The 60,948-nt window shown below is 39.8% G+C and overlaps 2 protein-coding genes across 2 annotated transcripts; one reads left to right on the top strand and one right to left on the bottom strand.

The window, feature by feature from the left end:
• Positions 1-1,766: 1,766 nt before the first annotated feature.
• On the top strand, positions 1,767-8,339 carry SMIM19 (small integral membrane protein 19; the record flags this gene model as incomplete). The annotated part of the gene is made up of 3 exons (XM_084232317.1): positions 1,767-1,891; positions 3,283-3,407; positions 8,275-8,339. Exons 1-3 carry the CDS (start codon positions 1,779-1,781, stop codon positions 8,337-8,339), a joined length of 303 nt encoding a protein of 100 aa, XP_084088443.1. The 5' UTR covers positions 1,767-1,778.
• A 44,977-nt stretch (positions 8,340-53,316) lies between these two features.
• On the bottom strand, positions 53,317-53,565 carry LOC311170102 (cytochrome c oxidase subunit NDUFA4-like; the record flags this gene model as incomplete). Its single annotated transcript, XM_084232453.1, has 1 exon — positions 53,317-53,565. The coding sequence occupies one exon, from the start codon at positions 53,563-53,565 to the stop codon at positions 53,317-53,319; it is 249 nt and encodes an 82-aa protein (XP_084088579.1).
• Positions 53,566-60,948: the final 7,383 nt, after the last annotated feature.

Genomic DNA, 60,948 nt, shown 5'->3' with positions numbered 1-60,948 from the left:
AACACACACTGCAGAGGCTGCGGACAGCTTCACAGCATTGCGCTCAACTGCCTGCACCACCAGGGAGGCCTGCCTATAGCAAATTTTTAATGCATAGAAATTGGGCCTGGTCTAATGTTAGATCGTGTGTCTTTAAATTTTTATAATTTAAAGTTCTGTTTTATTATTCCTGACTAATTTTTACAAGACCAATCTTTTTCAGACACCAATAGATGTTTTTAAGAAATTCTTCTTCTTAATGAAAGACTTCAAATGTCAAAAACAGGGAAAACATGCCTCCTGGTCTAGAAGCACACCTCTGGGAAAGTGTCATTCGCTCTAAGAGGGAAAACTTACTTTGCCCTTCAGTGCTCGCTTTTTAACTTAAAACCCAAATCTACTCAAAAGAATGTTTTGGAGGCTTAGCGGTTTACGAGGTATTTCAGTGACAGTTCCTGCAATGCCTTCATTGTTGGGGGATATTCAGAAGAAACTGCAAAGCAATTTCTTGAACACTGTAGATACTCTTATCTTGTTAATAGAAAATGAGAGGCTTATTCTTAGCAAATATAGTGTGGTTATCACCTATCATATGTTCAGTTTTTCTCCTCTTTATAGAGAAAGTGTGTCTAAAACCACACTTCTGGTTTCTTTCACATATGAGATCATTTTGCTTAGATCTTTTATGTCCGACACAAGGGAGGAAATTTTCTTTAAGGAAATATCCAATTAACTTCTCAAACAGAAGTTATTACTCTTTTACTTGCTATGTGATACACTTGCTATTACCACTATTCTGTGGGAATGTCCAAAGAATGCATTACCTTGAATAGAAGTCAACAGCTGTGTAAATAACAAAAAGCAACTTTTTATTCCATAGCTTTTGACCAAATTTGGCCAGCAGACCCAAACTAGATAAAACTGGAAACGTTTTCCAGTTGGGCATCATGAGGCATGTAAAAGAGCATTGTTAGGGCTATCATATCTTTTCTAGGCTGCTGTCAAAAGCCCAACACTGTTCCCTTATCATCATTGCCAGTTGTTTGGGTCTGTGCTTTAAATAAAGTATTCAATTGCTTTTGTCTGGATGATAGTTACAGTTTGGAAATTGTGCTGTGACATATCAATCTATATAATTTTAGTATGTATATAACTTTATTATATATTAATATTAATTATATGTTGTATATAATAGTATATATAATTTATATAATTTTAGTATTTAAAATTTTTTTTCAATTCCAAGATTTAACCTTTATGTAAAGGAGCTGTAATGTTTCAAAGTTGAAGATAAGTATGTTACATTCCCCTTATCCAGGGGTTGGCAATTTTAAAGGGCCAGATTTTAAATAGTTTAGGTTTTGAATTCTAAGGCAAAAGTCAAAGATATGTAGGTAGTTGCGAGTTCGATCCCCCAGCCGGCCGGGGAGCAACCCACATGGCACAGCAGACCTCTCCTGGCTCGCCTGCTGCTCCCCTCAGCAGTGTGTTTTAGTAGATCTGTCTGTTCTGTTCCCCACTCTGTCTCTGGTGAATCCACTCACCCCCGACACCTCTGGCCTGTACCCCAGCTCTTGTATGCATAAGTAAATAAATCTTTTTTAAAAAGTGTATTTCCACTGTGCTTAATATTTAAAAAAAAAAAATGTATCCAGTTAGAAATATAAAATCATTCCTGGCTCTCAGGCCATACAAAAACAGGCAGCAAGACGCAGTGTTTTTGCCACCTTTCTCTACTAACACTAACTAAAAGAAACCGTACTTTGTTTTCTCTCTTTCAGCCTGGAGGTTACGGGGTGATGGGTGACGATAGCTCTATTGATTATAGTGTTCATGAGGCCTGGAACGAAGCCACCAATGTTTACTTGGTAGTGATCCTTGTTAGCTTTGGTCTCTTCATGTATGCCAAAAGGTAAATTTTCTTTATCTCAGAGTATATAAGAAGCTGGGCATGTAAAAGTTTTGCAGGTTGGTTTGTTTTATATTGTTTTTGAATCATTGAATGCACAAAATTTCTCTCAGCGTTAATTTCATCAGCATTTTGTTTCTGTTCTGAAAGCACTAACTATTCTGGTCTCCAGCACTGGACACCAAGGATTGACTTTGAAAACCGCATTGTTTTAAGAGATTAAGATTTAAGTGCAACACTTGGCACCAGAACCAGCTATTCTAAATTCCCTTTCTATCATTTTTAATATAGTTAGATTTTATCGTCCATCCTTGGATAACTGTCACCCTTGGATGAGCACATTCTTTCACCCATGACCCTGAAATGCAGGAAAAGCCCACTCCTATATGTTCAGCCATTGTCTTTTTGCAAATTTTAAAGCTTTTCCTTCTGTTCCTGGTGCATAGCTTTATTATAGCACTTACTGAACTATGTTGGCGTTATTTGGTTACTTGTCCGTTCATGCCACAAAACTTCAGTCCTGCAAGCACAGGACCTTTAAGCCTTTGTGTTCCTGCTGTGCCACATAGTGTAAATCTTCGATAAATACTACCTGCCGTATTTCTAGATGTAGCATAATTTAACTGTCCTGTTCCACACTCCCTGCCTCCTTTCCCTAAAATACCGTTTTAAAAGGGGGGAAGGGGTGTTGGACTGAGTTGCTTCTGCTTATAACCACATGGTTCAAGGTGCCCTCTACCAGGAGGAAAAGAGGGCATTAAATTGTTCAAAATAATCATTAATTAAAAATAATTGATTTTTGGCCCTGAGAAGAGTTCAGAGCCTCCACACTTGCTCTTAGAAACTCAGGCTTGCCCTTCCCAATCATGTGTCTACTGGAGCAGTTGGGCTCTAGTGGGTGAGAGTGGGATCCATATATCAGCTCTGGTCTATGTGCAGGTAACAGCTCTCCTCTAAAAATAGCCACCTCCTTCCCACCCCAATGTTTTATGACCTTGTCCTTACTTTTAAGGATAGGTGGTCTTACAACGGCTATGTTATTGTATTTAAGAAATATGTTTATTGTTCACTTTCCAAAATTAAGATGTGTTCACATTCTGTTTATTCTCAAGCCCAGTAACTTTGCAGGAGTACAGTGGAGGCATGCCACTTTGTTATATTAAGTGAATATGCTTAGCTACTTCCTTCATACAGTCCTGTGCACACATACTGCTAATACTTTTTAGTAAAAGGAAGAATACTTGAACCAAGGAAGCATCTCACAGATCCAAAAGAGACCATGGACTCATTATCATTAAATCCTTTTAATGTAACTCTAATTACTATGACCATGAGAATATTACAGTCCTATCCATATTGGTACAGATCTTTCTCCTGCTTTGGTTTTGTTTTAGGAATAAGCGGAAAATTATGAGAATATTCAGTGTGCCACCTACAGCAGAAACTTTGTCAGAGCCTAACTTTTATGACACAATAAGCAAAATTCGTTTAAGACAGCAACTGGAAATGTATTCCATTTGTAAGTATATCCTGTGTTCAAACATGTACATAAGCATGTTAAAATAGATTTTTGAGTATTGAGTCCAGTTAGCAAAAAGGTTATCAGAAATAGTTGGCAATGAAAACAATGTGCCTTTTTATATGCTCAAAACAGTATTTGAAAAGACAGATTTTCCATGAAATTTATGCATCAGGATCTTTTGCTTGTGTGGGACCCTTCCAAGACCCTTGGGAGAACTGTAGCAGAACTATGTGATCATAGTTTTGTAAATTTTGCAAAATTTAGAGATTTTAACAATAAGTTAAGACTGCGGTCTCTTCCTACTCTAATTTCCCCTCTTTTGTATTTCTCTTCATCTAGGGCATTTGGGGGAATCTAGCCAAGGGGAAGTTGAGTTGGAGCTACATTTAGTTTGGGTTCGAATTTTGTATTTGTGGAGTGTTCAGTCACTTCTATTATAATTAATTGCTGTAGGCCAAAGCAGTATAGGAACAGCTCCCAGGAATACAGCATGTGACATCAATATACAAGGTCATGTGTCAATATTAATATGTCCTATAGTACCAGAGAGCGTGAGTATGTAGATATGGAGAAGAAACAGACTTTAAAAAGTACAGAGCCAGAATGCATTGTACATCTAAGCCATAACTTTTTATGCCACCATTTAAAAGAATGATGCATGGTTTCCATTGTGGCATGAAAGGTTTAGGTGTCATGCTTCATAATTACTATTATGAGGTGAAATAAGCCAGTCACAGAAGAGCAAGTATAATTTCACTTATATAAGGTAAATTCATAGAGACAGAAAATAGAAGGTAGGGGAGGCTAGGGGAGGAGTGGATGGGAGTTACTGTTACCGGGTTGTGTTCTGTGGGTGGTGGTAATGGTTGCACAAGATGTGAATGTACTTAATGCCACTGAGCTATACACATAAAAAATAGTTAACATGGCCAATTTTATGTATATATACCACATTAAAAATATCCTTTAAAAATTTAAATATAGGGCCTCCCCAATGGCGCAGCAGGTTGAGCGCAGTGCTATAAAGCTGTCCGCAGCCTCTGCAGCACAGGTTCGATTCCCCGCCAGCCAGGGAGAGACCCACATTCCGTGGCAGACCCCTCCTGTCTTGCCCGCTGCTCCCCTCAGCAGTGTACTTCCTCAGTTTGCCTGTTCTCTTCTCCACTCTGGCTCTGGTGAATTCTCTCACCCTCCTGCGCTTCTGACTGTACCCAGTGCTTGTATAAATAAATAAATAAATCTTTTTTTAAAAAAAAAAAGAAACAAAAATAGATTGTCTTTTCAGTTTCCAGAGTCTCGCTGGGCTATAACCAAGGTGTCAGCAGAGCTCCATTTCTTTTTGGAGCTCGAGAGTAGAATCTGTTTCTTTTCCTGATCCAGTTCTGGAGGCTATTCACATTCCTTGGTTTGTGACCCCAATCCTCCATTGGAAAGACAGAAGCATTGCAACTTTCTGCTCAGCCCTCTGTATTTATATCTTGCTCTTTTTCTGAACACAGCCAGGAAAGGGTCTCCATTTAATTAGGGTGAGCAAGAGATAATGAAAAATAATTCCTCTCTTCTCAAGATCTTTACCTTAATCACATCTTTAAAGTCCCATTTGCCCTATGAAGTAACATATTCACAGAATGTGGGGTTGAGGATGTGGCTTTCTTTGGATGCCATTCTTGTAAACTAGGTGTATATGTGTGGATTTGCACATTTAATGAATCCCATCATATTGGTTCATCTCATTCCAACCAAGTCTGGTTGTTCAAGGGGAAATAGCAAACAAAATTCTTTTTCTTAAAGAGGAATCCCAAAGTTGCATAAGCTTTATGCCGCAAAAATTTGGATCCACTATAGAGTAGCTTAAATAAATACTATTTCTTTCTTGGCTAGCAAAAACTTAACCAGGAGATTAAAAGTTTGTTGTTTTTTTTTTTTTGTTTTGTTTTGTTTTTTTCACATCATTGTTCATTTTTTTTATATATAATAAATTTTATTTTTATATTCCCCATACAATTGCAATCCCCTTATTTTGACCCCAATCCCTCCCCTCCTGCCCCTTACCCCCCATAGAGTGTCTCTGGTTCATAGTTTTTTGTTGATTTTGATTTTCACTTTCTTATAGTTATTCATTTTCCTGGTCCCTTAATATATAAGTTTTCTAGATTCCTGCTATGAGTGAGACCATCCGGTATTTTTCTTTTTCTTTCTGGTTTATTTCGCTGAGCATGATCCCTTCCAGCGCCATCCATGTTGCTGCAAATTGCATGTGTTTATCTTTTTTAAATGCTGAGTAACATTCCATGGTATATATGTACCACATCTTCTTGATCCAGTCATCTATTTTTGGGCATCTGGGCTGTTTCCAAAGCTTAGCTATTGTAAACAGTGCTGCTATAAACATAGGGGTGCAGGTGCTCTTTGGAATTGATGTTTCTGTGTCCTTTGGGTAAATACCTAGGAGTGGAATTGCTGGATCATATGGAAGCTCTATGTTTAGTAGGTCCAGAAATCTCCACACAGCTCTCCATAGTGGTTGGACCAGTTTGCACTCCCACCAACAGTGCAGAAGAGTTCCTTTTTCTCCACACCCTCGCCAGCATTTGTTGTTGCTAGTTTTTTTAATATGTGCCATTCTCACTGGTGTAAGATGGTATTTCATGGTAGTTTTGATTTGCATTTCCCTGATTACAAGTGATGTTGAACATTTTCTCATATGCCTGTTGGCCATTTGCATTTCCTCTTCAGAGAAGTTTCTTTTTAGCTCTTCTGCCCATTTTTTGACTGGATTATTTTCTTTGTTGTTGTTGAGTCTCATCAGCTCTTTGCAGATTTTTGTGATCAGCGCTTTATCATTAGTGTTGTGTGCAAAAATGTTCTCCAGTTGGTGGGGTTTCTCTTTGTTTTTGTTATTGTCTCTTTTGCTGTGCAGAAGCTCTTTAATTTGATGTAGTCCCAGCTGTTTATCTTTGCCTTCACTATCACTGCTTTGGGTGATGTGTCTGTAAAGATGTCTTTGATGTGAATATCACGTAGTGTTTCGCCTATATTTCCTTCTATGTATTGTATGGTTTCAGATCTTATGTCTAGTTCTTTAATCCATTTTGAGTTGGTTTTTGTGTATGGTGTGAGGTAGTGGTCAAGCTTCATTCTTTTGCATGTAGCGACCCAGTTTTCCCAGCACCATTTATTGAACAAACTTTCTTTGCTCCAATGCATAGTCTTTGCTCCTTTGTCAAAGATTAGTTGACCATAAATCTGTGGGTTTATTTCTGGATTTTCTATTTGATTTCATTGGTCTGTATGTCTGTTCTTGTTCCAATACCATGCAGTTTTGATGATTATGGCTTTGTAGTATAGTTTGAAGTCTGGGCGTGTGATGCCTCTATTCCCTTCTTTTTTTTTTTCAGGAGAGCTTTGGCTATTCGGGGTTTTTGGTGATTCCATATGAATTTCATCAATAATTGTTCTATTTCTTTGAAGAATGACATTGAAATTTTGATTGGAATAGCACTGAATCTGTATATCTGTATATTGCTTTTGGAAAGATGGCCATTTTAATAATGTTTATTCTTCCAATCCATGAGCAGGGGATGTCTTTCCATTTCTTTGTGTCTTCTTCTATTTCTTTTAACAGTGTTTTATAGTTTTCTTTGTATAGGTCCTTTACCTCTTTTGTTAGATTTATTCCCAAATATTTGATTTTTTTTGTTTCGATAATAAAAGGGATTTTTTTTTTATTTCTTCTTCAGATTTATTGTTTGTGTATAGGAAGGCTACTGACTTTTGCATATTGATTTTGTATCCTGCCACTTTACTGAACTGATTGATGAGTTGAATTAGTTTTTCTGTGGAGTTTTTAGGGTTCTTTATGTATATTATCATATCATCTGCAAATAGTGATAGTTTGACTTCTTCTTTTCCTATTTGGATTCCTTGTGTGTCTTTCTCTTGTCTTATTGCTCTGGCTAGGACTTCCAGTATTATATTGAAAAGCAGTGGTGAGAGTGGACATCCTTGTCTTGTTCCAGATCTTAATGGAATTGCTTTCAGCTTTTCACCATTGAGAATGATACTGGCTGTTGGCTTGTCATAGATGGCCTTTATGATGTTGAGGTATGTTCCTTGTATCCCAAGAATTTCAAGGGCTTTTATCATGAATGGGTGTTGCACTTTGTCGAAAGCTTTCTCAGCATCTACTGATATTATCATATGGTTTTTATATTTCTTTTTGTTGATGTGTTGGATAACGTTGATTGATTTTCAGATGTTGAACTATCCTTGTGTCCCTGGAATGAATCCTACTTGGTCGTGGTGAATTATCAGGAGATTAAAAGTTTTAAAGCTAAGTAGGGAATGATATTCACAAAGATTTCTGTATTTTCTGTAGTTTCATGTTAAGATCACTTCTTCAATAAATATTTAGAAGTACAAAAAGATTATAGAATACATCTCGTTTTCTTCTAATTTATGTTCGTAACAATATTCAATAATAAGTCTCTTAAGTTTATAAGATAAAATATAGTAAAATTACTTATAATGTGGACAACATTACTAACTCATGATGGAAATGGGGATTAAGAAAAGAGGAAATTACAAAGTGTTCATTTAAATTTCTTAATCATTCACCTTATATTTCAAAGCTCTGAGATAATCCTGGTACACAAAAAATAATAAGTAAACATAAAAATGGCTAGCAGCAGTGTTGAGAAATTAGAGGGTAATAAAGTATTTAAAATTTTTCTAAAGGAAAAATAGTTGATTCTAAACTAATTATTTACTGAGAATCATGACTAAGTGTGATTTACTGATTTTGCTAGTAATTATTTTGCTGTTTTATTAATGTTGTCTCTTCTTTTTTCTTATTGTTTAATAGCACGGAAACATGACTATCAGCAGCCACAAAACCAAGTTGACAGTGTTCAACTTTCATTGGAATGAAATCTCAGAAAATGAGCAACTTAAGTATTCTTAAACAGTCCCATAGCAAGCTCTTTATTTTGTGTATTGAATCATGCACTACATTTCTAAAAAGTCCTGAACACTAGGAACTAATGTTGAAAGATACAGGATAACCAGGAGATTGTGATTTTACCTTTTGAAGATCTTTTAATTTCTTCAGGATACAATCAATCAATCATGAATAAAGCACACTTTTGGAAGCAAGAACTCAGTTTATGCCACTTGATTTGAAATTTTTTGCAAAATTTAAAAAACTAGTCATTGAAATAACTTCCTTTTAGATTGTATTCTATAATAAATCCAATGTGGATAATAGACTTATTTGTTCTTCTTGTTACCACCCTTGAATTGCATAAACTATCTTTGCTTATTCAGAACTAGCACTGTTGACTATGGTCTACATCAAGAAGCATAACCATTGGCTAATTGTGGAGACTTTATGATTGCACTATTTCCCCCTTAATTGTGTTCCCAGGAGTTTTTTGTTTCTTAATCCACAGAAGGGCCATCCTTAGGTCACCCAGAGGCTATGTTGCTGAATAAATGGCACCTATATATTGATGTTAGCAACCTGCTTTTTGGTTATATGACTGAGTGCTTAACTATCTGGTTATTGTACTTTTTTAGGATGATTAAGATTCCCAGAAGACTCTCTTGTGTGCGTTTATGCTAAGCAGTGAAATATTTTTACCTAATTTTTCATATTTAAATAGAAGCTATTTTGAGGTAACAGCAGGGAAGTTTAACTATCTAACTATCCAAAAATTTGTTTTTGAATCAGTTATTCTTAATTCAGAGAATTAGTTAATATTTCAGGCATTACTTCTTTTTCCTCTTTATGATTGTGAAGTAAAGAATGTAAATTTTAAATGAAAAGGTTTAGACCAAGTAAAATCATTCAGGAAAATTGCGTTTTCTTTTATCAATTTAATGTATATTTTGTACAAGGTGAATTCTTGTCCAAATGAAATAATTCTTAACTCAGAAATGAGTTTGAGTGTACAGCATTCTATACATAGAATATAAAACTGGCTAAAGGATTATGGTTATGATTAGAGGGTGGGACTAGCAGACTGGCAAGGGGACAGTCCTCTTAAACTTGGCTTTCCTCTGAAGAGAAGCAAAGTATATTTCCATGAGCAGAGGACATAAGCAGGAGCGTGAATGGTTTGCTTGCTGTCACTGATATGGTATAATAAGGACAAATTACAAAAACTGGCCATAAATAAATATAAATTACATTGCAGATGACTATGTCTTGTATCCACTGGAGAGAGATGATCATAACTCAAAATTGGTAGATCTTAGAGTGAGCATCTAACCTTGGCAAGCAAGAGAGAATAAATTCCTCCTCATTTTTTCCTCTAAACTAACTGATGGGAATCATACCGCCTACTGGCAGAAACAACAGCAAGTCCAGCTTTGAAGTTTCTTCACTGCTTCAACAGCTGGCTGGGAAAAAAGGGGTGGAAGCCCTGCAGCCACACTTCAAAGCAACACCAGCTGATTGTCCTGCTTCTGCCCCTGAATCCACTAAGGATTCAACAGAACTGTTTTCTTTGGAAGAAAAATGGAATGACTCACCAAGTGGGAACTAACACTTGTGTTCTCCTTTTCCTTGTTTCTTCTCTTTAATTCAGAAGATATTCAGCAGCAAGCACTGGTCGGCCTCTGTGGGTGCACAGCTTGAGTGTGTTAAATAATTGGATGTTTAGCTGATGCCAGCCAGCTGCATGAAGGGAAGAAGTTAGCTTCCAAAGGGCACAGATGTTTGCTATTGACCTCGTACTGTTTCAGGTGGAGCTATTTATGTGATTCATCAGAAATGCAGAGTTTATAGTAAAATTGCTCTAATGTCAGAAATAAGTTAAATGTTGGGTAGAAATAGATAAAATAGTGGTAATAAAAATAGTTTCAGATATTAAGATAATAATACTCATTTCACTTAGAAAGTATAATTAAAGGGAGAAGAGAGAAAATATTTATGGAGTCAATTCATTCAACAGTTACATGCTCAGCTAACCATGTGTGATCCTTATAGGCTATTCTACTCTAATAACAAAATTAGAAGAGAGAATAGGTATTGGAAACCAAATGGAAATAAGGGCACTTGACTTGCAACCTTGCACTTTGATAAGTCATTGCATTTTTCTTCCAAAGAAAACGTAGGATCAGGGATCAAGGACTAGAGCTCAGTCTTAATATATTTCCCACTTGACTCCCTAATAAAGTCAGAGCTGACTACGCAAAAGCAAGAAAAATATATATTTAAAGCAAGAAAATTTTCTCATTTCTTCTTTTTGTCCCTCTTCAGCTTCCTGTAAATCTATTTGGGTGAGATAACTCTTGAGTGAGGAGTTGAGTGAAGAGGAGGAAGTAAACTATCACTTAACTCCTATAGCATATATGGAAACAGGAGCAGGAAATCGTTCCCCTGGCTTTGACCTCTCACCCCAAAATAAATGAATGGCATTTAGCAGTGTATTCTGTACTCATGTATTTCCTAGATAATGGTGAAAAACTAAAATATGTAGATAAGTGACATTCCACATTCTAGGTGGGAAGCTGAGAAAAGTCAGGGGAGGCAGTTTGCTCACAGGCTTACTGGTTCTCCCCCATTTTGATACTATGTTCACTTTTTTTTATCTTTGATATTTCTAGCTCCATATTTCTTTCTTCACACTCAAACAACAGAGATCTCACTGTTATGAAAGAGTGACTCCATTGTAGGGATTTTTATGAAAAAATATTTTGACAAATTTCAAACTAGCTGAAGAAATTTGGGGATCTTTAATGACAACCATTGGTGTAAACTTAGTTGTAAGTTTCTTCTGTCTGAAGAAATCTGAATTTCTTGAAAAACTACATGACAAATATAAAGTATTTTTATAAATAAAACATGTTTTTACATTCATTGTTTTGGGACAGGATTGCAAGTGCCTCTGAGTAATATTTTATTTGAGATTTAAAAAACCAGGACCATTCAAGTTGACTACAGCCTAATATAATTCTTACAACTGAAATGGTTTCTCGCACCTAGTGTAATTATCCTGGTAACTATCCCAACATAAATACTTGGTAAATACTTGTTGAATTAATTAATTTACTTGAAACAATTTCTAGAATCAATTTTTAATTTTTTTTTAAAGTGTAGGTTCTTCTGGTCATGGGAGAGTAATTGTATCAGACTAAGTCTCTCACAGATAATGAGTTCAGAGCAAAGCATGGCATAACCATAAGCAGACATCACGGTGATGCTTAAAAGAAGGGGAGTGCATTGGATGAGATCTATGTGTATGTTTTACCTGAAGGCATTTCCCATCTACCCGTTGAGAGTGATTAGGCATCAAACAATACTACAATAAAACTGGTTTAGGTGGCTCCCCGGTAGCGCAGCGGTTGAGCGCTGGGTTGCGAAGCTGCCCGCAGCCTTTGCAGCACCGGTTCGATCCCCGGCTGCTCCCCGGCCACCAGAGGAGGGTCCCACATGGCGTGCAGACCTCTCCTGTCGCCCGCTGCTCCCCTCAGCAATGTATCTCAGTCCTTCTGCCTGCTCTGCTCTGGTGAATTCTCTCACCCTCCCGTGCTTCTGACTGTACCCAGTGCTTGTATAAATAAATAAATCTTAAAAAAAAAAAAAAAAAACGCGTTTTAGGAATAGGATATAGTTCAGGGTTTCCAGACAGTCAGGAAAATGAAGAGGACCATCACAAAAAAAAAGTGAACCACAGAAGTGGAGCCCCAAAATCTACATATAAACTCTTCTTAGTCCTTAACTTATTCCTGAACTACAAGATGAAGAGACTCGAAGAAGCCTGGCAAAAAAAAAAAATTGGTGAAACTGAAAAAACATAGTGTTTTCAACTGTTGCTCACCATAGGAAGATTTTTTTGAGTCCTACCAAACTGCCTGCTAGAGTAAAAAAGCACTTTTCAGAGGAGGATAATGGAATCCAGAATCTCAACATCATATCACCCACACAATGTCCAATATATAGTTTTTTTAAATTGTAGGAATAAGATCAGGAAAATGAGATCCGTGGTCAAGAGAAGAACTAGGACAGTGACCCACAGTGAAGAGAAAAAATAGTTGATATAATCTGACTCCAAGATGACCCAGATGAATTAGTAGGTAAGGGCTTCAATACAGTATTACAAATATGTTTACATAAATGAAGTACTTTCAAATAAATGATAATTGAAAGGCTTTGTCAGAACAGATCTGCTGTATAGGAAATACTAAAGGAAGTTCTTAGGGCCAAGGATAAGAGCAAATGGAAACTCAAATCTAGACATAATATATGACAATTTGGGGAGAGACAATGATAGAAAAAGTAGGGACTTTTACTGAGTGGGGATTAAGAGTATATAGGATTTCGGGCCTCCCCTGTGGCGCAGCTGTTGAGCGCTGGGCTGCGAAGCTGCCCGCAGCCTCTGCAGTGCCAGTTCGATCCCCGGCTGCTCCCCGGCCACTGGAGGAGGGTCCCACATGGCGCGCAGACCTCTCCTGCCGCCCGCTGCTCCCCTCAGCAGTGTCCTTCGGTCCTTCTGCCTGCTCTGCTCCCCACCCTGGCTCTGGTGAATTCTCTCACCCTCCCGCGCTTCTGACTGTACCCAATGCATGTATAAATAAATAAATAAATCTTTAAAAAAAAAAAGAGTATATAGGATTTCTTCTACTATTATAACTTATCTATAACTTGAAATTATTTTTAAGTCATAGTAAAATATTTATAAACCGATTTCTTAGTAAACCAGATTCTTCTGTGTCATACATTCATTAGCAAAACTGAGAAACTGGAGAATTTCCAAAGATATTTTAGACATTATACTTTTTCCTTCTCTACCTCGCCCCTAAGTATCTAATATCCTACTGTTCTTTATCAAAATCTACTTTCAAGAAAATCTGAAACATTTCCACAAAAATGCAAATGACTGATGATAAAGTGCAGGGCATTCATTTTGCATTTTAACAGCACCTTCAGTTGGAAAGCTAGGAAGTTTCCAGAGTAGTAATTTTAAAGGAATGAGAACCTTTATGATCTTTGAAATCATATCATGTTAACAACTAACTCCACCTATTCACTTGGCAACCACTTCTGATTCTGCCTTCCTCCATTATCTTAGTTTAAACATTAGCAACCAGAATATCACCTCCTCCCTGTGAGAATTATTAAATGCATTTGTAATTCCTTAAAAAATATTTCTGCAGCTTTGTATCTGTTTAGGGCACAGTCAACTCTTATTATTTCATTTCTGTGAGATGTGAAAGTAGATAACAGAAAGTGATCTTTCAATTACCATCTAAAAGTGAGCGATGTCTATGACTCTCCTCACCTTGAACTTATGTGATACTGAGAAAGGTGAGGATTACATGGGAAGAAATATCTCCAGGGGCAAACAGATAGAGGTACAAAGGCAGGTATATAAAAACATTTTTTTTTTTAAAGATTTATTTATTTATACATACAGGAGCTGGAGTGCAGGCCAGAGATGTGGTAGGTAAGAGGATTCACCAGAGACAGAGTGGGGAGCAGAACAGGCAGATCTACTGAAATACACTGCTGAGGGGAGCAGCGGGCAAGGCAAGAGAGGTCTGCTGCGCCATGTGGTTCACCTCCCTGGCCTGGCCTGGGATCGAACTCATGCTGCAGTGGCTGCAGATAGCTTCATAGTGCTACATTTTAACCACTTGCGCCACCAGGGAGGCCCCTAAAAACAGAATTTCTGACAAACATACAGCAACTCCCTGTACTTATTAGTGTTTTTTGGACTTAGGAATGGTACATTAAAGATACAGAAGTAATAACTGATTTTCTTTTCTCTAACATCAAGTTTTTTCTTTATCCATTGTAGCAACTTACAAATACTAGATGTTTCAACAAATTTTCACTTAATTAAATCATGTTGCATCTAGTGCTATGGTATTCCAGAAAGCTGTCAGTCCTATGGAATTACCCTATTTAAATAGTTCTCTACTTTTTCCCGAGTGCAACAAAAAACAACAGCAATTTTTACCATTCTTAAAGTTCTTACTGTCAGTCCAGTATACTTTATGAAATTGGTTAAATCCCAACAACATATCATACTTCATTTTATTTTTGTTTTTCAGAATCTTAAAATAGCAAACACGTATTATCTCAGATCTGAAGAATTCAGGAGCTAGGTGGTTTCAGATCTCTCCTGAGGTTGCAGAGAGGATGTCAGCAGTCAGCTGGGCTACGTTCTGTTGGAAACTAGAGGAGGGACTTCCAAGACGGCACCTTGTGGCTGTGGGCTGGAGGCCCCAGATCCCTGCCACATAGGCTGCATATTTAATACCTTCCAGAAAACAAAAAGAGGAGGCTGGATCTTTCTCCCCCAAAATATTCAAGAACACAGTATACCAGATATTTTTAAGTGTTATAATTTCTAAAATATAATTGTTTTTCAAGAATTTTTTGCTCTTAAGTTTCAAGTCTTCATAACAGTGAAAATGGTTGCATAGAAATTCAAAAAAAGCAAACAAATATTTTAAACTTTTTTGTTACATGTTTGTGCGATATTGTGATTTTTAAATATATATATGTACACAAACAACAGATATGTATATTCCTATATACGGTCATTCAGATGACTAAAGTATATATAGTTTTCATCAACAGAGCCTAACTCAGAGTTCCAAAAGTCTTGGAATTTCCTAAGTGTTGAGCATGTTAAAGTGTGTCTTGTTATGTTAATAAAGATAACTTTTGTGTAACACCTGAGGATGGGAGCTGGTTGCCAGGGAAACTCACCTGAAGAAAGAAGTTTCCAGTTCTACCCCTAGACCTCCAACAAAGGAGGGACTGGAGATTGAGTTCAATTATCAATGGGAAATGAATTAATCTGTCATTTCTAAGTTATGAAGCCTTATAAAAAACCCATGTGGGGTTTTTCCAAGAGACTCTAGATTGGTGAACATGAGATTTGAGGAGAAAAGCATCCCTAGAGAGGGCCTGGACACTCTAAGCCTTTCCTCCATACCTTGCCTTCTTCTATTCTTCCAACTAGCTGTTTCTAAATATCCTTTGTTGTTGTTTTTAAAGATTTATTTATGCATACAAGAGAACAAAAAGAGAATTGTTGGACCCTTCAATCTGTACCAGTTGATCAGATGTCCAGGTGAAGCCTGGGCTTGCAATTGGTTTCTGAAGTGGAGGAAACTGAGCCTTTTTTCTATGGAATCTGACCCTATTTCTGGTTAGATAGTGGTAAAACTGAGCTGAATTGAGTTGGCGTCCCAAACATCCTGCTAGTGTCCAAGAATTGCTTGTTGGTGTGGTGAAACATCACACACTCACGTTGCAAAATATCAGGACCCTCCTTCCACCCCCCTCCACAATTCATCTTTCCAAATTAGTTTTGTTTCACCAGTATTTTAATTGGTTTGCAATCTCTTAAGATCATTACACCTGATGATGATGGCCAACAAATACAAAACTATTAGAATTCCAAGTAAAGGAAGCTGGTCCGAGTCTACTGGAGTTGCAAGCGATCTACAAATTTGCCATTTGGTATTCAGACAATCTTGAGTGGACAGATTCTGTATTCTAAAAGTCATGGCACAGGAGATTGTTTTTACAGAGCAATTTCTCCACCATTATATTCAGATTTAGCAAATTACCACAGTATCACATTTGAATTTCAAGTCACCATCTTCCATGATTCATAATTTTTAAGCAAAATCAACCATGATATCTTGCATATCAGAGAAATATCAATCAATAAAATACTGTTGATTGTGGGCCTCCCCTGGTGGCGCAGCGGTTGAGTGCTGGGCTGCGAAGCTGCCCGCAGCCTCTGCAGCGCCAGTTCGATCCCCGGCCGCCAGCAAGGGTCCCACTTGGCGCGACAGACCTCTCCTGCCACGCCCACTGTACTCCCCTCAGAAGTGTATTTCATCACTCTGCCTGTTCTGTTTCCCACTCTGGCTCTGGTGAATTCTCTCACCCTCCCGCACTTCTGACTGTACCCAGCGCTTGTCTAAATAAATAAATAAATCTTTAAAAAAAAAAAATACTGTTGATTGAAAGCCAACTATTGTGGGTTCCTATGAGCTGGCTATTAGTTGTCCACTGATGGGCAACTGTGACCTATTTGCTATCTGCATATCACAGCAGAGCATTCCTTGACTACCTACAGAGGATAGCCTGTATGAGAAGGCAGTCCTGGGAACTCCTAGGCCGCTGTCAACCTGATTACGTGACTATCTCCATGGTGGTCTTGGGATAACTCTGCCTGTGATACCATCAAATACTTTGCTGATGCAAATGTCCCTTGACATATGGTCACGATGTCCCCCTTCCCTCTCCATCGTAAAACTTTGTCCCCTATTCCTATCTCACCCTCCAGACTTTATTCCTCATACCATTGTCGCATAATCAGCTTTTACTAGCCTGCATGTCTTCAATAAATGGCACAAGAACTTCTGCTCAAGTAGCAGTCTTGCCTTGCAAACCTGCTCCATGACTGCTGTGTCCCTCATCACGTTCCCACCACAAAGCGGCTACCAGGTTCCTGTCGCAACAAACTATGACTGATGAAATTTGTCAACAGTCCAGACAAAAGAGGGGAACCTGTTTTGGCTAACTGCTGATGAACTTTAAGCCCCCTTTTGGGGCTGTCAAGGTTTTTTTTCCTTGAGAGTTTTGATCATCAAAGTTAGCTTTCTCTTTTCATCTTGAAGACCTGTGATGTTTTCTACCGAGGACTGGAAATTGGGTTTCAGAAATGCCAGTTCCAAGGACAAATTTCCACTTATCTACAAATTATAAATGAATAAAAGTGCCTGGAAACTTAATCACTCAGCATTTGCTAATTTAATTGCATTCTAATTTTTCCTAAGATTCTATTTGTTCGTAGCTACTTTTCAGGTGACGTACTTAATGGTCTGTGGCCTGTTGCCATGGCAAAATAGAACTAATGACAATCCTTACTTCTGCTAACTTAAAACTAATAAAATATACCCTTTCTTGATTTATAAAAATGAAAAGAACTGTGGCAAGTCTAGTATGCATCAAGATGAGTTAAATATTTTTTAGAAATGCTAGTCCTTAATTACAGCTGTGAAGAAACTGGAGCTGAATTACACATGACAAATGTAGACACTTACTGTTCTGCTAGTTGACAGCTTTGCCTGAAGTCTGACGTTTGCTTTTTCAAGCTGTTTGAGAGTAAATTTAGCTAGAAATAACTGTGAATGGAGGGGAGTAACTTCATGGTTCTAATCTTTTTCCTTTTGAATTCCATTATGTGCCACTGTTAGCCAATTAATAGGTTCTAATTCATCTTTCTTTCTCCTAAAAAGTTGAAATAAAATTTGAATTTGCTTTAATTTGTTTAAAGTCAGATTTAATACACTCAAAGACAACTCTACATTTCTGTATGTTTCAGAACAATTTTGGAAGCACCAACATAAATAGAAAATGAATTAGGTGAAGGTTAGTTAATAAAACACATATTTTGAAACTTGAATTCCAGCGTTTTCTCTCTGTATAGTATCTGTTTGAATTGAGCCTATTAATAACCTTATGAGGTTTGGATTTTTCCATCTAATATATGGGAACAAAACTCCTTTTACTCCAGGGATAGTCAGAATAGATCAGTTATACTAGATGTTGATTCCAGATATATATCTGGTATAAAGATATCCCCACCTGAGCCCCTTGGAAGGCAATATGATGAACTTTGATGATGTTTAATATTCTTTTACTGTGTAACCAATTTAAATACTTTAAAAATTTGAAAGCAAACTCAAACTTAGATAGAGTTACTATTGCCTCCAGGCCTCTAATTTATGTATTTTTTAAAGATTTATTTATTTATGCATAGAAGAGCTGGGGTACAGGCCAGAGATGCCAGGGGGTGGGGGGGCAGGGGCAGTAAGAGGATTCACCAGACACAGAGTGGGGAACAGAACAGGCAGACTGACCAAAGTACACTGCTGAGGGGAGCAGCAGGCAAGACAGGAGAGGTCTGCTGCACCATGTGGGTTGCTCCCTGGCTGGCCGGGGATCAAACTCGAGCTGCAGAGGCTGTGGATCACTTCATAGTGTGGTGCTCAACCCCTTGCACCACCAGGGAGGCCCCTAATTTATGTATTCTTTTGTTTTCTGTGCAGGTCCAGGAAAAGCAGCCACTTAATGAAAACATACAAAGTACATAAATCAAGCCATCTAAACAAAATTGCCATCTTTGGACACACATAACTCACTTTGAATACATTTTTAAAAATCCATCTTCTATGTTATCCTTCAAGTCATGATAGTATCTCCATTACTCAGATGGAAATGCTGGCACAGGATGCCCAATGTTAAAACCAGAATTAATTTATCTCTTGAGATCCTTTCCGCTCTATATTTTTGGGATGCTCATAATAGAAACAGAATGATTTGGAGTTCTGAGCATTGTTTTCAATAGGAAAAAAAATGCAGTTATTATTGCTGGGGGAGAATGAAGCAAACTGAAATTATCAGCCTATTCAAGTCCCTTTGAGATAACAGAAAATTCAAGCAAATGACACCAGATAAATTTCCCTTACAATTGTTTTTTTTTTTTTAATTGAGGTTAACACTGGTTTACAATACTCTGTATGATTCATTGGTGTTTTTACAATATTTTTAAAGTATCACTCCCAAACACTCAAATATAGAAGATTCTTTTTTTCCCCCCTTTGTATTCATTTGATTATCCCATAGTGTATAAATCACGTCTGGTTTGTACCAGACAAGTTTGGGCCAGCAAAGATTGTAGTGAGTTCACAAAAGCCACTTAACATATTTGGTTGTCATTTAAATCATTACTTTGAATACAAAGGAAGACAAATCCTCCTACTGTGATAGGCAGGTTTAAGTAAACTATCTTACAAACTAAATAAAAAATAACTTTAGTACATTTTGAAAAAGTCATTCTTTCATTGCCAGTCTGCCATAGAATTCTCTGATTTTTTAAAAAAATGTGACCCAAGGTTTCAGTACCCCTTCTCCTGTGCAGCTTTTGTAAGTCACAGAAACGAGCCATGGAGGCCTTCTGCTGAAGTTTGGATGAAGTCTGGTTCGTCCTCCAAAGCACTTATTCTGACACAGTGTAAGTCACAGGGGAAAAAAAATGAAGAGACAGAGTCTTAGGGGCACATCAGGGACTTGGGCTAGTTTATTTGCATCAGTTATTGAGTTTCACTTAGGTGACTCAAGAATATCCAAATTGTTTTGGGTTGTTTTTTTTTGTTTGCTTGTTTTTAATGCTGTCAGTGACACTGGGGGTGTGGAAGGCTGTAAGCATTTCTATTGGCAGGTACTGGAGGGGTTTTGGAGGAGCTATGGGCCAAAGAGAGACCTGGATTCACATTCCAGCACTTTTTCTTATCAGCAGTGTTCCGTGCACTCATCTATGAAATGAGATAATAATGCCTACCTCAAAGATCTATTTCCAGGTTTGAATGAAATTCTTAATGTCAACTGCTGAACTTGGTGTCTGAAAAAATATACGTCCTGTAAGAGTTGTTTGATTTTATACCCACTCTGAGCCAGTCTATATAATTTATGTGAAAATAAAGTGGAACATTGCTAGGATGAACCAAGAAAAAAAGACCATCCTTCTGAATTACTTGTATCAGGTAGTTTGTTTTTTTTTTTTAAGTAAGGCTTTTTTTTTAAATTGAGGTATAATTGTCATTGTATTTGTTTCAGGTGTATAACATAATGATTTGATATTTGTACACACTACAAAATGGTCACAATAAGTCTAGTTAACATTCATCACCCCACAAAATTTTTTCTAGTGATGAGAACTTTTAAGATCTAATTTCTTAGCAACTTTCAAAGAGGCAATACAGTTTTATTAACTATAGTCAGCATACTGTCCATTATATACCCAGGCACATTTATTTAATTACTGAAAGTTTGCATCTTGAAATTTCTTTTAATAACAAACAGTAACAGAACTACGTGCATAAATTATGGCTATAGAAGAACATTAACTTATTTTAATAGACAAATATGAACCACTTCAAATTATCATAGCAATATATACTGGAAAAGGGCATTAGACAGATCTTCCTAATTCAGTTCTAGCTTTATTCCTTGAGAAGACTTCTTTATCTTTGATCTTTGGCTTCCTCATCTGTTAAATCAATACTTTGTAAGGGTGTATTGAGGAATATATTAAAATTATTTGTATATGATGTCTAACTATCTAAGGTAATGAATTAAAACTGTATACATGTCTCTCTGGAGAGAGAGAACATACAGTAAAATATACAGATTGATGATTATTCCAATGTTATAATAATTTTTATGGCAAACAGGATACAAAATAAATTTAAGTGCTAAAATTGTCTGCCATTTGTAAATATTTTCTTAGCAAAATTATTTGCAATATTGCTTATTCAATACTTTTGCCTTTTATATAATTAAAAACTAACTTCAAGGGGTCATGAGCATGACAGGGCAAGTGGAATGGTTACTGGGGTGGGTGGCAAAATTCAATTTCTTGACCTGGGTAGTAATTTACAAGGGCAAGGGCGTGTCTGGCATATCATTACTCATTAAGCAATATATTTGTTTTGTGTAGATTTTGGTGTCCTTGGTTTATTATGCAATTAAAGATAAATTTACTCAAGCCAGATATGATAGAGCTACTTACTACAAAGGTGAAATCATAGAGGACTGACTTACTGAGGTTTTATTATATTTTAGAAACATATAAAAGAGAACTGTCATACAAATAAAATCTTGATTCACTCATTTGGTGTTCATTCCACCAACACCAAATTGCTAAGTTTTCCATTTTCACATGAAAAATCTTGGATGCCAACAACTGTAAATATAGAGTAGAATTAATATAACCTCAGACAGTAACAATTCATTTGGCAATGTGGATAGTCACATCGTTAATTTAAAAAGATGAATCAAATCATAATGAGGTCTCAAGGTTTCAGATGCAGTAAACATGTGCAGGGTAGGTAAAAGTATCAGACTTTTCTGCCCTCCCGCCATTAGGATAGATGAGGGAACCCTGTGGTCCTGAATGCATGCCTGATGGTGGGCACCTGAAGTGGGTACACCTGGTCTAAGACTGGGCTTTTAAGGGCGGTGTCACAGGGATGCCAGCAGGAGTCAAAAACCAATAGAAGCCGAGAGAAGAAGAGAAGCAGAGAGAAGGCCAGAGAGCCCAGGTAGAGTGAGGATTTGCTGGGGCCTGGGAGGACTGCCAGCCTCCCAGCCCCCCAGCACCCCTGAATACCATATGCCTGGTAAATCTAAATAAAAGACCTGCAAAAGGCACTGAGGACTCTGACTCCTCCTTTACCTGGTCTGCTGGATCAGAAAACCTGCTCCGTGTCCTGTCCTGCCCCTACAACATGGTAGTATCCATTTAAAGAGTAAATATGTAGACAGTTAAAAAGAGATCGATGGATAACAAGTTGAATATGAGTCCACTTTTGTGTGGCTATTTGAAGAGTAAAAAGATATGTTAGCTAAAATGAGTATTTATTGATCATCAGCACACTTGCCACGCTCCTGAACGACTGCCCTATACCTCCGGATCTCTTGAGGCCAGCATCTGATACTAACAGACTCCATCTCTCTGTGCCTCGATATCAAAATTACTGTGGGCAAAAGACCCTGAGAATGAAGTTTCTGTGCTCAGGCACTGTAGGGATGAAAGGTTCCAACAAGGAACCACCATGAGTTCAGACTATGCTGGGAACTCAAGGATGAATAATGCCCAGTCTCTATTCTTGAGGAAGCCAGTCTTCAGAAAACAAGACAGAACATCTCATGAAATTCTTTAAGGGGTATAAAAAATTAAGTACAAATAAAGTCCTTCAAGATCCTAGAGGAAACGAAGACAAATGTCACATAGAGGACTACAGTTAAACTATCTTGAGGGAGATTTAAACTCTCAAGGCTCATTCAGACCAAAAAATACAAGTGTTAATTTATTTACATCAATATCATGAATTTCTCTTCAACAAACTACACTATGCATGAAGTCTTGACAGGTTGAAGAGATTTTTGCAATAGCTAAAACTGACAAGGATCTACTGCACATCAGTAAGGAAATTATGGTTGCTCTGAGAGAAGATGGGCAAACACTGGGAACAAGCACTTACCAGAGGAGAAAACCAAAAGAATTTCTCACCCATCACCCTTTTAAATCAGTTAGACCAGCACGCTAACTAGCTCCTGGTGTGGGTAGGGGCTGTCAGGCTCTAGGTGCTGGGGTGGCGTGTTAATCAGTGCATCCATTCTGGAGAACACTGAGCAATATTCATCAAAGTCAACACTAGATCCTAAGCATCCAGTGCAGGGGAGGGGGACAGACTGGAGAGGGCAGCTTAGAAGTGTTTTCTGCATCACAAATTTGGTTTTGATTCTAAAGACAATGGAGAACCAAGAGAAGATTCTAAGCAGGCCAGTGACATGACCAGAAGTCATGGCCGTTTGGGGTAAGGGAGAAATGGCAGCTTAGGAAATGAGTTAAGGGGCATGTATATATAAAACGATACATCGTGAGTAAAGCAGAATGCAAAACAGTCTGCAGACACAAGCTACTACTAATAAGAATGGCAGAGGACATTTAATAAAGCTCAGAAGTAAATCCGTAATTAAGCACATCATACTTAATATTCGTTGGTTTCTTTTTCCCAAGAAGCAACTTATTTATGATTTTTTTTGGGGGGTAACAAAATATTGTTTAGAATTCTGGAATCTAAATGTTAAAAGTGTTACTCTTTAAAAGAAAAAGTGCTGAGATTGGAGAAGAGAGTCATTATCTTTTGACCCTGTCTGTTAGGTGAAGTTTTGGCAGGTTTTGGTGGTTTCAGAGCAAACCACTAATATGAAAATTTAGGGTCTAGTTATACAAAAATCACTCTTCAAAGAATGTAACTACTTTGAGTTTGTGGGTTTATGGGAGATTTTTCAAACTATGTTTTCTATTTTCTATGGTTTCTACAATGAGATTGTACCCCCCCAAAATTTATCATTTTCCAGCTAAATTCTGACTTTTTATTTAGATGAATTTTAGGATTTGTTTTAGGTAAAGGAGCGAGGAAATTATAAACATAGTTCCTCTTGTGAAACCAATTAGTTGGTAGATGTTATCACTGCCTCAGCCAGTGGGCAAAGCAGCCAGTATGGGAAGGTCCAGCCAACCCCGGCCAAGTCTGTGGGGTAAGGAAACCCACAGAGGACTTGTGGTTCTCGAGGCATGAAGCTCACCAGTCCGACAAAGCAGACGGTCAGTAAGTGCTTGTTCGCTTCCCTTTCATGTGTGCAGAGATTTAATTACCTCTGCTCTTAGAAACTATTCATTTTGGCTTCTGTAACCTGAATGTTAATTAGCATCCCTTTCTCTTTCCTGTACATCTACCCATCTCAGGGCAATGCCAATGCTGAGAATACAGAGTCCTTTTTCTTATTTGCTTCTGGTTTTCTAAGTGTGCTTTCTCCCTCTGTTGCTCTCCCTGTTTTTTCTCTAAGACCCAGTCTGTTGTCTTCCCTTTTGTACCCCATGTCCTAGACTTAATGGCTTGCTTTCTCATTAATCCCTGAGAAGGCTGCATTGAGGCCCAGACACAGCTAGACAAATAGACGCTTGGGGTAGAAGGTCCATGCGGACTTCTCCAAGAGGACTCACAGAAATGAGGTTGGATGATTTGTGCTTCAGCCGCAGTGATATATTCTAAAGCCAAACAACCATGGAAATTTGTTCCTTGCTAGAAGCTTATAAAATAAATACTTAGGATGCAGACTAAGCTTTATTTTATTGAAAATAACATCCAGCTACTATAAATGGTATTTGTTGTGCCAGGAGTTAAGACATGTGCCACATTACGTCTGGCCTAGTTTTCTTACTGGTTTTAAGTACCTTTAAAGAATTGCTTCATACTTAGGAAAAAGAAAAATATCGGATGGTTTCACTTATAGCAGGAATATAGGGGAACCCAATAAGACATCAGTGTAAAAAAATAATAACAGTACAAAACACAACAAAGCAAAAACGGACAATTATAAATCAGAGACACACTGCAGGGGAGGAGGAGAAAGAGGGATCAGAAGGAGGGAGGGAGGAGCACAGGGGACAGAGCACAGGGAGGAAGCAAATATTGTCCAAAAATGAACAATGATGTAAAAAATTCTAAAAAATGAAAAAATAAAGTCAAGCCAGAAGAGAAAACAAAAAGAATTGCTTCATACTTTTTGGCCTTGTGATACAATTTACTATATTAAAGTAATGCATGAGTAATGCATAACAAACACTGCGGTGCTCAGTGTAATAGACAAATTCCTGAAAATTAATATGTAAGTAAAATTGTGAATGAGGAAAATCTTAAATTTTAAGATCGCTAAAGAAATTTCATTGTATATTAACTAATAATTAAAGAATTCTTTTATATATCATGTGACAGTTTTATAAAGTGAGAAAATAATGGAATCAGGAATCACAAACTAGGTTTCAGTTTTAATTCTATAAAATATGAGCTGTATTGGGCCTCCCCGGTGGCGCAGCGGTTGAGCGCTGGGTTGCGAAGCTGCCCGCAGCCTCAGCGGCACCGGTTCAATCCCCGGCTGCTCCCCGGCCACTGGAGGAGGGTCCCACATGGTGCGCAGACCTCTCCTGCCGCCCGCTACTCCCCTCAGCAGTGTACTTCGGTCTTTCTGCCTGCTCTGCTCCCCGCTCTGGCTCTGGTGAATTCTCTCACCCTCCCGCGCTTCTGACTGTACCCAGTGCATGTATAAACAAAACAAACAAACAAATAAATAAATAAATAAAACATGCCTCTATTAAAAAAAATATATGAGCTGTATTATATCAAAACACTCTTAGCCACAGCTTTCATGTGTAAAATATAAATTATTTCACAATGTCATTATTGCACTTAGCAAACTATAAAGTACTAAATGGGTGTAACCTGCTGCCACAATTATCTGCAAACTTTTAATGCATACCTGGTCTTGTGTGCCTGTGGTTGAGATAGAGTTGACTTTATCGTATTTTTCTATTTAGACAAGGATACCAAGGATCCAATGTCTAGTGATTGATCCTAGGTAATATTATCAAAGGTAGCAGATGCAAAATGAAAATTCAAATATTCTGACTCCTAAATTGATACATTTCGTGCTGGACCACAGATCTCCGACCTTGGAGGTGAGGGAGAGGAGGGAGGTAAAGCAGAGATGGAAACTTCTCCAATAACATTCCTTTCCTCGCTATAGTGGAAAGTAGAAGGGAGGGAAACCGTCGTGGCTGAAATTCTAGCCCCATCTCTTTTAAAGAGATATTACTTAACCTGAGTCTGCACGTAGCCAATTATAAAATAAAGATAATTTATCTAATTTACAGAGTAGCTAGGATTAAATAAAGTGATGTGTATTCTACTCATGGAACATAATGAGCATACACTTAAGAAAATATTAGTGCCAAATTTAGTGCCTAGGTGTGGGAGAAAAGAAACTAAATGTATCGTTCTGCCTGTGCTAATCCCTGAAGGGGCCTTTTTGGACCAGGAGAAGAGAAACATTTTCATCTTCCATGAATTTCCTCCTCTCATAATGAGATTATTTCTTGATTACTAAAGCTAATGAAAGATTTTTCATCTGAGATAGCAGACTGAATACATAAATTTATAAACTCTGCATTAAAATGTTAATTACAAGTATATTTTTTCTAAAATAACTTTTTTTTTAACTCCAACAATAAAGTGGATGGGAGTTAACATTAACTGAGGATGTCTCAACATCACAAGGGAGTTCAACAAATTTCTGTAAAACAAAAAGCATACAGAAGGAGGATTACTGATGAAGCAGACATTCAGAAGTCTATATTATTAAGACAGCAGCATCAGCCCTGGACGCACACTCTGGAAAGACTTCAGACTCCCAGGCAGTATGTAAAATGGGACAGAAATACAGGGATTGGTTAACCTCTAACCAAAGTTAACCTGTAAGCAAAGACAAAACATCTTTTCTAAAGAAATCTCTCCAGGGAACACTAAAGTATCTAGTGTAGTACTGGTTCTCCAAGTAAAACTCTTTTTTCAGCATTTGGCATAACCAAGACTTCTTCTTAGCCAGCCTGTTTTAAAGTAGACCATGTCCAAATGAAAATTCCCACCTCTGTACCCAGTATTCCCAGTCAGTCTGTGTCCTCATTTTCAAAGAAAAACAAATGTTTGAGTCAAACTGCGAAACTGGAGTGAAAGAATAAGAAAACAGTGACAAAGTGTCCCTAGAAGAGGTAGAGTTAATGAAGCAGAAGATAGCACTGTCTTAAAAACAGTAAATTATATACCACCACTCTCTTGCAAATTTTTCTCTTAGCCTGTCAATTCCAAAATTCCGAATAAGGTCACAGATGGTGTCCCTCTCTGCTGGTATTTTAGTCAAATCAAGGTTTTTATTTATGCTCTTTTTTTGCAGGCCAGATAGTAGAGATATTTTTGGTTAAAATTGGAGTTTGACCTCATAAAGTCTCCAAACAGAACACACAGGATGCTGGCCAGCACTCAGGATGCTATGATATGTGCTGAGGACCACACTGGTGTGGGTAATTCTGCTAGCCCACAAAAGTTGCTAAAGCCTTATTTTTACACCCTCTTGTGAACTAACACAACCTTGCAGTGCAGATAGTGTAAAAATCACTCTGCTTTTGTCACATTAATTAGCACTGGTTAGAAAAGAAAGGAATTTTTGAGATAATGCATCTAATCTAAACCTTTTATTTTATAGACCTTTTTAAACTGTAGTTAAAATAGAATGAATTAAAGCTGAAGACCTTAGCTGCCAGTGTTGGTGTTATCTCTTCTAAGTTAAACTGTCTTTGCTCCTTTAACTAAGAATGTCTCAACCTTTTAATGGCACCTTCTACAATAGTCCTAGTTTTCCACTATAAGAGTCAGAGTGAAAAATACCTGATCAAGTACAAAATGCATTCACTGATTAATAAAGCCAAGCAACTGTCTGTGTTTGGCTTCTCTTTGTCCCACTCTTTTGCTAACATAGCTGTTCTCCAAATGTGGTCTGGAGACCCCTGTGAGATCGCAAGACCCTTTCAGGAAATTTGCAAGGTCAAATCTATTTTTTATGGTGCTATTAAAAGAAAACTTGTGTTTTGTATTTTCATTTGCCCAGAAATGTTTTCCAGAATTTTCCCCAAAAAGTAGGCTTAGGATATAAATGTGTACATTGTTAGAGATTAAGTATTTTAGAGATTAAGTTTATTGAACTCTTAATTACCTTCAGTTATGCTTGCTATACTCTGTTTAGACACATTATTGCCCATAAACTGTTACTTTGAACTCCTGAACATTGCCTTGCTCCTACATGGGACCCCAAGAAAGTAAGCACAATTTTTGTCTTATTTTACAATCTTTTTTATTTTTTTACAATTGACATCTATTGGCTACTTCATTCAAAAACAGTAGATCACACTTTTTTAAAAGATTTATTTATTTATGCATACAAGAACTGGGGTGTAAGCTAGAGGTGTGGGGTGGGGGAGGGGGGGTTGAGAGGATTCACCAGAGAGAGTGGGGAGAAGATGAGGCAGATTTACTGAAATACACTGCTGAGGGGAGCAGCAGATCAACAGGTCAGGTCTGCTGTACCATGTGGGTTGCTTCCTGGCCAGCCAGGGTCGAACTCTGTGCAGCAGTGCCTGGCTATACATAGAGTAATAGCACTGTCTTTAACACCTGCGCCACCAGGGAGGCCCACATTTCTTCTTAAATCACATGGAGCACTTAACAAGAAAGACCACATTCTGTGCCACTAAACACATCTTTACAAAATTGAAAGAACAGAAATCATACAATGTCTGCTTTCAGACTACAATGGAATTAAACAAAATCAGTGACCAAAAGGTAGCTGGAAAATCTTCAACTATCATTATCTCTGGGCATGTAATCAAGAATTAAACAACACACTTCTAAATAGCACGCAGGTCTATACAAAAAAGAAAAATGATGTAAAAAATATATAAAATTTAAAAAATAGCATGTAGGTCAAAGAAGAAATGTCAAGAGAAAAACAATTTTTAACTAATGAAAAAGAAAATACAACTTAAAAATCTTGTAAGGTACAACGAGACCAGTGTGCAGAGGGAAATGTATGGTATTGAATGCCTATATTAGAAAAGGAGATGTAAATCATTCATCTAGGTTTCTCCTTTCTGGAACTGGAAAGAGAAGAGGAAGTTAAATCCAAAGTAAGCAGAAGAGGAAAAAATTAAATCAGAAATCAATGCAAATGAAACAAATCAATACAGAAAGTCGATGAAACTAAATTTGGTTTTTGAAAAGATTAATAAAGTGAATAAACTTCTAGCCAAAGTAAAAAAAAAGAGGATATAAATAATATAAGAAATGAAAGAGAAGACATTATACATATCCCATGGATATTAAAAAGATAATAAACAGAAACTATTAACAACTCTGTTAATAGTTTATTACAATATAAATAGTACTGTCTTTAACACTGTTAAAGTGTTAAAGTGTCTTTAGCACTGTTATTAACTCTGTTAATACAATATATTCAATAACTTAGATGAAATGGATCAGTGTTTTGAAAGACACAGTCTGCCAAACCTCACACAAGGAGAAATAGATGACCTTAATAACTATGTCTATTAAAGAAATTAAATCAATACTTAATAATCTTCCAAAATAGAAAGCACCAGCCCAAGAGGGACTTACTGGTTAATTCTACCAAACATTCATGGACTAAATTATATCATTTTTCTATAATCTCCTTCAAAAGATAGAAGCAGAAAGAATACTTCCTAACTTATTTTTTATGAGGCCAGCAGTACTGTTATCAAAACTGGAAAAGACACTACAAGACAAGAAAACTACAGACCAATATCTCTCATAAACATAGATGTAAAACTTCTCAACAAAATATTAGCAAATCAAGTTCAACAACGCATGAAAAGAAATATACACCACAATTTAGAAGCATTTATTCCAGGTATTCAAGGCCCACTAGGTGCAGAAGAAACATTAAATAAAATTTAACACCCATATATGATAAAAACTTTCAGTAAATTAGGAATAGAGGGAACTTCCTCCACTTGATAAAGAATATATACAAAACCCCTACACTTAACACCCCATACTTACTGGTGAGAAATCCAAAGCTTTCCCACTAAGATCAGAAACAAAGTAAAAATGTCTCCTCCTGCTTTTCAACACCACAGTAGAAGTCTTAGCAAATGCAGTGAGGCAAGAAAAGGAAGCAAAAAGTTTACAGATTGGGAAGGAAGAAATAAATCTTTCTCTCTTCACAAATGATGTGATCATCTATACAGAAAAGATGTAAGAATCAACCAAAAATTCCTGAAACTAACAAGAAATTATAGCAAGTTTGAAAGTTATAAGGTTAATGTACAAAAGTTAGTTGCTTTCTAATATACCAGTAATGACAAATTTGTTTTTGTTGTGATTCTGTCTATCTATCTATCTATCTATCTATCTATCTATCTATCTATCTCTATCTATGTATCTTTCTATCTACCTACCTACCTACCTAATCTCTTACATACCTGCAATGACCAAAAAGAATTTGAACTTTAAAACACAATACTATTTACATTAGCATCCCCAAAATGAAACTCTTAGGTATAAATTTAAAAAAATATATTAAACATCTGTCTGTGGAATACTACAAAGTTTTGATGAAAAAAAAAGCAAAGATAAACTTTAAAAAACAGAGACAGTCTATATTGATGGGTGTGAAAACTCAGTATTGTCAGGAGGTCAGCTCTTCCCAATTTGATCTTTCAAGATTCAATGCAATCCCAATCAAAAATTCCAGCAAGTTATTTTGTGGATATCAACAAATTGATTCTAATATTTGTGTGGAGAGGTAAAAGATTCAATTAATTAATTCATTCAGTGTTGGAGAAGAACAAAATAGGAGGACTGACACGACCTAACTATAAGACTTACTATAAAGCTAAAGTAATCAGGACAGTGTGATATTTGTGAAAGAATAAACAAATAGATTAATGGCACAGAACCAAGCCCAGAAATGGACTAAATATAGTCAACTGATCCTCGGCAATGGAACAAAGAAAATACAATGGGCCAAAAAATAGTCACTTTAACAAACGCTGCTGGAACAATTGGCCATCCACGTGAAATAGTATGAATTTCAAAACAGACCTCAGTGTCTTCACAAAAATTAACTCAAAATAATCACTGTTCTCTTTTTTAATGATTTATTTATTTATTTATTTATTTATTTATGCATACAAGAGGTGTGGTGTAGGCAAGAGGTATGGGAGTGGGAGGTGAGAGGATTCACCAGAGACAGAGTGGGGAGCAGAACAGGCAGACTGAAGAAATACACTGCTGAGGGGAGCAGCGGGCAAATCAGGAGAGGTCTGCTGCGCTATGTGGGTAGCTTGGCCGGGATCAAACTCGTGCTGCAATGGCTGCAGATAGCTTCAGAGTGCTGAGACTTAACCCCTTGTGCCATTAGGGAGGCCCAAAATAATCACTGTTCTAAAGGTATAATACAAAACAATAAAATTCTTAGTAGCTCACATAAGAGAAAACCTTGATGACCTTGGTATGGTGATGACTTTTTTTTCTGACTAAGAAGTTCATTTTATTGTCCTATTGAGGTAATAACATTGGTTACAGCATTGTACACCATTTAGACGCATAGGATCACCCCCTCAGGGAGTTACCACACCATACCCACCACCAAGACACCCACAGTCCATTGTACTCCCTCCCCATTTTGCTCTCTCCCCTTGCTCTTCCCCCTCTGGGAGCTCCAGATCCACAGTCAGATTTTCAGAGTTAGTTGTTGCCTGCTTTATCTGATCCTTTGCTTTGTTTCTCTATAGTCCACATATAAGTAACACCAAAGTGATCAATCTAGATATAACACCGATGGCACCATCTATAAAAGGAATAGCTGATAAGCTAGACTTCATTATAGTTATGAACATTTGCTCTGTGAAAGACAATATCAAGAGGATGAGAATATATACCATAAACAGAAAGAAACTATTTGCAAAAAGAAACATGTGATAAAAGACTATTATCCAAAATACACAAAGAACTCCTAAAATTCAACATAAAGAAAATGAAAAACTTAATCAAAAATGGGCAAAGACCTGAACAGATACCTCACCAAAAAAAAGATGTGTATATGAAAAGCGTTCAACATCATACGTTGAAATGCAAATCAAAACAACAATAAGATATCACTACATACCTATATACCTATTAGGATGGCCAAACTCTAAAAGATTAGCAACTCCAATGCTGATGGAACAGAGAAATTCTTATTCACTGCTGGTAGGAAGTCACTTTGGAAGACAGTTTGACAGTTTCTTACAAAACTAAACATACTCTTCGCACATAATCCAGCAGTGGCATACCTTGGTATTTAGCCTGATGAATTGAAAACTTATGTCCACAGAAAAACCGGCATGTGGACTCTTATCAGTTTTTTATAAATAACTACCAAAACTTGGAAGCAACCAAGATGTCCTTCAGTAGATGAATAGATAAATAAACTGTGGCACATCCAGACAATGGAATATTATTCAGTGCTAAAAAGAAACGTGCTGTCAAATCATGAAAAGACATTCAGGAAACTAAAATTCATACTACTAAGTGAAAAAATCCAGCCTGAAAAGGTTAGATACTATATGATTGCAACTACATAACAGTCTGGAAAATGCTAAATTATGGAAACAGTAAAAACAATTAGTGGTTGCCAGGAGTGAGGGTGGACAGAGAGCTGAGCACAGGGGTGAGGGTTTGGCAGAACACAGAGGATTTTTAGGGCAGTAACACTCTTCTGAATGATACTACAATGGTGGATGTCATTTTGCATTTGTCAAAATCTATAGACTATACAACAACAAGCGTGAACCCTAGTATAAACTAAGGAATTAGGTGATAGTGATGCATCAATGTATTGACTGTAAATGTACCACCTGTGCTGTGAGATGTAGATAGTGGAGGAGGTTGTGTATAGGGGAACTCTCTGTACTTCTCAAATTTGCTGTGAAGCTAAACCTGCTCACTTTACTATAAAGCAACAGTATTATAGTATTAGCACAAAAAGAGATACATGGTTCACTATACCAGAATCAAAGTCCAGAAATAAATCCATATGTGTATCAGAACCTAATCTATGATTCAGAAAGCACAACCATATGATGGAGAAAGGACAGTGTTTTTAATAGATGGTACTGGGAAAAATGGAAGGCCACACATAAAAGACTGAATTTAGAGGGCCTCCCTGGTGGTGCAAGGGGTTAAGACTCAACCTATGAAGCTGTCCGCAGCCTCTGCAGCACGAGTTCGATCCCTGGCTGGCCAGGGAACAACACACATGGCACAGCAGACCTCTCCTGACTCCTGCTGCTCCCCTCAGCAATGTACTTTGGTCAATCTGCCTGTTCTGTTCCCCACTCTGTGTCTGGTGAATCCTCTCACCCCCCCCTACACCTCTGGCCTGTATCCCAGCTCTTGTATGCATAAATAAATAAATCTTTAAAAAAAAAAAAGAATGACGTTAGAGCACTCTCTAACTTCACATACAAAGATAAATTCCAATTAAATTAAAGATTTAGATATAACACCTGCAACAATAAAATATAGAGAAGAAAGCATTAATGATTGGTTCCATAACTTCATTGATAAAGGTGTTTTTGGAGACTCAACCCCTATGGCAAAGGCTCTGAGGTTAAGAACTGGGGGAGGGGTGAGAAAGTGAGAAAGAGATGAGGGGTGAGAAAGTGAGAAAGCGAGAAAGAGAAAGTAGAGAAGGTGGTGGGAAAAAATAAAAATAAAATAAAAGTCCTGATGATTAAATTTTTAAAAAGAAACTAAAACTGCTCTAAAAATATTATTTATTAATTTTTTTAAAAGACAGCTTTATGGTGCCAATTAAGTTGCGGTATCACTTAAAGATTGATCACTTAGCATTTAAAGAAAAAGGAATTAAATATTTTAAATGTAGACATGATGAGCTTTTTCAAAACTAAAACTTATTTGTTAAAGCTTTTTATATTACAAATAAGAAAGTCTCCAAAGTACCTGACAGACTCTTTGTTACTTTATTACCCTGACCAGAGAAGTACATGCAGTAGTTGAAGACCTTACAAAACCTTTAAAATTGATACTGCTGGACACCTGCTGGATAAATAGCCACCAATGGAATTAGGGTAATAACATGCCATTTGCTATGCACAGTAAATTGCTGTGCTCAATCCTCAGCTACAAATCATACTTTTGCTTTACCAATGGGACAAATCTATAGATCTGTGGCTGTTTTGCATGCATTCATCTTCTTCTGTTACCAGACCCAGCAGATAATCAGCCAAGATCTCTTATGGGAACACTTGGCAAGGAATATAAAGCATTGAATAACTTTTTTGACAACAAACTTGTTGCTTGGCAAGAAGCACCAAGTACTGAGTGACTTTTTTGAATCTTCTAGTTTATCCTGGAATAAGTCTATTGGCATTTGAAGGGATGATACAAAAGCCAAGGTGAGTAAAACTACTGGCACCTTTGCATGAATCAAAGCAGTGGCATTCATACTAGCAGTCTTTGTATTCTTCACTGTGCCATTTTAAAAATAACCAGGTTCACTTAGGAATGCCCTAGATGAAGCTATAAAAGTTGTGCATCCCACTACATTTAAATTCCTTGAATACACACCTTTGTGCTGTTTCTGCAGGACAAAATGGGAAGACCTGGTGCTGCTTACAGATGTGCTGGTTGCCTTAAAGAAAAGAGCCTGTGCAACAGTCACAATTATTACCTAAACCAGATGCTTCTGTCATGGAACACCATTTTTACCTGCTAGAACAGCAGAACGCCCAATTAAGCTTGTTCAGACTTGAGAATTTCACATTGTTTTGGACATTAACAAAGTGTAGGGTAAATGGTTTTTCAGGCTTTTCTGCCCTCCCACCATTAGTATTGCCCTGTCTGATGGGGCACCCACAGTTGATATATTGTTGCAAACTGTCTTGTTTACTTCTGTGGGCCATGGGAGGAGTATTGAGATAGTCCCTGAGAGAAGCAGAAGCTGGAGACCAAGCAGGAGAGAGACAGGAGAGAAGAAGGAGAGAGAGGAGCCCAGAGTGAAAATGTGCTGGGGGCTTGGAGGCCTACCGGCCTCCTGGCCCCCTGGCACTCCTACCTGCCATATACCTGTTTGCCACACTGCATGTAAAGCTCAATAAAAGCCTGTTAAAGCCACGGAGGGCTCCAAGACTCTCCTTTACTGGTCTGCTGGATCAGAAAACCTGCTCAGTGCTCATCCTGCCCCTACACAAAGTAAAACTTTTATTTCAAACTATTGATAGTTTTTCTTGACAATGACACAAATCAATCTTCAGGGAGAGCTTAGCTAACTATAAAAATTGTATTCATCCCTGTGACTCTGACAGCTTCCCAATAATTTCCTTATAGATCAGCTGGTGATATTAGTGAATTATTTTGTATTTTATGAAGTATGTCAACATTTAGAAAATATACATACCTCAGTAAATCAATAATTTCCAATAAAAGTGTGATGTTATAGAAATGCTCATGAATAAAATATCTAGTTGGAGTGTCAGCTAGACCAAAGAACATGGATCAAAGTAAGAAAAGTTCATTGTCATGATTGCTGATTCAGCATTGCAATTAACTATTAAATACTATCCCTTATTGAGTTTTTGGTTTAATGTCAAAAGACAATATCCACAATTATCTGAAAAAAAAAAAAAAGATCAAAATACTCCTGCCTTCCCCAGGGATCTGTGTGAGGCTAGATTTTCTTTATATTCTTCAACCAAAATAACATATCACCACATATTGAATGCAGAAGCAGAATGAGAGCTGTCTTATTAATTCAGACAATAAAGACATTCATGAAAGTATAAAACAAGGCTACTCTTACAGCTGAATTTTATGCTCTTTTGAAAAATATTTAGGAAGTGTCATTTGTGCTACATGTAATGGATTTATTGCTATTATTTTTAAATGAATAAACTCTACCAAACCATTGATAACTACTGTGCAAATCTCCTCTGAACATCACTTATCACATTCTTACCAAACCAATTAACTTAAGTCATAAATAGTCAAGGTATTTGAATTGCCAAAGTTTTCCTCATTTTTTTTTCCCACACTACTCATTCTGACTCCACCTCTGGTCAAATCCAATTTCTTGCCATGGTTTTCTGCCACCCAACCAATCTCTACTTCTCACAGAAGCTGCTAAAAGAACCCCAGTTTTGTTCCATGGGTGCCGCCTCAAAGTCGCAGTTGACTTCTGCACAAACAGACTTACACTCAGACCATAGGAGCCAAAAACTGAAGAAGCAAATGAGATTAGGTGAATATGATTTGAAACCAGCCAAGTGCTGTCCAGATGTTATTATAGAAATAACTCTTTGTCCTAGAACCTGTCTTTAGTGCCCCATCCATGAAAAAGATACATATCAATAGCAATATATTTGACATTTTTGTTTTTCACTTGAGAAGACCGAAATGGAAAGGAGTTCACGGGCAGCATCAAACACATTATGAATTTGATTCATCTAATGATCCTGTGTTGCAACACCACACTGATAAATTAATGGGAGTCGTGGAGCAGGCTACATAATGCAGGATGTTGCTGAAGAGCAGGATCCTGGCCTTTTTATTGATTCACAGCATTGGTTGTAAGGGGGCGGAGCAAAAGGAAAGGGGAAGGAGATTAAAGAAAGGGGAAGAAGTAGAAGATCAGGGATTATGAGGATACCCTCCAGGCACTTCTTATCTGCTTGATGACTTGGTATTGTCATTGAGACCAAGCCCTAATTCCCCCCACCCTGGTTTTAATCTTATCAACAAGGCGTTTCACTGATCAACTTCTGGGGTCCCTTGTCATACATTGGTCCTCAGGCCCCTGGGCGTTCCCGGTCATACCTCATGGTATATAAGTTGGGAGTACGTGTTATGCATCAGTCCTCAACCCCTCTGGGCATTCCTGGTCATACCTCGCGATGCATAGCCTTCCCAGCGTGATCCAGCTTTGTGCTCTTGTTTGATTTGAAGGGCACCTTGCAGGCTTGGGCTCCTGCACCTAACTGACCAGGCCATTCTGACCTTGCTTAGGATTTAAAACTATAGGTGACAAAATGGTGGCTGAACAGGCCACTTAGGAGTAGCAGACCCACAATCTTGGTTGGGTCACATGGTCTAAAATAAAATGTGTTTTCTTAAGTTTCTGAGAGTCTGATAACTCTGGTGTCTTTTTTACTAAATGGTCTGAATTTAAATTAGAGGATAGGGCCTCCCTGGTGGCTCAGGCGCTTGAGTGCAGCACTATGAAGCTGTTGGCCACCTCTGCAGTGCCGGTTTGATACCCACTGGCCTCGGAGCAATCCACATGGCGAGCAGACCTCTCCTGTCTCACCTGCTGCTCCCCTCAGCAGTGTATTTAATCACTCTGCCTGTTCTGCTCCCCACTCTCTTTGGTGAATCCTCTCCCCCTCACACTTCTGGCCTGTACCCCAGTTCTTGTATAAATAAATAAAATCTTAAAAAAAAATTGGAATAGTTATTACATTTAAAAATAAATAAATAAATAAATTAGAGGATAAATCTATAGTGATAAACATAGTCTTCTGACACCCTCACCATGGGGTGATAACATATTGGCCACCAGCTAAAGTGAACTTGATTTTTTCAAAATACCAAGAATTTGACTAATCCTGTGCTGAACCACTTGCCACCATGCTCAGCAAAGGTCAAGGGCTGGAAAGGCCCTGTCACTGCTCCGTTCACTGCATCAGCAGAGGTACCACACATCAGAACTAGCAAGATGACCAGGCAGAGAATGAGGTGACCTTAGATTCCCTCACAGTCCATTTCCTCTTAGGACAGCACAGAGACTAGGACATCCCTCCCCTTTGGGGAGAGAGCAAGTGTGACCTCTCATCCCTTTAACAAACCCAGAGGTAAGGAGAGGGTTAAGGAGGAGCTTCCCTGAGTGGAGCATGAGCCAGGGATGGGGAAAGATGTGAACACTCCAAGGTTCACTTTGTGTTAGAGGGTCACTTTCTGTTTGCAATTGAGTCTGTGCCCTGGAATTCTGATGTGGGACTATTCATGCCCATGGAAACCACCCCCAGAGACCTGGCCTGGGTCCATGCTGTGGGCTACACTTGCACCAGGAGCCCAGCCAGCTCAGGAGCTCCCTGGTGGTCTGAGTCCCAACCCAAAGCTCCCTTTTGTTTCCCAAATGGTGTTTATCCCAAGCTCTGGGAAATAATATAAGCAATGTTAAATGAGAATTGATCATGAGGTCTGGAGGAACCCCACACTTTGACTTAAGGCCTGGCCTCAGGACTGGCCTCCTTTGAAGCAGTCCTGGTGTGAGCCACCTGCAAAGTTTGGCTTTCCTGTGTCTGTTTAGGATTCCTCTGCTTGCCCCCACCCCAATAATAGTAGTTGCCTCTGGGAAGGAAAGCATAGAAAACGGGAGTGACTTCAACTTTATTTGCAATGATCTATTTCTGCAAACATTTTATGGTAAAATACTAACGTGACATTTTGAGGGAGTGATTTAATGATTATTTTTCTGAATCTTTAAACTTAATACAGTATTTCAAATGTTAACAGTGCTAAAGTTAGTAGTGACACCTTTTTAATCCTTTTATGTAGTTCTCACATTTCTACTAATGAGCATATTTTTCTTTCCTGATCAGAATATTAAAATGCATGCTGAGCAATTGTTTATGCAAGGCTCTGTGAGGTGGGTGGCAGGTGGAGAGCTATTTGTCGTGGACCTTGTGCTTTACAAAGAGGTGGCTCTGCACAAACTTTGTGTACAGTTATTTGGGGGCAGAATAAAACCATCTAACACAGAGGTATAGTGTAGACATGCTGACTCCCCAGCAGGTCAAAGTTAAACACATAACTGACATGAGGGGAAAAGACAACTTTCAACTTGCATCTCAAAAAGAAAGTTAGTCCATCATCCAAACAGTGGTTATGATAGCCCCTTGGGTGCTGGAATCTACAAGGGAAGAAGCAGAACAGTTTCAGAACTGGGGAGGAGCCATGGTTGGGACAGGTGCTCCCCTCTCCTCAAACCATATCAGAGGGAAGCAAAATCTTCTCAACAATTCAATAATGCAGATGAAGACACTTTTACAAATGAAAGTAAGAATTCTGACAGGAAAATGAAAGTGTGGCGAGATGGGGAGGGCAACCAAGAGATCTGAGCAGCCCATGCAAACTGCAAGAAGCTGAGACTCATTATCAGATGGGAACCTGGGATCTTAATGGCTAAGGCTCTCACGTCTTACTTAGTGATGAGGTCTGGAGGCTGGAGGCAAAGCTTTGTGGTATTGTTTCTTCATCTTGTGTGTAAGAATACTGAGCTGTTGGACCTCCCTGATGGTGCAAGGGGTTAAGTCTCAGCACTATGAAGCCATCAGCAGCCACTGCAGCAGAGTTCGATACCCAGGCAGCGAGGTGAACCACATGGCGCAGCAGACCTCTCCTCTCTTGCCTGCTGCTACCCTCATTAGTGTACTTCGGTCAGTCTGCCTGTCCTGCTCCCCACTCTGTCTCTGGTGAATCTTTTCACCCCCGGCACCTCTGGCCTACACCCCAGCTCTTGTATGCATAAATTAAAAAATCTTAAAAAAAAAAAAAGGAAAAAAATGTGAGAGTAGGGCTGGGAGAATGTCCACAATACCAATATTTTCCATTGTCAGTGAAAATGATGATGGGTTTTAGTTACTAAAGCTGACAGGATTCTTAAAAACAAACAAACAAACAAACAAACTATAAACATGGTATTTAAACTTCCTTTTCCCAAACAAAATCTTACTTAGAATTCCATTACTCTAAAGTGGGGTTAAAAAAAAAACCCACTTATTTCAAAAGCCACATTCTCCTTCCCACAGCATCCCTGGAAGCACATTGCCTGAACTTGAATGTTCCGGCTCGTTATTTGTAAAACGGTAAATATATATGCTCCCTGGTAACCCATTCTTGTGTGCCCTAGTTTTACTTTTTTGTAGTACTACTCAAGTCTGCACCATCATTATGTGTATAAATTCCTTGTGCTCATAGCTCTTGAACAACTATAATAAAAAAATTACAAATTCAATTACGACAGTACTAGCAAACCAATAAAATTTAACTTAGCATTAATTTAATTGGCCAAATGATGTTGTTTTGCTCAAACTAAATTACTACTGGTAATATGAATATGATAATGACTTCTGTGGAGAAGGTTTTTTGTGTGTGTGTGTCTGACATACTGGCTCTTTGTTAAAATTCCTGGACATCTGTCAATTATAAGAGACCCCATGGTATGGGGCCTTCACTTGATAGAAATATCAAGACCTCTTTAATGTTTTTCTGGATACACCCCTGGACATGAAAGCAGTACTGCCTGATGCCAACAGGAATTAAAACAGAACAGAAACCCCAGAGCTGGGGATGACCAGCAACCCTTGTGTGTTAGGGTAACCTGAAGGACCCAGATAAGAACTTCCAGGTGTTTTCATCAATGTGAGAAATAGAAAAGATTAGTAATTAGTGAGTCTAAGTCAAAGGTATGTGAATGCTCTTTTATCTTTTTCTTGCAACTTTTCTGTAGATCTGGAATAATTTTAATGAAACAGTTGGAGGGGAAGAAATTTTTATAGAAAACTTGCAGCTCCCACAAATATGTCTCTATCCCCCATGTGAGAAACTTTGCTATACTTAAATCCTTTAATTTATAGATTGGAAAATTAAAGCCCATAGAACAGAAATGATGTATGGAGGGTTTACCAGGCTAATTAACGGAGAATCAAAACTAGAACCTCAGTCTCTTTGCCAAGACTCTTCACCATATTGGCTCTAGTCTCCACACTGACTATGAATTTCAGGGCAAGAACCCACAATTCCTCACAGGGTTATATTCTTCTATAAGAAGTTGGTGCAGATTTCACCATAGACCTGTACTTTTTCCTGAATACTGCTAAGCTTACCTTTGAGAAATTACCTGCTCATTTACCCTAAATACATCGCGGAAATAATGAAGAGTTTAGTATGCATGGAGAAGGAGCGAAGATATTACTTTCCCATGAAGCAATTCATTCTTTTTTTTAATTTTTTTAATTTAAATTTTATTTTTATATTCCCCATATAATTACAACCCCCTTATTTTGACCCCAAGCCCTCCTTTCCCTGCCCCCCACCCCCATAGAGTGTCTCTGGTTCATAGTTTTTTGTTGATTTTGATATTTTCTTTCTTATAGTTATTCTTTTTCCTGGTCCCTTATTTAAGTTTTCTAGATTCCTGCTATGAGTGAGACCATCCGGTATTTTTCTTTTTCTTTCTGGCTTATTTCGCTGAGCATGATCCCTTCCAGCTCCATCCATGTTGCTGCAAACTGCATGTGTTTATATCTTTTTTGAATGCTGAGTAATATTCCATAGTGTATATGGACCACATCTTCTTGATCCAGTCATCTATTTTTGGGCATTTGGGTTGTTTCCAAAGCTTAGCTATTGTAAATAGTGCTGCTATAAACATAGGGGTGGAGGTGCTCTTTGGAAAGCAATTTATTCTTTTTTTTTTTTTAAAGATTTATTTATTTATTTATACAAGCACTGGGTACAGTCAGAAGCGCGGGAGGGTGAGAGAACCCACCAGAGCCAGAGCGGGGAGCAGAGCAGGCAGAAGGACCAAAGTACACTGCTGAGGGGAGCAGCGGGCGCAGCAGGAGAGGTCTGCGCGCCATGTGGGACCCTCCTCTGGTGGCCGGGGAGCAGCTGGGGATCGAACCGGCGCTGCAGAGGCTGAGGGCAGCCTCGCAACCCAGCGCTCAACCGCTGCGCCACCGGGGAGGCCCAAGCAATACATTCTTAAACAGGAAAGCAATCTCTGTTCTTGTATTCCAGGCATGACTAAATCCTTCTCTAGTTAGAAACACCTGAGGTTGGGCAGGGTTGGGGGCACGACTTGGGGCCACACCATCTCTGGATCCCCCTAAAGGCATCATCTAGAGTCCAAATCCTGCCTCCAGCCCTGCCCTTTAATTTCTCTTCAATAGAAAGAGATAATATAAAGCTTAGGAAAAGAAGTAAGCATCACTTTACATAAAAGCACCTTCAAATCAGAGTATGAAATGAAATGCAAAATATTTTAGGAAAGGTTCATCATTTTCCCCAAGGGACAGGAATCTGATTCCAGGTTAAATAGTTAATTGGGATCTCCCTGGTGGCACAAGTGGTTAAGTCTCAGCACTATGAAGCTGTCCACAGCCATTGCAGCATGAGTTCGATGCCTGGCCAGGGAGCTACCCACATGGCACAGCAGACCTCTCCTGACTCGCCCGCTGCTCCCCTCAGCAGTGTATTTCAGGCGATCTGCCTGTTCTGCTCCCCACTCTGTCTCTGGTGGATTCTCCCACCCACCACACCTCTGGCCTGTATGCCAGATCTTGTATGCATAAATAATAAATAAATCTTTAAAAAAAAAAAGCAGATCTTTAAAAATAAATAAATAAATACATGATTAATTGACTGGAAGACTCCATTACTGCTGACAAACTGAAACATCTAAAGAATTGAGAAGAATTTGTGAAGGGGTTGAGCAAGTACTATTGCCTCTAGCATGCTCAGAAGGTCAAGTTCATGGGGAAAAGTCAAGTCATGTTTAATGTGAAACACAGACACAATAGGTATTCATCAGAGGAAACTGCACGCACAGAGAGCTATTCAAAGAAAACCTTATTCCTCCTACTGCAAATCTACAGAACTGCAAATATATGGCAAAAGTGAAGTATCCTTTAGTTTTCAGTAAACAGTCAACAACTTCAGTGAGCTATAATCTAGTTCTTAAGAGTCTACACTTACGATTAAGTTGTGGATGAACCCATTTGACCACAAACCTTAAAAGTTGCACAATGTTTTCCACAAATGTTAGGTTCACAGTTTATTAGAAGGACCCTGGATCCTGGGCCAGGGTGCCAAGCTAGCATTCTGGTGCCTTTGGGAGAGTCTGGTGGTGGGAAATAAAAGTCGGGGCAATTGGAAAACAAAGGTTTGTAAGCTGCCTAGGCAGCTTATAGTGCTCATATTTTATCTCCCTTTGGAGCATAAAGGAAACCAGTGTGGGCTGGTCCAGCCATCAGTCCAGCCACTGATGAGAATGATGGGACTAGCCAGGAAAGTGGTTTCTGGAGAGCAGGCCTCTTTTAGAATTGTGTTCCTCAGAAGTGTTGCCCCACTGTACTCATTCTCATTCCCACACATTCCCTAGGAATGTCATCCAGTTCCTGCTGCATCCACCATCCATCTGTCTGCTCCCATCCAGTGTTTCCAACTTGTTTCCACAGTGTTTCCAACTTCTGTCCCATATTCACTCCATTTGGAGTCCCACAGGCCTCTCCACCTTGTCTTCCAAATGGAGATCAACAGCAATCCAGTCGCAGTCCTGCTCCTCCTTCAGTGTTGGTTCCTTTGGAAGACACTGTTAGACTCCTTGAGTCTTCTGACCATCCTCATAAAGACTTTTGGACTCCCTTCTTCTCTGTCCTTTAATATTTCATCCTCACTTCACTAGCCCTACTTGGTACTCCAGCCTTAAACTTGTTCGCCCTAACTTCATCCTTCAATGGCTCCTTCAAGTTCTTTCTTCAAGTTCTTCCTTCAAGTTCTTCAGGACATTGTATGATTTCTAGGCCACGTGTTTCTTCTGTGTTTCCTCTGATACTTGGAATGCCCCGCCAGCCTCACTTCTGAGTTTACTTACTGCCTTACTCTGTCGGCCCATAGCTAACTCATCCCCTCAGGTAGAGTTCATGTATTCACACCTTCCGACTGTGGTCCTTGCCTCCCCTTATGGGGCTGGATGTGGTCCCTCTACACATCCTGAAACGTGCCATGAAGTGACAATATACCTCTGTCATTTCACGTATTGTAATGATCATGTATGATGCTGAGTGTGTCTCATGCTCATCTGTGAGCCTCAAAGTGAGCAGAGCCTTTACATACTCATTTAACAAAAGCACTTTGAAGTTGCTCACTGAATGAGTGAATAAATGACCTAAGTTTACTTTTCTAGTCCTTAAGGAGCTATTTCTAAAACCAGTCATCCCCAGCAAGAGGCCTGTGGGTTTCTCTAGGGGTAAGTGAACTTGAAGCCCTGCTACAAGCACCCTGGTAACCAGGGGCTGGATGACCCATACTTTAGGCCAGAGATCCAAATGGCAGTGTAATAAGGGACTAGACTCAAGAAATAGAGTTACTAGCCCTATGAACCGAGCTTCCTTCTGGGCCTTGTTCTCTGAAGGAGTATCTTAGGTCAGCTCTGAATTTCCTTCAGATTTCAAGAAATACCACCTGCTAAAACAAAGGGGCTTCGCCCAGAAATTGAAAAGTGATGAATAATGAGAGAAGGAAGGGGAGCGACACATGTGCTGTGAACACCCTACTATGACGTCCTACAGTGGTGTCCCATTCCCCAGAGCAGGGGGAGAGATTTGACAACATGAGAGACATTTTTGGTTGTTCTCACTGGGGGCTAAAGAGAGGAGCGTGCTGTTGGCACATGGTGGGCAGAAATCAGGGATGCCACTAACCAGGTCAGTCTCTACAGCAAAGAATCATCTGGCCCCAGATGCCAAAACTGCCAAGGTGGAGAAATCCTACCTGGAACTTCAGCCCTTCCCTTTGCCTCCTAATTTGCCAATAGGCCCCTGGCTCAGGCCCAGTGGTTCCATCTTCTATGCAAACCACGCCTGTGTCTTCTGCAGACACTAGGAAAGGTCACCATCACAGGACCACAAGAAGAGTTTTCTGGTTATGTTTGTGTGTGTTTCTGTGTGTGTGTGTGTGTGTGTGTGTGTCTACATGTGTGTAAGGTAAAAAGTTTAGGGTACTCACTTATTGGGGAATCACTAGGGCAAGTGTGGATGGCTTGCCATATTCCAGTGTTCCAAATAAACTAGGTGGAGGCAGACAAGTTGATTCTGGACAAAATCATATTGTAGTTGAATTTATAATGTCCCACCTACTCCCTATGACAATCCTCCCATCGTCATTTTGGTCCCTGCTTATGAAGAATTCAGAGTCAGGAGGGATATATTATACTTCAGTGGCCACTTTCCCTCATCTTAGAAGAGTTTCCTTTAAGGATACTGGGAAATCCTCTTTGATCCCTTTTCCTTTGACACCAAAGTTGTCGTGGTTTCTACTAGAGAGCCCAGTGTTCACTTATACATGGCTTGGTGTTATGCATGGGAAGCCCCTGTAACGTGTCCTTAAGTGGACTGCAAGTCCTTCTAAGGGTTTCTGGGACACGACAGTGCCTATCACATCATGGAGTCTAAAGAAAAAGTCATTTAAAATTTGTTTGATTAATTTCCACCTTCTACGGCCTCCCTAGTGGCACCGGGGTTAAAGACAGCGCTTTCAAGCTATGGTCAGCCATTGCAGCATGAGTTTGATCGCCAGCCGGCCAGGGAGCTACCCACATGGTACAGCAGACCTCTCCTGTCTCGCCCCCTGCTCCCCTCAGCTCTGTATCTCAGTAGATCCGCCTGTTCTGCTCCCCACTCTGTCTCTCTGTGTCTGGTGAACGCTCTCATTCCCCGCACCTCTGGACTGTACCCCAGTTTTTGTATGCATAAATAAATAAATCTTAAAAAAAAAAAAAAACAGAAGCCAAAAGTCTCTGCAGACAGGGGGATGTAGCGGCAGAACCAAGCAATGGGAAAGGGGTTTTGTGGTATGTCCCCTCTTTCTGTCTCCTCCCCCCGATTCATATCTGTCTTGATGTGCAAATTATTGCTTATATCTGTTGGGTTAAGATACAAGATGGTAACAACTGGGGATTTTGGTGATTACAATGCTCCTAGGGATGACATCTGCTGCTGCCATAAACTCTGCATCAGCCAAATATATAACATTTCAGGACCATTACCCACTTCTCAAGTCTGTGAATGCAGAATGGAAAATGCTTTCAGAAGACACCTGATAAGAGCTTGTTTAGGACTAAACTAACCAAGACATGGACATTAAAATAACTATTTTCGGGCCTCCCCGGTGGTGCAGCGGTTGAGCGCTGGATTGCGAAGCTGCCCACGGCCTCTGCGGCGCCGGTTCGATCCCCGGCTGCTCCCGGGCCACCGGAGGAGGGTCCCACATGGCGCGCAGACCTCTCCTGCCGCCCGCTGCTCCCCTCAGCAGTGTACTTCGGTCCTTCTGCCTGCTCTGCTCCCCGCTCTGGCTCTGGTGAATTCTCTCACCCTCCCGCGCTTCTGACTGTACCCAGTGCATGTATAAACAAAACAAACAAACAAACCAACAAACAAATAAATAAAGCATGCCTCTATAAAAAAAAAAAAGTTAAAAAAAAATAACTATTTTCTATAATTGCATGTATTAGATAATCACTCCTGAAAACTGGCTCATCAAAGCATAATCAGGCAGTAGAATTAATGTCAGATAGCTGCCTTCAAATCTTCTTTAAATCACATGTGCTAATTAAGATGCTTATCTTTAAGTCTTGATGGAATATTGAAGGAATGAATCCTTGACTAAGAGTCTGCAAACTTGCAACCTGATTCCTGCCTTCTCACTGACCTTCAATAAGTCACCTCACCTCTTTAGTCCTTTTCTCTAAAGTGTGGATAATTGCATCTGCTCTACCTGCCTTCTAGGTAGAGCCGTTTAGGAGTTTATGCAATGCCTAAGCATTAAAAAGACCTCTTAGGACCACCTGTGAATAGAGTCCCTCACCTTCTGGGGGTCTGCCTCATTATCACAAGAGTGCTGGTGGAAAACGCCAAGGTAGCTGGATGGCCTTCCATTTACAGGCTATCCTTTCTAGTCATGGATCCCCAAAGTTGCCTGGAAACTTGGAGACTCAGTTTGCACTTCATGAATGCTGTTTGCAGCCAACATCTTATGTTCTTAGGGTGGTAGAATGAGAAATCCCAGCAATCCCTGCATTGCCGCAGTGGCCGGATGCTTCCATTCATGCTGGGCACCCCGCTGGCACACTGGGCCTCCCAGGCGCCCCCAGAGGTTGAGTCTTCTTCCCAACCCCAGGATCTCCCACGGCACTGCTCACCAGCTTGGCTGAGATCCTGCATTTTGCTGAGGAGCAAGGAACTAAGTGCTGGTGGGAAATATTATGCAATTCCCAGGGATTCTGGTAATGTGTATTCACCCTCAATTTAATCATAAGTATAGACAGTTAAACACAAGATTATAGGCATCAGAACTTGTTGATTGTTTACTAAAAACCAAGAGGGCAGTACAATGTGATCCAAGAGTACATATTCATTAAGGGAGAAAAAGGAAGTGCTTTTAAACATCCCCACTGCATATAATTTACTCTGATGAATACCCACAGAGTATGTGTTTCATGTCAAACACAAGTTAATTTTCCCTCTGGCTCTTTCTCATGAACTTGCCACTGGGCCATAGCTACTTAATCTCAGTAGCACTGGAGTTTCAGAAAAACCCTTACTAAATTATAGCACTGATATAATTCCCTCCCCCTTCCTCTGCTTCCCTCACCCTACCCCTGCTTCATTCTCTCAGCTCTGTTAACCCCTCCGTCTTTTATTATATTGTTCCTGGGGTCTCACATATGCGACATCCTCAGGCATCTCACTGGGCTATTCTGTCCTCAAGAGTTTCTTCCACGACTCCTCGACCTCTGGAAAACTCACTCCAGAGGTCAGATGTTTGCTTAAATGCTTTTAGATACAAGTTTGGGGATTATCCTCAAACCCTCTTCAATATTCTCCTGTTACCCAGGATCCCTCTGATTGACACCCTACACAAGAATCACTACCTTTCTGTTGGGGATTCTAAGCCTCATCAACAAACCTGTGAGTCAACTCTGAAAGAATACAGATCTTCTCCTTTTAGGAGCAGACATTAAAAGGCTGGGCATTTAACTACATTCTTAAAATATAATGGGATGGCATTGATGCTGGAAACATCTGATCACATGATTGGGTGGGTCCCACTCTTGCAACTTCCTCTCTATATTACAAATCATTTCTCTCTCTCTTACTGAATCATACACATAAATAAACATGCTTTTGCATCTCACATCTTTAAAGAAGAAAATATCCCTTGACCCCAGGGCCCCTCTGGCCATAGGCCCCTATTTCTTAATAGTTCGTGTTTAACGCTATATGATTCCTCACTTCCCATTCTCTCCTTAACCATCTCCCATGGGTGATGGAAAATGTCTTGGCTGGGTGGACATGCAAGGTGGGGGGAGGGAGAGGATAGTCTGTTACTAGGAAGTAGGGAAGAGCACATGTTAGGGGACAATGAGCAGCTTTCCATGCATCTCCAGAATACTTACTACTAGGACCTTGGAATGTTTCAACTTTGAATTAAGGTAAACTTGCCTTTTTTTTTTTTTTAACTGAAAATGTCCTTTTGGTCCTTGTTCTTAAATAAAGGGCTGTCTAAGTGCACAGTTATTTTTCATACCTGAAAAATATTATTACTGCTTCTTCACTGAAAATAAGAAACTGCTGGTCCAACCACTATGGAGAGCTGTGTGGAGATTTCTTGGCCTACTAAAGATAGAGCTTCCATATGATCCAGCAATTCCACTCCTAGGTGTTTACCCAAAGGACACAGAAACATTAATTCCAACGAGCACCTGCACCCCTATGTTTATAGCAGCACTGTTTACAATAGCTAAGCTTTGGAAACAACCCAAATGCCCAAAAATAGATGACTGGATCAAGAAGATGTGGTACATATACACCATGGAATATTACTCAGCAATCAAAAAAGATAAGCACATGCAGTTTGCAGCAACATGGATGGAGCTAGCAGGGATCATGCTCAGCGAAATAAGTCAAAAAGAAAAAGAAAAATACTGGATGTTCTCACTCATAGCAGGAATTTAGAAAACCTAAATAAGGGACCAGGAAAAAGACTAATTAATACAAAGTAAAAATCAAAATCAGCAAGCAACTATAAACCAGAGACACACTACGGAGGTTGGGGGGAGAGGAAGGATTAGGGTCAAAATAAAGGGGGGTGCAATTGTATGGGGAATATAACCAAAATGAAAATGCATACATTGTGCAAAAATGAAAAACGATGTAAGAATTATATAAAATAAAATATTAAAAAAAAAAAGAAAAGAAACTGGCTGACTGTGTAACTGTTATTCCTTTTTATATAAACTGTCTTTTCTCCCTAGCAGCTTTTAAGGTCCTCTCTTTGTCTTGGTGCTTTGTGGTATCACAGTGATGTCACTTGAGGATAATTTCTTATTATTCAGTTTGCAATTAATATAACTCCTAAGTCTGAGGATTTGTATATTTCATCAAATCTGCAATTTCTTGCTTTTTAATATTTGATCATTCTTCATTACACTTATAGAATTCCAGTGTATTATGCTTTAAGACTTCTCATTCTGTCCTTCATCATGTTTCTTTCCTTCCCTTCCATATTTTTCTTTTTTGTCTGTATACTCTGTTCTCGGCAGATTTTTGGGCATTTTTCTGTTCATAATTCTTACTGCCACTTTAGTTTATAACAAAATTTAGTATTCTACTAAAGCAGAGTAAAATTTTTATTTACAACCATATCTTTGGGAAGATTTCAGCATTGAACCATGGCACATATTTATTTATTTATTCATTGACAAGATAAATCCCAAAAGATAAACCTCCAAAAAGTTTTCTTTTTTCTGCCAGGTACTCTCAGTCAGCTCTGTGGTGTCCGGGCAGCCTGGATGATTTCTGTGGTTTCTGGACAGACCAAATGATTTAAATTTATTTCTCAAATCTGTGTGAAGAAGGCCATGGTTACACATGGTTTTCAGGGGATATTTTTGCCTGCATCTAGAATCAAGGACAAAGTAGTTATGTTTCTTTGTTATTATGTTTCTTTTTTGTATCTTTGCTGGTGCACAAAGTTTTTCAGGTCCATTTTTATGCTGAGGGTGGTATACAAATGTGAAGGATCTTATTTCAAATTTCTTAACCTATATGGGCCTGTCTCCTTATTTGATAAAGCCTCTGAAGCCCATGACTTTTGGAAAATGCGATTGGTAAGCTCCTTTGTGAGGTCTTTATATAGAAGCTGCCAGAATCTGCATACTACATAATAATCTGTTTCCATGGTCTCTTTTTTACTTTTAACTCCTGAGACTTCCCCCTGCTTTCTAAAAATGCAGCCACATTTATTTTTGAAAGTTTCAGAATCATTATATCTAATTCTTGTTTGTTAGCACAGTTTTCACAGCTATCTACTCCAGCATATTGCTTGTAAAGAAAGTTTCCTCCCATATTAAAAGGCACTTTCCCCTTAGGTAAAGATATCTTTTGTAGAAAGAAAAAAAAATATTGCTATAACCAGAACAAAACACTAGAAATCAATGTACCTAAATGTATGGATGTTGCTTACAACCTGGGCTGGGTTATCAACCTAGACAGAGTGACAAATGAATGGCTAAACTAGGTTGTATTCTGTTTAGGCAAATTTACCTTATGTAATTCCATTTAAAAATACATATAACTTTGTCTCCCTAAGACAAATTCCTTTGTAGCATTTGTGTACTTATATGAGTCAAAAGGAAGACTGGCTAAGAAAGAAACAGAACCCTAGAGGGAAAATGATATGGCTAAGCAAGAGAATGAATGTGTTGGGTGACTCAGAAATCGCTGATATGCTTAATGTCACTATTGTGTGCAGAATAGGTATCTGGATGCCGGAGGCTAACTATGTCACACCCGCTCTTAGTGAAATTTAATTGTTGCCTAGAAGAATCATTTGCATGGTGGCACTTGCAATTGCTGGTGCGTGAATGTCCCACCAGACTAAGACCCTGTATTTGCCTGGGCATAGACAGCTGCCTTGATGAGCACACCGGCCCATTAAATGGCTGGCTCCCAAAACCAAACCACTGACCTGCGAGGTAGAAACTGCTCCAAGTTTAGTAACAGCCCTTGGGTGCTGCTTTAGAGCAGCTCTAAATAATCTGATGGGAAGAGTCTTTAACTCACCTGGTGAGGGCATATGCTTAGATGGTATGGCAGGAAACATTTTCAACACTCATGGCTCATTGGATCTGCTCCTTTCTGTCCTAAGTGGTTTAACTCTCTCTCTCTCTCTCTCTCTCTCTCTCTCTCTCTCTCTCTCTCTCTCTCACACTCTCTCTCTCTCTCTCTCTCTCTCTCTCTCTCTCTTTCTCTCTCTCCTGTGTGTGTGTGTGTGTGTGTGTGTGTTTGCCACCTTCATACCTTTCCTCTGTTGGCACTGGCAATAGTCTTGGGACACAGTAGAGAATAACAGTTGGGTATTGATGTCACATAGTGTGAATTAAAATCCCAGAGCTGACACCACCTATGTGAACTAGAAAATGACTTAACCTCTCTGAACTCAGTTCCTGCAAATGAAAAATGTGGGTTGTAATAGAACATAGTTCATGTGTATATATATGAGGACTGAATAAGATAAAGCAAAGCCTTTTACACACATAAGCACTTAAGAAATATGAGCTCTTAATTTTATGGGTGTCTGTGTGAGAAAGGGTGGAACAGAGGTGGAAAAAGTGAGCAAGAGAAAGTGCCCCAGGCCCTGGCTTCCTTTGACCTAGTACTGTGTTTCTTTCTTCTTCTTTTTTTTTTTTTCTTCCTCTAATTAATTCCTGGTCCATAGCACAAGACTTGGAGCTGTCTTATATCCTGCTTATATCCTGCTCCTGTTATTTTACTAATTAAGTGACCTTAGAAAAGAATAGGTTCTAAAGTAACACTTCTTGGCCTGACACATCAAAGTTTTTTTTCACTCATGCAAGGTTGGCTGTGGGTCCAAGGAAGCTCTCCTCTCTACAATGCTAAGCAGTACTGGCTGTTCACACATGTGCCTGCCAAGGTGAAGTCCCCACAGTTGTGCTGGCTGAGGAAGGGGATGCCTGGTAAACCCCTCCCTTCTTTGCCTCCATATCTGCTTCTTTGCCCAGTGGACAGGCCAGGACTAGTCCTATAATCCCTCTATTGTGGGGGTGTAGGTGTAGGGGGGCATTATAATTGGCAAGCATGACGGTTGCTGCTACAGCAAATCTCTTAGCCTCCCTGTGTCTCATTTCCCTTTCTTAAAAATGGAAATAATTCCTCCCAGGGATACCATAAGGATTAAAAAAAAATAGTACATATAGAGGATTATATGTCAGGGTCCTGGCAGAAAACATGGCATGCTGGCAAGAAATTCTCATCGCTAGAAGATGATGAGTGATGGGAGTAGGTATAGAGTGCAGGCAGAGTTGGGGGAACCCATAGTGGGTGATGTCTGAGTATGATTCCTTAGAAGCAGGTCAAGCTCAACTCGAAACCAGATGGCAAGGGAGCCCTGGCGATTCTGTAGATCATCAGCTCTCTTGGCACAGGACAGATCTGAGAGGGGAGTAGCAAGTAGAGAGTGACTAGCACTGTACAAAATAAACATTCATAAAATCTAAAATGTTCAACCTATATCACATTCAGCTGGACTTCTCAGGCATCGGAGCCACACCCCAGCCCACGCTGGCTAAGAGTCGTTCTCTGGTCCTTTCTCTCCCCCTTTGCTGAAACCAGCCAGTAGGAGGGGTTGTGGGTGAAGATCCCAGATTGCAGTATAAATTCAGAGGTCAGGTATCTGTGACAACTGTCACCGTCACCCCTCTCACATCCCTAGGGTGGTGCATGGATCCACTTTCTTGGTAGGGAGAGAGCTGTGCTATCTCTATGTTAGTACTCTATGCTCCAGATGACTCGTGGGAGAATGAGGAATGCTTAGGAATTTAATCCCCAAGGTTCAGAGCCTCAGCTTCTCTCTCTTGGTCTGTTGTAACAGCCTCCCTGCTCTGTGCAAACCCCAATAGAACACTATTACTGTCATTTTTAACAAACACTATTACTGCCATTTTTTAAAAGATTTATTTATTTATGCATACAAGAACTGGGTACAGGCCAAAGGTGTGGGGGGTGAGAGGATTCACCAGAGACAGAGTGGAGAACAAAACAGGTGGGTTGTCTGAAATACGCTGCTGAGAGGAGCAGCAGGCAAGACAGGAGAGGTCTGCTGCACCATGTGGGTAGCTCCCTGGCCAGCCGGGGATGGAACTCTTGCTGCAGAGGTTGCTGATAGTTTCATTGTGCTGTGCTTAACCCCTTGCGCCACAAGGGAGACACCTATTACTGCGATTTTTAACTCACAGAGAACTAAGCCCAAACTCCTCAGCCTGTTCTCCAAAGCTGCTGTCCTTTGCACTTGCCATCATGCTGCCCACCAGAGGTCTATTCTGGACGAACCTGGTCTCCATTTCCTACATTTCCTCGCCTTGGGTCTTGGCTGCAGAGGATCCCTTCTCCATATCCACAGCCACTTGCTGAGTCCTCCCCCTCCTCCCTGTGGAAGGGCCCAGCCAATGCCAAGCCATGTCACACACCCTCCCTCTGCCCCTGGTGCACAAAAGTCCCTTTTCACCCTCTGTGTTTCTGTGTGATTGTTGTCTGCCTGCTTGTAATTTATGCATATGTTTGTCTACTTCACCAGATTACAAATATCAATGAAATCATCCTCATTTCTTTTTCCTTCTCATGCTGCTTGCCGGGTGTTTTGCATGCAATGGAGACTCATAAAAGTATACCGAAACAATGGGGATGAATCCATTTTTAATCTTTTTCAAAAGTAATTCCCATAAATGCTGGGGTAAGGAAAGGCTTCATTGACAGTCTTTCTTTTTTTTTCTTTTTTCTTTTTTTTCAAGTTTCAGATATATTTATTAATCAGTGTAAACCCCTACAGAATACACCAACATGATTTCGTGCATTTAGAGGGAAGTATTTCCTGGTTAAGTGGAAAATTGTGCGGACGGCTTCTGGAAGACCTTCATTTTAAGCAGCTTTATAGTGAAATATTTCATTTAGAAGTCTGGACCTTCTTTCTTCAGTTTGCTGTAATCTACATTCACTGAATAGAACTTGTATTGATCATTGGGACCCAATTTGTTCCAGGGTTCTGGGTTATTCTTTCTGTCCCAACTGACATCTGGATTGAACAAAGCCAGACGCATGACATAGAGCGCTGCGCCAGTACCTCCCGCTCCAATAAATATGAAGAGTGGGATCAAGCTAGGGTGCTTCCTGGCCTGACTGAAGATCTGGTGGAGCATGGCTGCGGGAGAGGCCTTGGGCCGGGAAGATGAGAACAAGCCTGCAAGGCCTATCGAAGTCACCGCTCCTAGGCAGTGCGGACGTCCAAAGTCATCCAGGACCTCACTGACAGTCTTTAAATTAGATACCTCTCTCTCTTTTTTCAGCTTCTAGACCTGCAACTTCTAATACATATGAAGTCATGGGAGCCATAACTTGGGAGGTGAGGGGTGGTTTGTGAGGCAGGGAGGTGTTCCCACGAGGACTGTTAAGAGAATGTGAAGGCTGCTTGGGCAGCCTAGGGACTGCTTTAGTTTGCACTAGAGTTGGGGTTCTGGAAGCAGTCTCCCCTTTTGCCTTGTACAGCAAAGAACAGAGTCTGCTTCTTGTGGTGGCTTTGACCTTCAATGTCTAAGTCAGCATGGGCACGGAGACGGAAGGTCTGGCTCTCCCTAGGGTGTTTGTCCAGATGGACTCAGAGATTCTCTTCAGGAAGTTTGTATCCACAAACTCCCAGCAGGACAGCACAAGGTGCCAGGATCCTTGCTCACCTCCTGCAAGTCTTCTAGTCAATGATTTATTTATTTGCAAAAAAAAAATTTTCATCTTTACAGCTGAGTTGCCAAGGAGGGTTTGCGTCCCTCCATTATATTCTGAAAAGTCTGCCACTCTCCTTACTGAGATGGTTCAAAGCCTCAACCCCCCACTGCTCTACTCTCAAGCTCTGGGAAGTTGTTGGTTATTTCCTGTTCCCCTGACCTGCCCCCCACTGTTGCCCCAGAACATTAGGAGACTGCTCCTCCCTGTCTCTCCTGTCTTAAGCAGCAGCTTAGAAGTAATATCCTGTGTTTGTGTAGCATGTTCCAGCCAAGACTTCCAAAGCCCTTTGCAAACATCAGCTCGTTATTCCTGCACCTCTCCCTTTTCTCACCATGTCATGGCAAGGAAGCTGTTGAAAGGGCATGATGTTTTGTAGAATAGGGAAAGCAGCATTTGGAATATAAAAGAGGAGGTTAAAAGACGGGAAAGGTCAGAAAGCCTACACTCCTAGTTTTTGAATAAAATTCACTCTGGTTCTCAATTAAAATTTCCCTTCTTTTAGACTCCCACCACCTGGCTGCTCTCTTGGTGACATTTTAGGAAGGGCGCAAGGATTTTCGAGAGGGCAGGCTCACTGTGTTTTGTTAGCCTGATGATTGCATGGAAAACTTAGTGTAGACTTGTGTAGAAAAGACTTCATGGATTTAGGAAGCCTTCTCTAATTCTGACTTAGCTGGTGGGGATTAAGCACTGACTTCTTTTATGGACTTTAAGTCATTGATCATAAAAATTCTCCTTTTGACATATGAAAACTGAAGACTCAGAGATGAGCCTGACCCCAGCATCTGCAGCTCTCTCACGTACCACAGCTCTCCGTTTCACAGGTGAGGCCCGAACAACACAGGTTTGAGCTACGTGGTCCATTTACATGTGAACTTTTTCAGTAATTAAAATACAGTACTTTAAAGCATCTTTTCCTTCTTATGATTTTCTTGATAACGTTTTCTTTTCTCTAGCTTGCTTTATTACAAGAATCCAGCCTATAATACATATGACATACAAAATACATGTTAATCAACTGTCTATGTGATTGGTAAGCCTTCCAGGTAAGCAGTTTATTAATAGTTAAATTCTAGGGGAGTCAAAACTTATAGGAAGGTTTTTCCTTATTTTTTTTTAAGATTTATTTTTAAATATTTATACAAGCACTGGGTACAGTCAGAAGCGTGGGAGGGTGAGAGAATTCACCAGAGCCAGAGCGGGGAGCAGAACAGGCAGACTGACGAAGTACACTGCTGAGAGAAGCAGCGGGCGCAGCAGGAGAGGTCTGTGCACCATGTGGGACCCTCCTCCGGTGGCCGGGGAGCAGCCGGGGATTGAACTGGCGCTGCAGAGGCTGCGGGCAGATTCGCAACCCAGCGCTCAACCGCTGCGCCACTGGGGAGGCCCAGGAAGGTTTTTCAATGGTGCAAGAGATTGGCATCCCTAACCTCCACATTGTTTAAGCATGAACTATACTGAATTTGATGATGTGTGATGTTTATAACTTTGATCTACCCAGAGCTTAACTCCCACCGTTTCTTTATGCATAGCCTATGCTCACGTTCCAATCAGGCTTCTTGCTAGTATGAGCAAAGCTCCAAACCTGGCCAGTCCAACTGTCAGTACTCACTTGCCTCTCCCTGACATGTCCTTCCCCTCCTCCATTTCCATCAACCAAGTGTAAGTCTTTCTTCACATCTTATTTTGAATGCCACCTCCTTCATGAAGTTTCCCCAATGCCCCAGATCTACAAGCCTCCTCTGAATCCAAAACACTGTATTTCTCATATCATCTTCTGCCATCCTGTACCAGAGTCTTGTATTATAAATTCCTGAATACAAGTCAGTGTCTCCTTTCTTTTCGGTTCTTTCAGAGCTAAATAAATGTCTGCTGCTTATTAGTTTGTACTAATTGCTGTTCCATAAATATCTGCTGAAATTGATTTGCCAAGGACCCTCAATTCTGCTTCTACAGCTGTGATTTCTTCATTGAAGCACCAGGTTTTTTGCTCCAAATGCCTTCAAGCACATATATGGTAATATCTGACCTTAATCTGGAGCAGAGCAGGTCAAAAACTGAACTAACTGTTCTCCCAGCCCCACCCTTGGCCCCAGCTTCATTCCTTTTCTTTTTGCCTCAAAAACCCACTCAGCTTGTGCTTTTGTCAGAGTTACCTCATATGGGGCATCAGAAACTTGATCAGGTAGCCAAGTTCCCAGCATCTGACATCCATGGATTAATCAGTATCACAAAATTATAGGATGTCAGAAGCGAGAGCAACCTTGGCCCAACCCCTTCATTACGGACGATGAATCCAAACCCCCAAAGGGATTTGCAAGAACTAGAGGCAGAACGATCACAAGACTCCACTCTTGGCCCAGGTCTCTGTCCTCATCTAGGTCTTCATTAGATTAGACATGACCTTTCTAAGCGCTTTGTTTTTCCAGGTGCTTCAGGTGGTTATTTTTCAAGTAGCTGCTTGTTTCAGCATCTCTTTCTCTTTGACTCCCACAGAGTGGTTTTTGACAATACAAATCTTTTGAATCTCCAGTGCGGGACTTAGACAAAGCTGTCGCCTTTCCCAGAGTCGGCTGTACTGTAAAGCTCATTATCCCTGGTATCTGATGAGCTTGTTATTCTAGAAACTTCCTAGCAGCTAGCTGGTAGGAACTTTCCACTACTTATCAACCAGCAACCTCAAATTCTCTTCATTTTATCTAACATCCCCTACAAAGCTAAAGATAATATAGGGTACTTTAGGGCTTTGAATAGTTAATCAACTAAAAAAAATTATTTAGCGTATAATTAGAATTACCAAAAGTCCATAGAATACAATTTGAAGCAGACAATATGCACTTGGGCTAAATCAGCCAAACTCACAGACAGCCCTCAGAGTGACACTGATTAGAAATTACTCATGTACATCTGGTCTGCTGAGCAAAACAAGGTCAGAGAGCCCTTCCAGCTGGCCTTTTCTCTCCAGGGCAGGGATGGGAGAGAAATACTACTTTTGAGCACTCACTATGCACTTTATATATGTGATTTCACTGAATTCCAGTCTCTCAAAAACCCTGTGTAGATTTGTTCTCATTTTCCAAGTAAGAAAACTGACACACATGAAGTGTGTGAACTAGATACAGAGTCAGCATCAAGCCCAGCTCTGTCCCTGGCTTCAAAAACTAAACTCTTTCTCCCTCCTTCCTTTCCCTTTTTCTTTCTTTTTTTTTTTCAGTATAGAAACCAAGTTTCTCTTTTCAACTGAAATGACACACAAGCCCGAATATATAAAATACATTGAATCAGAGTTGTTTTGTTTTATTCACAATAGACAAAAACAGGAAAACACCCCAAATGACCATCAGCAGGTGAATAAATAATCAAACTGTGGTATACTACACAGTGGAATACAACTTAGTGGTAAAAAGAAATGAAGTATAGATACACAGTCATGGATGAATCTCAAAATAATTATGCTGAAAGAAGCCAGACACAAATGAGTATATACTGTACAATGGAACACTTACATGGAAATTTAGAAAAGGCAAAACCAATCTACAGTGAAAGCAAATCAGAGCTTGCCTGGGGTAGGACCCCCAAATGGACACACCTGATATTCTGCCTCCTCAGTCCACCTTGAAATCAGGCCTCCATGGAGTACTAGGAGTGGGAGGGCGTGTCACTACTACCCCCAGGAACCCTCAACTCCTCTTTCTTCTCTCAGGGTTGAAGAATCCCTTTTTCATTTTCTATTCTCCTCAACTGCTCTCCTAGCCAGATTGCTTTGATTTCCTCCAGTCCTTGGAGCCTTCTCCATGACAATCCACCTTAAGCCCCTAATCAGTTTGTGACACAACACAAAAGTTAGCATTGGTGGGTGGCAGTGGAGTGGAAGGTGAAGGGAGAAGTTGGCACCTCTGTGTCCTTCCTTCTCCCAGTGGAAGCAGGTATAGTGTCCGGAGCCGCCTGGAGCATGCGCCATGTTGCACATGTGCTCGATGAATTAGGTTTCGATTTACTGTTTCGCCTTCGGAGAAACCCCTGCGTTCTCCTGTAAATCACGCGAGACTGAGAGGCACGATGGGAGGAGCGACCAGGGTATAAGAAGGGAACCGCGAGAGAGAAAGAAAGGACTGCGAGGAGACTGTAAGGAGATACTGCAAGGGTTACTGCGAGAGGAGCAGAGAGAAGGCCAGGGAAGTAAGAAAGTCAGGATAAAGGAAAGACATGTAAATATAGTAAAAGGATAAAGGAAAAATAAAGAAGCAAACGCTAGCGTCAAGTCGTCAAGCCCCTCATTTCAATCCTCAGCCCTTCTCTTCCCGTGCCTCTGAACCCCGCGAGTCGGGACAGTATAGGAGATCTTTCACTCTGCCTTGGTGACTCTAGCAGAAAAAGAAAGCTGAGACAAGAGTTAGTTTCTTTATTAATAATTCACCCAGTGGTGTGTGGGCATTTGTATTTAAACTTATATAAGATCCATGTAACAAAGGACCATGTTTTTATCTTTTCGTAACAGTATCCCCTGCATTCAGTTTAAGACAGTATAGGTGATTTATAAATACCAGATGAATGAATGAATGACATCTGAAATAACCCAGAAAGACCCAAACTGTACTAGAATTGGTTACCTTTGGGAATTCTGTGTGGGACTATCACTACTATTTATGTTTCTATATTGTTTGCATTGCATAAACTTGTGTTTACAATATTTATACAGTTTGTATTAAAAACTTTCAGACTTGAAGTGACAAGCACACATAAATATTTTACTGTAATTTTGTTGGGAAAGGGAAGCTATCTGGCAGCCACAGTTCACATGTGGTAGTTGTGTTACCCATGAGGAAATGTTAAGGTCATTAACATCAGGCCAGGTTCAGGAAGGTCAGGGTGTGTGATTAAAATCACTGGATCCCTAGCTGCCAGCTGAGTGTACATCAGGTTTCTCAGAATGTGTCTGACTCTTTCTCAATGGAATGAGAAAATTACTTACGCATCTTATAGGAATAAATGATATTCTCAATGGATATAAATTGCATCAATGTGAATTATACCTCTTCTAGACCAGGTTGAGAGCAATTTTTCTTTTACTCCTGTGAGGTTTTAATTACCCTATAGAATGAAGGAGAAAGAAAATGAATATGCAAACAAAAATATATACAAATCAAATGGGACTTCCTGGATGGGTGCTTAGATTGCATAATTGTTATTTCACAGTTTATTTCTTCTTAACTCAGTAGAATATTTCTAAAGGAAGATGTTTAGTTTCTCAAAATCCCAGAGAAAATCTTGCTGGAGCACCAGAAGGGAAATGCACTGATCAAGTGCAGGGTACTATAGGGTAAGGTAAAAGTATCAGGCTTTTCTGCCCTCCCGCCATTAGGATAGATGAGGGAACTCTGTGGTCCTGAATGCGTGCCTGATGGCGGGCACCTGAAGTGGGTGCACCTGGGCTGAGACTGAGTTTATAATGGCGGCATCACAGGGACGCCAGCAGAAGACGAGAATGCACAGAAACAGGAGAGCAGAGCAGAGAGAACACGAGAGAAGGCCAGAGAGCCCAGATAGAGTGAGGACTTGCTGGGGGCTGGGAGGCCTGCCAGCGTCCCGGCCCCCCAGCACCCTTGCCTGCTGTGTACCTGGTAAATCTAAATAAAAGACCTGCAAAAGCCACTGAGGGCTCCATGACTCTCTCCTCCTTTAAGTGGTCTCCTGGATGAGAAAACTTGCTGAGTGCCCATTCATGCCCCTACAGGTACTAGAACCCAGCAAGCAAGGGCTCTCCACCCAGACTTAGGGAAAGGACCAGAGGAACTTCCTCAGTGCACCAGGACTCTAACTCCCACAGGTGAAGTCAGGATGCCTGGGTGGGTTCAAGCTTCCTATTCTTTTTTTTTTAATTCCACATCAGTGGCTCTCAAACTCCAGCCTGCATCAGAATCATCTTCAGGGCTTTCAAACACAAATGGCTGACCCACTTCATGGCTTCTGACTCAATAGGTCCAGGGTGGGGCCTGAGAATTGGCATGATTAACAAATCCCCAGGTGATGCTGATCTAGAAGATTCTGACACAGACAAGAACTATCATAGCATGGTGGATCACACAGGAATCACCTGGGCACTTGTTTTAACTATAAACCTTGACTTATAACTACCATTGCAAGTGGGACATGGCATTATGTGTACACACCAGGAGCAATCTTTACTGAAACAGAACTGGACTCTCAAAGAACAAAAGCCAAAAAAAAAAATCTTACCCCATTATTGGTCATGATTATTGTACACAGGATGTTTACTGAGACAAAGACTTGGGTAGGGAAGAAAGAGACAGTGGTTGTAAAGGCAGGAATGGACACAGGGCAGGTTTTCTGACCCAGCAGACCGGGCAAAGGAGGAGTCAGAGTCCTCAGTGCCTTTTTTTTTTTTTTTTTAAAGATTTATTTATTTATACAAGCACTGGGTACAGTCAGAAGCACGGGAGGGTGAGAGAATTCACCAGAGCCAGAGCGGATAGTAGAACAGGCAGGCTGACGAAATACACTGCTGAAGGAGCAGCGGGTGGCAGGAGAGGTCTGTCACGCCATGTGGGACCCGCGCGGCAGCCAGGGATTGAACCGGTGCTGCAGAGGCTGCGGGAAGCTTCGCAGCCCAGCGCTCAACAGCGCAGCCCAGTGCTCAACTGCTGCGCCACCAGGGGAGGCCCCTCAGTTGCTTTTGCAGGTCTTTCATTTAGATTTACCAGGCACATGGCAGGCAGGGGTGCTGAGGGGCTGGCAGGCTGGCAGGCCTCCCAGCCCCCAGCAAATCCTCACTCTATCTGGGC

This window comes from Talpa europaea, assembly GCF_964194135.1.
Source record: "Talpa europaea genome assembly, chromosome: 4".
Classification (NCBI taxonomy): domain Eukaryota; kingdom Metazoa; phylum Chordata; class Mammalia; order Eulipotyphla; family Talpidae; genus Talpa; species Talpa europaea.
This window is presented reverse-complemented; position numbering and strand designations above follow the sequence as displayed.